The sequence below is a fragment of the Cryptomeria japonica genome, chromosome 3, assembly GCF_030272615.1.
Source record: "Cryptomeria japonica chromosome 3, Sugi_1.0, whole genome shotgun sequence".
In the NCBI taxonomy this organism is placed as follows: Eukaryota; Viridiplantae; Streptophyta; class Pinopsida; order Cupressales; family Cupressaceae; genus Cryptomeria; species Cryptomeria japonica.
In genome coordinates, this window is record NC_081407.1 from 209,693,025 (window position 1) to 209,765,113 (window position 72,089).

A 72,089-nucleotide genomic window follows, 5' to 3' on the forward strand; every position below is an offset into this window, starting at 1 on the left:
GGCCAGAGAATCTCCCTGTGCTGTGAACACCTTCTCATAATGACAGACAAAGGCTTGCAATATGTTAGGCAGATTGATGAGAAGAGCCTGTCCCTCTTTTATTTTCTTAATCCCAACAAAGGTATGACGAGCACGTAGAGCCAGGAAGAATTCCTTATAATCCCTATAGCCCACCTTAAGCCAGTGTAATTTGGCTTTTATTTGAGCTCCTCTAGAAGAGTGACTATCAACAACTTGCTTCTGATGTCAGAGTTGGGCTAAATGGAGTTGCGAGGTAGAATCAAAGGGATTCAAAGCCAAAGCTTCTATGGTGGCACATAGAGCTTTGGTGGTCACATCATATGACCACATGTGGTAGATGGCAAGTTGCCTACCATAAATGCGCAGAAACCTCGCAAAGCAGGAAATGGCATCATGCCACCACTCAATCCAACCAGTGTGATGATGGGGCCTTGGCTCAAGATTCCACACTCTTTGAATGTGGGCCATCATGGATTGATGGTGCAGAAGAGACATGTTGAAGTAGAATTGCGTTTTGGAAGGACGTTGCTTAGCTGTCTGCCATTCAATGCTAAACTTTATGGGGAAGTGGTCTGACAGCGTCACATCAACAAGAGGAGTGACGGGAAGATCAAGGTCTTTAGAAAAAGAGAAAAAAGATTGCGTAGATATCATAGCACAATCAAGCCTTTTAAGAATTCTATCAGAGCCAACTCTGAAATTAAACCAAGTGTGCCAGACCCCACTAGGACGGTGGCAGTTGGTGTTGGGATCAAAAGACCCATTTTATTATGCATATAGTACCAGGCTTCTTGTTGTCCAACGGAAAGGTAAAAAACCATCCTTATCAGAAGCCACCTCAACCATATTGAAGTCCCCACACATGACCCAAGTGGCAGATGGAAGATTATCCGTGATCCATTGCTAGAGGTATGATCTTTCAACCGAATCTTTGGGAGCATAAACATTAACGATCCCAATAGAATGATTATCAATAGAATGAAAAACCCAGACGGCGCACCGCATGGGATCAACCCCATGAGAAATAACTGCAGAGCACCACCGAGGTGAAATTAGAGTGACAACTCCCCCTCAAACAACTTCATGTTGGGACGAAAAAACAAGGCTATCTAGCCAAATAACACGACATGCACCATAAAGCATGAAACCTGCAATTTTAACTTCCTGGAGGCAAAGGACATCCAGGCCTACAATACGTTGACAAACATCTCGAACAAAATACTTTCTGGTGAGGTCTTTGAGACCTCAAACATTCCATGAGATGTAATTCATAACAAAACCAACATATCATTTTCATCCCCAAGAGAGGAGAAGCTATTGTGTAAAAAATCATGTTCCCCACTGGAGATGACTCGTCATTTTTCTGAACCACCATCAACAATCTCCGCATGCTCTGAAGGGCTGCAAGAATGGTGTAGAGAGTGTGGACCAGAAATCGTAGACACGGTCTGAGGAGTGTGCACCCGAGGAGGGTAGGTAGCACCCTCAGAAGAAGCATTCCCCTGTTGAGAAGGGTTTGAAACTAAAGTGGGAGCCGCCTGGGAGGATGGAGACTACAAAGGAGGATCCGTCGTCGGTTGAGAACTAGAACCAACGAGAATCTTTTGGGCCAAAACTGCAAGGGTTTTTCCTTTACGAACCACCATGGTCCATTCATCCTTCTTAGCTCCCTCCACTGGTCAAGAGCCAGATTCCTTAACAAGGGGTTTCAATTTCAGAGTTGCCTCTGTCGATTGGCATCGATAACAAGTGTTGGGTAGGTTCAAATATAGAACCTTTTGGGTGAAGGTAGTACCGTCCACTTGAATATCAATCATTTCTTTTAGGTCGCGAGAAAGGTCGACCTCAACACATACCCTCTTTTGAGGGAGAGCATTAAAAAAAGGTCTAGCTTGAGGCAGACAACTTTGCCAACAGACTAAGTAATGGTTTTCATGAAGGGCCAACAAGGCAAAGGAAGACTAGGGAACTCAACCCAAACTGAAACTTGCAATTTTTTGTCATCTGAAATAGAAAAATCGCGAGACCAGCGCTGGAAGACCAGAAGGGACGACCTAACAATCCACAAACCATGAGAGAGAATAGCCTCGACATGGGAAGGGTTTGAAAAGAAAAACAAGAAAAAACCTTTCATGAGATTTTGGACACCATCAAGCCTAACTCCATGATGAGACCAGGCTTTGGCGACCCAGTCATGAAGCATGCTTTCAGGAGGGATCCTACCCACAAAATATCCTATCAAAGTATATTTTTCAAGCCACTCATAGGCATTGTCAAAGTCTTGAACAAGAAGTACAACATCAGGCGAGGACATAACTCGTGAAACACTTTCGAGACAAACTTGCGAGGGTGTTTGCTCAATGGCGCCATGAGGTTCCGTTGTAGCAACTCCAGCACCAGCATCAACTACTAGGCTAAAGTTGGTTGGAGACATAATAAACACAAAAAATCTCGCAATAAATGCGGTTTGAAACACACAGGATGGAACACGCAACCTCAAACCCTAGCAGAGCAAAAAATCCATCTCGAGTAGGAGACATTTGAATTTTTTTATTTTTTATTTTTTAAATTATATTATTAAAATAATAGATATAGTATATTAAGAATCATATATTTAAATATTTTTAATAATAAATTATATATTTTAAAATTTTAATTTAAATTTATTTTAATAATTATTTTATTATAATGTATATTATATAGAAATTATAATAATATTATTATTTAATTTTTCAAAATATATCTATAGGTAACTAATATTAAGTTTTTCATAATTATTTTTATTCATATATAAATTGAATTAAAAAAATAAATAGATAATTTGTGTTTGTATTATATTGATTCCTTCATATTTAAAATGTCATTCCATCGTTTAATATTAACAAGCTCCAAATGCAATATTTTTGGGATTAAACTATGTTCTATTTTTGGAATGTATGTTTCCAATCATACCCACAGAAGAGGAGTTCTTACTCACTTTCTCCTCTTCCTAATGATGAATCACTGGGTGTCATTGAAAATGTCAATTCTAAAAAACTTGCATTTAAATTCATGGACCATGGAAAACTAATTCTGTATATTAATAAGTTTATTATATATTAAGGTTATTTTTAATTATTATTAATTTTATTTATTTGAAATTGTTATTTGTATTAACATTTAGTTAACTTTGCATTTTAATTTTCTTTTTAGATTTAAACTCGAAATTGTTATAATTATTTGTCTATTTTGTGAAATAAAAATAAAAGCTATTACAAGTAGTTCAAATTATAATTATGTATCTTTAATTAAAATTTGAATTATTGTACAATAATTATATTTTGAACTTTTATCTTAATTTATATAATATTTCATAAATTTTATTTTGGACATTTTATCATTTTTTGCTTTGTTAAATATTGATGTTCTTAAGTTTTTTTACAGGTTTTATATTATGTTTTTATTTCAATAATTTCATAATTATAGAAATGATATTTCTTTTAGTTAATCACTATTATAAATAATGTAGAGATAGATAATCAAATAAATCTATCTACATATCTCTCTCAATGACACATAGTCTCCATGTTTCTCCCTCTCCCTCCTTGTCTCTATATCTCTCTCACTCACACACCATAACTCTCTCTCTCTCTCTCTCTCTCTCTCTCTCTCTCTCTCTCTCTCTCTCTCTCTATATATATATATATATATATATGTATATGTATATATGGGTTAATGCAAGAAGATGAGTCCATGTTTTGGCCAAAAAGTGGAAGTGTTTTCCCCGATTTTCAGATTTTGTCTCATTTGAGCTTAAATTTTGAAACACTTAAAGATTGAATCTTGAAAAAAGTAAGTATATAAAAGATAGCCCTTTGAGTGTACTTTCCAAATATGTAATTTATTTTAATACCCACATAATAAAAAATAACTTTTTGAATGGAGTTCTAAAAACTATGTTTTAAAAATGCTTGTTTCAGGACCATACCATGCATGTGTACGACCCACACTTTTTGACACAATTAATATTATTTTCTCAAACCGTTTTGGGAAATGATTTGTAACACACTGAAGATTGATGAGCATATTTTTGTGTATTTTTTTTCTAATATTTTTTTTTTAATTAATTTTTTAATGGCCGTAATTATCTTTTTAAAAATTTGACGTGTACAACTCACATAATTTGATGTAAACTTAACATTTTTTATTTTTTTATTTTAAAATACAAAAGAATTTTGTGTAGATTGATGATATATAATTTTTTTTCCAAAATTCTTTAAAATAAAAAAGTTATTAAATTAACAAAATTAGTTAATATTTCAAATTTATGGACCCGATTTAGTATAAATTAAATGAAAAATAGTTAAAATAACCAATTTTTAAATAAATTTACATATTTAGAATCTAGACATTATAATCTGAAACAGGCCCCCGTTTTGTTTAAAAGCGGGCCCTCGTTTTATTCTGAAACGAGGACCCATTTTTTTTTGTTTCGGACCCTCGTTACCTTTCGGCTCGGGAACCCAAAGCATAAATGGGCCTCCGTTTATAAGAGCATGTTTTCCAACGCGCAAACTTCCACGAATTTGTGACTCATTACCTTGCCCATATATATATATATATATATATATATATATATATATATATATATATATATATATATATATATATTGAGTTATTTCTCCTATATATTGACCTATCTCTCTACCTCTACCTCTCTCCCTTTCTCTTCACATATAACTCTATCTCTCTTTCTCTTTCCATTTATCTCCATCTCTCCCTATTTATCTCTTTATCTTCTCATTTATCTCTATCTCTCTCTATTTCTTTATCTCTCCATCCTTCCAATTTCTTTCTCCCTCACTTCATATCCATTTGTTTGTCTCCACTTCTTTCTAATTATCTATCTCACTATCTTTGTCTATCTTTCCCCCTCTTTATATCTCCTTATATCTCTATCTCTTTATCACTCTATCTCACCATTAATATATTTATATATCTCTCCCTCTCCCTCCTCCTCTATATATCTATCTCTCAATATCTCTCTTTGTGTTTATCTCTCTCACTACATCTTTCTCTCTATCTATTAGTCTCCATATTTTGATCTCTTTCTCTATCTTCATATCTACCTCTTTTAATACCCTAAAAATGGTCATCTAAACCATGGGCCCCTAATCTCGACAACATCACCAAGGTCCTAACCAAAGGCAATTAAAAATTAATCTTGAGCACACAATTAATTTCTTCAAACACCAATGTCACATGGCAAATTAATCAACCAATATTAATTAAATATTTATTTATTCAATTGATCATTGCAAGTAAATCATTTTTAAACAATTATCCTATTTATTTTTATTGAATATCCTAGTTTATTTAATTAAATAAATCAATTTGTCATTAAATCATCAAAAAATAAATTAATTGAAAAAAAGAATTAAAATTTGAAAAAAGAAATCAAACGGAGATAATCTTGAAAAACAAATTGAAGAATAATCTCAAAGAAAACAATTAAAACATTTAAATATCAAAATTGAATGAAATAGAGAATAAATTAGTTTTTTCTGATTTTATCTTAATTTTAGTTCAATTTCCTTTAAAATTGAGAAAAGCAACCAATCACATCAATTCACCTAGATTGTGCTTCCTCTTTGAAAATCTTGACCACTCATCATCATTTGATCTCAGCCATTGGTTTCTTTTTGAATTTTCTATAAATTCAGGCTCTCATCTCTCATTCAAGGATCCTAGAGAATATATTGTTATTATGTTGTTTTTGCTCTAGGTTCACTAAGATTGTGCATTGAGATATTACATATTAGTTATTGCATCCTTATTAAATCATCTAGCTTAATATTTCTTAAATCATGTTAGCTTAAATCTTGCATATCTAGCTTAAATCTTGCATTCATTTAGCTCTAATTCATGCTCATATAGATTAAAAATCCTTCATTTAGGTGTCATCTAGTCACTGGTATTGCATATGAAATCTGAGAGCAAGACTAAACTCGCATCTACTAAAAGGCAATAGCTCACTTTGTAATGGTTTATTATTCATTGATTATTGATTTACTAACCATGCATCTAATGACTTAATTGAAGTGTTGTGTATTTCAGATACAGATACAAGTCCACTTTTCACACACATTTTTGGTGCCCATCGTGGGGCTCGAAATTCAATCCTTCGGCCTCAAAATCACTCTTTTTTCTATCTTTCAATTCTCATCTTACAGTCTCTACTAAATATCGTACGAGTCTACTTCCTTCATCATATGACATTCTATCAAGATCTATGTTTTATCGTGTGAATCAGAAAAGGAGCTTGTATGAGTTTCTGCTCTGATTATTTGACTGTGTTTTATCGTTCGGGCCTGTGAGAATACTCATGTGAAAAGGTATAATTTATCATACGAATTTTTGTTTTATCATTTCAAAAATAGTTTACTTTTTAGAGTTTTCTGTAAATTGAATTTAGATTTTGCTAACGCTGATGCTAACCCTGGTCTGTCTTCTCTTTGCCTGAGGTTTTTACAACCTAACTAGTTTTCTTGCAGAATGCTTGTCAGAGAGTTTATCAATCAAGCATACGCTTGTCAAAGAATCGAAAACAAAATGTCTTTTGATCCATTAGTTTTGCAGGTTGTCTAAAGAAAATCGACCAAACTTAGTGTATTCTTTAAAGTTCAATTTTTAGGCACTTAAATTGCTATCTATTCAAAGAACAAACCTGTCTTTTGTGTTTTCAGAAAAATTAGAGAGGTAGGAGAGTATGCTCTTGTCTTTTACAGACAATCAAAAATCTAGACCCTCGAAGATTTTTCTATATTTTGAGATTTGTATACCTTTAGCAAGCCTGTCATAGTGGGAAAAAGTAATCACCCTATGAGAACGACCCAAGTGAGTACAGTTGGACCTAAGCATTCCAACTCACTATAATAAATAGGCCTCTGGTGATTAAAGTCTTAGAGGACAGGATTATTTGATTTTTCTCTTTGAGATCTCTCATATCGAGCATTTTGTAGGGCCTCGCAGTCTCAATCACGTTTACGTGACTACATCTTGTTTTGGTACCTTGTCAGGCTATAGGCCTCAATCGTTCTTGCATGACTTCAAGGGGTAATTTCGAATGAAATTTTTGACTAAAGAACTATAAGATAGAAGCTACTTGATTCACCTCTGAAAGGGGGATAACTTTTGTGCAAGAGAGATAGTAACTCTCCCAAGACACTTGTCATATTATGCCCCCATTAGCATTTGGATTCGGCTAATACGACATTGAGAATCCATTATGTGAGACTTAGCGGCCATATTCTGATTAGCTATTGGGTGTGTACCTAAGTTAGCAAGCAAAGGTTTTCTTCTCTAAGCCAACTTTCATAGGGTTAGTGTGTTGTGATTGAAGTCATTATATATATCTTGCGTGTTTTCTATGTTTTCATCTCTAAAACTGAAACTGAAAAACTGAAACTAAAACTAAAATACTAAAACTAGAGAAAACAAATCAAACAAATCAACAACTCAGTGATAAACTCAGTTCGTGTCCAAAACCTAGTCTTCGTCAGTAGTTAAAAAAACTTTGCCTGTCAGAATTTCATCTTTGTCTAGTCCTTTGTTGTACGAGTCTACTGAATTGTCATCCTGCTACATACCTATTGTCATACGAGTCTTCATTGATCTTAACAGTTTGTCATCTGGCTCTGTAAAACCTGTTGTACGAATCTAAAAAAATTGTCGTCTAGTCTTTAACAGTCTGTCATATGAATATACATCACAGTCAGTATATTATCATCTGGATTTTGCCCAACTATCATATGAAATCAGGCAGCAACTCGTACCAAAAATTATCTTTATTGTCTGCAAATAGCTAAACTGTCGTCTGGGTCTGAAAACTTTGTCGTACGAATTCCTAATCTTGTCAATCAAAATAGTCAAAATTGCCCAGATCAGTTTACAACAAGCATAAAATTGGATATCATAATTCTGAGCATAAACAATCTCGATAGTGTACCCTGTCGTTGTGTTGCACGATTTTGCCGATCATCTTCGAGCTAGTTCAATCAACATTTTATCAAACCTAAGTTAACTTAGATAATGTATTACACAAGATAGATCGAACCTGAAACCAGACCAGATCTTAGTTACTTCTCTTAATCACTATGTTAAACGAACAACTAGCTTCAATTTGATCTTGACTTATGCACCACATCTAGCTCTTGGTCTCATTGGTTGTAAATGCCTGCTCAAACCAGAAGTTCTCGCAAGAAAGATAACAAAGGTAAAGGAGTATCCTTCTCATCAAACAACAATCCATTCTTTGTAGAAGAACTCGTCCCAAATAAACCTTCATCGTCACAAATACTAATTTTTGATCTACCAATTTTTTATCAGCCTCTATCTCCCACCATGTCTGGAGAAAGGCAAGAAAGATAAGCTACTAAATGTGATACTTATGACAACCTCAGGAACCATGCTACTAAAAATGATTCCTTATCAGATGAATCTGTAGTCTCTGAACCTATAGAAACTGTTATAAATAAATATCTAAATGATAAACATTTCTAGAAAATGATGAAGATCATCATGTCTAGAGAAAAGGAAGAGCATTTTCTAGAGCTAGCAAAGCAAGGCGCTAAACTTCCTATAAATTATGACATTGAAACCCTCATCACTAAAGAGGAAGAGACACCTTTAGTGCTGGTAAAAAAACAATTACAAGCATTACAGACAGAAATCACAGAACCGAAAAAACAAGGATAAAACATCAAAGCAATATTCTCTAGAGATGATATGCTCGTTCCCATTTGACAAAAACCTTTACATGCCTCCATTCCCTTCAAGAGTGGAGATTCCCAAGTTTGACAAATATGATGGGAATGCAGATCCTCAGGACCATGTCAGAGAATTTTGTTCTTTATGTATGGAATTCATGCATGAACAAGCATACCTCATATACCTCTTCTCGAGAAGTTTAGGAGGACAAGCTATGGAATGGTTTTCAAGCCTACCTATGGGAATCAAAACTTTTGAAGAATTAAACCAATTGTTTCTACAACAATACTCCTATAACATTCATCATCCAGTCACTATGATTCAGCTTTGCAACACTAAACAGAAAACAAAAGAACCTTTTCTCACCTTTATTCAACGTTGGAGAAAGATATTCTCTAGATATTCACGGCCTATTCTAGATTCTGAGAAGATGGATATCTTCATCATTAACCTGATCCCTGAATTGAAATATAATATCCAAATGCAAGTTTATCCTTCATTCAACAAAATGGTAGATAGTGCCATCGGAATGGAAGATGTGCTCATAAAGAAAGGAGATATATCACTTTGGAAAGAAACATCACAAGGTTCTAGTTCTAAAGAAAAGAACAAATACTGGAAATACGACAAAGATAACAATAGAAACATTGTTAATGACGGAGTGGTAGACACTATTCAAGCAAAATCAAAATCCAAAATATTTAACTTGGTCAACGACACACAAGCACTCAAAGCAACTGAAACTACAACAAAAAATCCTCCAAAAAAATCAAAAGAATGGTTTAAAGAGAAACCTTGACTTTCAAAGCCTAAACGTGATTTTACTCCTCTAGACGAATCATATGAATTAGCTTTTAAAACTTTATTGGCAAATGACCTGGTAACATTGCCAGACAATTCTAGACCATATGATCCAGAAGTTAAACCCAAATGGTGGAGAGAAAAAGAATATTGTGAATACCATCGAAACAAGGGTCATACCACAAACAACTGCATGAATCTCAGACATGAAATTCAAGATATCATCAATGCTGGCAAAATCATTGTTGGAAATCACATGACTAATGCTGATCACAAGGCTTTTAAAGATCCCTTACCTTCTTATGAACAAGATGATTCCTCAAAATCCAAGGGAGGTGCTAAAATCAATTACACCTACACTAACAATGACAACGTGATCAACATGATTGAATCTTCCCAACCTGAATATTACAATGTGATAATAATCAAAGATAAACAAAATCAAGCACAAACTGTCAGTGTTGTGACCCGTGCTCAAAAGAAGGTTACTCTCCAAGGAGCTAGTTCCTCAACTTCTGCTCAAACAACATCAAATCTACCTTCTTTAAACAAACAAACAGATACAATCACAGCTAAATCTAAGCAGTTGGCTTCATCATCCTCTCTTGGTTATAGGATTGTCGAATAATTGAAAAGAACTAACGCTTAAATCTCCATTTTAGAATTGTTTAAGATCTCTTCTGCTCGTAGAGAGATCCTGGACAAAGTTTTTCTCACTACTAATATTCCTAAAGATTTAGATGTAGAACGATTTTAATCTATGGTGGGTCACCTAACTTTGCCTCATTACCTCACTTTCTCTGAAGAAGATGATAACTCACTGAATCACCTGCATAACCAGCCATTACACATCGAAGCTATGATCCATAAACACTGAGTTAAATATGTTTTGATACATGGATGTGTTGGGTTGAATATTTGTACCTACAATCTACTGACACAGCTGGGATTTTCTAAAAATGTCATTGATCCAAGAAAGAAAATAATGATCAAAGCTTATGATGAAGAAGAAAGAACCTCTAAAGGTCTGGTACTATTACCAATCAGGGTAGGACCTATGGAAAGAGATGTTATTTTTCAAGTCCTTGACCTTCCTCTTTCATACAACATCTTACTGGGCAAGCCATGGATTCACGAAATGAAAGCAGTACCATCTACATATCATCAGTGCTTGAAATTTCCTTACAACAGAGTTGAAGTCAGTGTTCCTGCTGATACAAGCTATACCTGTAATACATTAACACGGAGTACTGATTCTTTTGTTCCTCATAATAGAGCAGCCTCTACAACTGAAACTTCAGAAACTTTGCTGAAAGATTTAGAGAAGAAATTGAAAATCATAAATACTGGCATGGATGGATACAAAATAGAACCTATACTCTCAATAATGTACCTTCCTCCATCACCAAGACAGTCGGGAAAACCATCTGAGGTTATGAAGCCACAAAATTCAACTCCAAATGTCATTTATGATAGTCTCTTTATACAATCCTCTACTTCCCTTGCAAATGAAATAGGAGAGGACGTTGTTCTCAAATGGATTTTCAAAGAAGATAGTACAAACAAAGAAATATGACATTGTGAAATTTCCTCGATACAATATGGTCTAGGCTATAAGATGCTTCAACACATGGGATATTCGGACACTCATCCTCTGGGCAAGCATTAAAAAGGTATTGTTGAGCCTATTCAGCTACAAACTATGTCTGCAAATGATAAAGCTAGACTTGGGTACAATCCAAGAAAGTCATCAGATCATAAACATACTTCTCACCATCAACCTAAGTGGAGGAAAAAGATACTACCATCAACATCACAGGAAATCAATACTCAACAAACTTAGGAAGAGTATGAAATGAACAAGAAGATTCAGCAATCAGGAGAGAAGAATCAGCTGGTATGCAAGTTCCAATTATATCAGCAGTAACACTACAAGGAGTAGAAGTCCCAGAGGATATGAGAGAAGAGGTAGAAAGAATTAAAGAATTGTTTGCACCACTAAATATTTTGGTTACATACACAGGTAGACAACAAGTAGATGATTTAGAAACTGACTCGAATGAGTGTGAATGGGGTCCAGATCATCTCTCATATACACCTACTATAGAAACTCCTAAAGAATCTAGTGATATCATAGATGAAGCACAAGAGGAAATCCGCTTAAAGTTGCAAAAGGAAATAGAGGAAATCAGACTAAAAAGACAAAAAGACTATGAACAACAGCTAAAAGAAGGAAGAGCACAAGCAAATTCTCCCTCTAATGAGATAGAGAAAATCATATATGGAACTACAAAAGAAGAATTAGAAGCTGCAGAAGCAGGACCAATCATCAGTTCAGAAGAAACTGAATGGAAAAGATGACAGGGACTAATAGAACCATCAAGGTTATGTCAATAGGTGTGTCAAATACAAGTGATCAATGAACCAAATCATGAAGGAACTTGTAGCATCAAAGATTTAAGTATTGATACTATACATACTTTTACTAAATCACTTGAAGATGAGTCAGAAACTTCATCTTATGACTCTGATAACTCAAACAGAAGCCCTATTTATAACAATAACTATTCAACATCATATTATGACTACTCCATCATGAATGATGAGATGTTGCCTATTGACCATGTTACTATCACACCACAATATGTAGTCCATTTTGAAGTAGGGGACGATGCTAGGAGTAGGTCGGTTGGGTTAGGTCCACTAAATATTAACATGCACTTCGATAATTGTATTGTGACTCTTCCTGGTCTCGAGACATCTATGCAAGGTAGTCTTCTGGAACTCGAATTGTCGGTCCGAAGTTATGATGATAATACCATGAACTCCCTTGAACCTATTAAAACTTTATCCTTGATACATCCTGAACTGATTGACTATACTCTTTACAACCAACATTTGAATATACCTACCTTCGCCAATGACTACACATTAGCCTGCTATCTTAATGCAGTTGAACCAATTAACTCTTCCACCAGTGATCAAAGTGAGAACATGACTGAGACAGACATCAACTATCTCAGTTGCAAAAATCAAACAAATAAACATAAAGTTCTGATGATGAAAACCACACTATGGCGGTGTCAGAACAAAAAAAAAGTAAAAATAAAGGATGTACCTAAGGGTGAAAACCTCTCTAAGGCACCTGAGGGTGAGATAGTTGATATGTTGCCAAGTCACTTCCAAGAAAGGTTTTCAATATTGATTGAACCAACTCAACTAGTCAATATTGGAATTCAAGAGACACCACATATCATTCATTTAGCTCAATCACTATTAGCAGAAGAGTTAAAAGATTTCAGCAACCTCTTTTCAGAAAAGAAGATCAACTTTGCATGGACATACTTCGATATGCCAGGACTAGATCCTGATCTCATCATGCATCATCTCTTTATTACACCAAGAGTTAAAGCAGTCAAACAAAGAGTTTGTAAGATGCATCCTTATGTGGCACTGCTAGTCAAAGCTGGATTTATTAGAGCTATAGACTATGCAGAATGGATATCAAACATAGTACCTGTATCAAAGGTAGACAAATCTATTAGGGTTTGCATAGACTTTAGGGATCTCAAGGAATCATGTCTGAAAGATGATTTTCCATTTCCCAATATTGATATGATAGTAGATATGACCGTTGGATATGAGACATACTCATTAATGGATGGATTCTCTGGTTATAATTAGATCAAGGTAGCTTCTAAGGATCAAGAAAAGACAGCCTTCACATGTGCATGGGGAACCTTCTGTTGGAATGTCATGCCATTTGGACTAAAGAATGCAGGAGTGACTTACCAAAGAGCAGTAACCACTATCTTCCACGATATGATGCAGAAAAATATGGAAGATTATGTTGATGACACCCTAGTAAAAACTATGAAGAGATACACACATATCCAACAACTAGGTCTCATACTAGATAGAATGGAAAGATTCAAGCTTCGGCTAAATCCTAAAAAGTGTGCATTTAGAGTAACATCAGGGAAATTGCTTGGTTACATAATTTCAAAGAAAGGAATTGAGGTTGATCTTGAAAAGGTCTAAGCCATAATGGAAATGCCTCCGCCCAAGAATATCAGTCAAATAAGAAGTTTACAAGGATGTCTCCAATCAATAAGATGATTTATATCTCAACTAGCAGACAAAGCTCAACCCTTCACAAAAGTATTAAGGAAAGGAATCCAGTACAACTGGGATGCAGATTGTGAATGACATCTAAAAAAAATCAAAGACTATCTTTATAATCCACCTATGTCGATGCCACCAATTCAAGGTAAACCATTGATTCTATACATATCAACTACCGATACATCATTGGGGGCACTTCTAGCACAACAAGATGAGAATAAAAAGGAAAGAGCTATATATTATATCAGAAAAACCTTGGTGTCTTATGAAATGAACTATACTATCATAGAAAAGGCTTGTTTGGCACTAGTCTTTGCATCACAGAAATTAAGACACTACATGTTATCACATTCTATTAAGTTGGTGGCTAAAATTGACCCACTCAAATATATTCTAATGCAAAGAGAGTATGATGCTCTCATTAAAAATGGAACTTGGAGGTTGGTGAACCCTCCAATTGGAATCAAGCCTATTGGCTGCAAGTGGGTATATAAGAACAAATATAAAGCTGATGGCTCACTTGACAAACACAAAGCAAGACTTGTAGCAAAAGGATATGCTCATAAAGAAGGTGTAGACTACACAAAAAATTTTGCTCCTACAACAAAGTGGGGTACTATTTGAACTTTATTTTCTTTAGCAGCACAAAAAGGATGGAAAATACATCATATGGATGTTAAGACAGCCTTCTTGAATGGAGATTTGAAAGAAGATGTCTATATGGTGCAGCCCGAAGGTTTTGCTATCAAAGGTCAAGAGAAAAAGCTATGTAAATTGATAAAATCTTTATACGGTTTGAAGCAAGCACCACGTGCTTGGTATGAAAAATTAACTGAACATCTCCTGAAATTAAATTACAAACACTTCAATCTAGATGACGCAACTCTATTTTTCAAGAAAGTTGGTAGATTATGTAGCATCCATTAAGAGAGAACCAAAAAAGGTATTTGATATGACAGACCTAGGTTTACTTCATTATTACTTAGCCATTGAAGTCATTGAAAATCCTAAGTTTATTTTTATTTCTCAGAAGAAATACATTAGAGAGTTATTATGCAGATTTGGAATGCACAATTGTAATTTTGTTTCCACTCCAATGGAACAAAATTTAAAGCTTTCTACCAATGAAGGAGCAGCTTTCGAAGATCCAACCAAGTACAGGCAGCTTGTTGGAAGTTTGATTTATGTCACCACTACTCGTCCTAACATTACTTTTGTAGTAGGAATTATGTCCAGATTTATGCATAAACCATGTGAAGGACATTGGACTGCAGCTCAACGAGTTCTAAAATATTTAAAAGGAACTCAGACTCTTGGCATCAAATACTCAAAGGTTTTAGACTTCCATCTCAAAGGTTATTCTGATTCAGATTTTGATGGCGACAAAGAAAATGGGGTATCTACTTCTGGTTATTTGATGACTCTTGGATCAGGCGCTGTCACTTGGAGATCGAAGAAACAAACAATTCCTACTAACTCTACAACTGAAGCCAAATATGTAGTAGCAGCTCAAGCCACCAAAGAAATTGTGTGGCTCAGGAAAATTCTCGATGATTTGCAGGAGAAACAAACAACTTCAATGCCTTTACTTGTTGATAATAATTATGCAATTCAATTGGCCAAGAATCCTAGATTTCATGATCACACCAAGCATATCAACACCAAATATCATTTGATTCGATGTCATGTTGAGGTCAAAACCTTACATTTACAACATTGTTCCACTGCAGATCAAATTGTTGATATCTTCACCAAAGCATTGGGACGTGTAAAATTTGAACAATTTCGAATGCTGCTTGGCATGACAGATGTCCCTTTGGATTAAGGGGGGAATGCTAACTAATCCTTCAAGATCTTTAGTTTGTTTGATAGTTCAAATAGTTTAGGTTTGGTAGTTTGGTTTTCTAACCACCTCTGCGGTTTCTACCCTAACTGTTTTGTTGTTCTAACAGTTTGTGTTGTATATATTTCTTTTATTTTCTTTAATAAGATTGTGTGCCTGTGTGAATCACGATGGTGACTATTCCGATTTCAAAAATAGACATCTTTTCTACACATATGGATATGGATGAAGATTTTTGACACCACTTTTTGAGTTTTTAACTTTTTCGAATTGACATTCAATGAAGGAGCTTGAATACTCAGGCATTGTAAAGTGCAAATCTACTCCCGTATCTGTAAGAAAGCTTTTTTGGTCTCCATGTCCACTTGATTAATATGTTGTAGCGTTTGAAGAGTTGAGAGGTTCTCCCAAAAATGTGACGAATGCTTGTATATCTATAAATATATGTATATACACATGTATATATGCATACACATATATATGTACATATACACATACACACATACATACATATATAGATATGTGTTTACACACTATCAAAATGATAAAGGATCATAATCATAAAGACATAATTATGATATATAGAAGATATCAAGTGTATGAAAATTTTACAATTATAATTTTAGAAAGTATATGTAAACAAGTTAAATAGGAGAACAGTAAAAGTGGGAAAGATGAAGCATAAACAAAGAAAAAATACAAACCAAGTAAGTAGAATATAAGAGTAAAATAAATAGCAAATAAAGAAACAAAAGGTTAAAAAAATTAAAATGGCATATAAACTAAGCTTCCAAATTGGGGAAAACAAATTATTTATCTCAATTTAGAAGTTGAAGTGAGATCACAACAAACAAGGCATAATAAAAATGCCAAAAAGTAATAAAAAAATAAAAAATAAAAAATAACCTAGAAATTATAAATATAAATATGTATTCTACAAGAGTGTTAATGAATCACACAACAAATCTTAGAGGATCATCCTCCAAAGAATCATCCTCTTTCCCATTTTTGTACCATACTATCTTCCAAAGTTTTTTATTTTAAACACTTTTTCTTTTCTTGATGGATTCGATGGTGATGCATGTCTAAATTTATGAAATACAACCCTACCTCTTATCTTTCCCAATTTCTTTCTTTTTTGTAACAAATTTGTCTAGATAATGTTGAGACATGGACCAGCTAGGACTCGAACCTAGGACCTTCCATACGCTGCTGGAGTGCTCTAACACTGAGCTACTGGCCCCTATTGGACCAGTCCATCGTTGGTCTGGGTATGGCTTATTTGCAACACCAACAGTAATAATTATTATTATCTAATCAATTTAACAATAATAATAATAATAAATAACATAATGATATATATAATTAAATTTTGAAGGCCTTAAGGCCAATTTAACATTTAATTTTATCCGACTGAAGCTATAAATCATCAACAGATAAATGATATAAATATTTTCACTATCATCGGAAAATTCCTTGCAAGCAAGAAGATAACTGTCCAAAGAGAAATAACTCAAATGCATCAAGAGTTCATATTAATCTCTTCTAAATTTGACAACTTTACCTCCATGAAAATATTTTATATAATGATAAATAATAAAAGGTATACCATTCATATGTTCCCACTAAAATCTACCCAATAGCTTGTGTAGAACTTATATGAAGCTAGGATGAGATGACATAAGATATTTACTTCTTTATATCCAATCTTAAGAGATAATGTGAGATATTCCAAAGTATGAATTAACATTTCATTAGTCATTTTGTAAAAAAATCATAATTGAAAATTTATATAATTATAAATTTAGTAACTTTTTATTTACATATGTTGTATTTATTAGTAGAATTACTAAATATTTTTTTAATGATTGTGTTTCATATCTTACAAATAACTTATCTGATTTTTAATATTATTTGTACTTTAATTTAATTTCAATTATTTTTTAATTTCTATCTATAATTTTCAACTTTATGTAACATAAATTTGAAATTTGAAATTTCTTTATCATTGACCTAGTGTTTCTAATTCAAGGTTGTAGTTCCTCTAAAAATCAAACATTGGATAAGAGACCAAAAGCATTTAAAAATCTATGTGCATTTTAATTGAAAAAAAAAAGCATATATGAAGATACTAATTGAGTTGGCATCTATTTTGCAAATCTTAGTTGAAATTTAGCAATCTGGCTACATAGAAAAAAGGGCATCCATGAAGCTTGGTTGCCTGGCAAAAGACAAGCCTCAAACATGGACACTAAGCAGACACCACATTAGACTTAACCTTGAATTGTGTTAGCTTTTATTTAGAGTTTATGGCTTTTTTTAAATTAGAGTTATAAGTTTATTATTTTTTATTTTTTAAACTGACCCTTTTTTAATGATTATTAATATGAATTTATTTTTCCTATTTTACTTTGAGGCTGAAGCTATTGGAATTAAGTTTCTTTTAGCTCATTTATTGATAGGGTTCTTATTAATTCTATAAAAAAGTTCTTTCTTTCTCATATTTTTATGATTTGAGAGAGAGAGAGTCATATTTTTATGATTTGAGAGAGAGAGAGAGAGAGAGAGAGAGAGAGAGAGAGAGAGAGAGAGAGAGAGAGAGAGAGAGAGAGAGAGAGAGAGAGAGAGAGAGAGAGAGAGAGAGAGAGAGAGAGAGAGAGAGAGAGAGAGAGAGAGAGAGAGAGAGAGAGAGAGAGAGAGAGAGAGAGAGAGAGAGAGAGAGAGAGAGAGAGAGAGAGAGAGAGATCAACCAACTCTATTTACTTATACAATAATGAATGTCACGACAACCTCTTCATCTCAAATAGTTCATCTATATCTTACTATCGATGTAACCCTTGCACTCCCTTTTGATACAAGTGCTAGTTAGTTATCATAAATTGACTCGGTCCATATTTTTGTGAGTTACTATATTTTTGAATTTAAAGATATTAATGTGACATTAATTTGTGAACATGGAAAATAAATGTCGAAAATATGGTTGAATAAGGAAAAAATGCTATTAAGCATGCTTCATTTTCTAAAGGACAAAGAGCCATCATCTACATCATTTATATTAGTCCATTTACACATTTTTGAATGTTGGCATTAGATATTCATTGAATGTTGTAATGTTGACCATGCTCCACCCAATGTGTTGACTTAGAAGAAGTTGACCATATTAATTTGTGATTTCATCAAAGTTGTTTGTAAACACCACTTTGACATATTAAGATATATGGAAGGCAAAGGAAAGAAACCTCTATGCACACATTCTATCAATTCCTTCCCATGCAACTAAGTTTATTCTCATAGATTAAATCAAAGACATTATGCTCAAGTTCAAACTCGCGAAAAATAGATTTAAACTACAATAATTTTCAAGTTATATAAAGATTACTTGACATAATTTTGATTGAAAATATTAATCTCTATAATTTTTACAAATGATTCTAACATGATATCATTGACAATTTTGCATCATTGTTTCCAAACTTAAATACATCTATTCTCTCTATTCATTTTTAAAATATTCAGTACATATTTATTGATCCAGTTAATTTAATCTAAAGATATTCTTTAAATAAAATTGATATAATAATATACTAAAAACTTTTTCTATAATCTAAATTACAATTAATAGTAATGAATTGATTGATTGGTTGGTTGTAACTAAATAAGATAATGTCTAATGTTTTAATAGCTAGTGTTAAAAGAAAACGGTTGTCTAGATGCACCAGTACATAAAATATTATGTATGAAAATAATTTATGTATTGATATATCCTACAAGGTGGATAGCCATTTCTGTGTGAAATATTTTCTAAGCTCAGAAACGGCTAAGTCAAATATTGAAAAGAACGTCGTTGGTGAGGAAGGAAAAATGAAAGATCTGATTGCGCAAAAGGCGGGCATAACTATTAGAAAAAAGTGAAGCGAACAAATTGCGTCCATATATTGAAGTCGAGCCATTTAAGAAGCAGAGACGACGACTCAATTGCGTAAATTGAAGTCTATATGGAGGAGTCAAGTCAACTAGAAGGGGACACCGAAGCCAATGGGATCGACAAGTTAAGCGATAGTTTATTGCATACACGTCTATAAATACGGCCATCTTGATGATATTTTTATCTGAGACCTGTGCTTGCCAAAGACGACACTGGCAAAGCGTCTATGCTCAGTCCTAGTGTCTTTTCTATCACTTGTTTGTGTGTGGGCAGAAAGCAGTAAGGTTGCCAGAGTAAAGCTTGCATCATTCAAATGGAAAGATGCAGAGGATAACAAGAACTGCTCTGCGCTTGAATCGGAAACATCAAGCTTGAGTGTGATGCACATTCAAGGCAAGTGTTCTCCATTCCGCCTCTCCAATTCATCATGGTGGACGGCGATATCTGAGTCAATCAAAGGCGACACCCAGCGCTACAGAGCAATGGTGAAAGGGGGATGGAGCGCCGGCAAGAGTATGGTTAATCCCCAAGAGCACGCGGACCTCCCGTTGGCCTCGGGACAGGCCATCAACACGGGAAACTACATTATCAAGCTGGAATTCGGCACGCCTGTGCAGAGCTTCTACACTATCCTCGATACCGGCAGCTACATCACCTGGATTCCCTGCAACCCATGCTCAAGTTGCTCGAGTGGGCCCCAATTGTTCGAGCCAGGCAAGTCGTAAACGTATAAGTATCTCACCTCCGCTTCTCGGCAGTGTCAAAGTCCGGACTTCTGTTCGAACAACGATAATAATGTCAACTGTAGCCTTCCTCTGCGCTACGGCGACCAATCAGAGGTGGACGAGATCTTGTCTTCTGAGAGTCTGTCTGTAGGCTCTGAGACGGTTCAGGATTTTGTCTTCGGATGTGCGAATGCGGTTAGCGGACTCATCCAACGCTTATCGGTGCCCTGTTTGGTTGGGTTTGGGAGGGAACCTCTCTCCTTCGTTTCTCAGACGGCCACGTTATATGACAGTACGTTCTCTTATTGCCTTCCCTCACTCTTCTCCTCTGCTTTCACGGGGTCTCTCCTGCTGGGGAAAGGGGCTCTTTCTGCTTCGGGCTTGAAGTTCACGCCCCTCTTGTCCAACGCTAGGTACCCTTACTTCTATTATGTAGGGTTAAACGGAATCTCTGTTGGAGATGAGCTTATTTCCATCCCAGCAGGGACCTTGACATTGGATCAGTCGACGGAAAGAGGAACAATCATTGATTCGGGAACAGTTATCACTCAACTAGTGGAGCCCGCTTACAATGCGATGCGAGATTCTTTCCGCCGTCAGCTTTCTAGTCTGAGTTTGGCTAGTCCCAGAGAGAGTTTTGATACGTGCTACAACAAACCGTTAGGCGAGATGGAGTTTCCTGTCATCACGTTGCATTTTGACGATGGTCTGGACATGGCTCTGCCGGTGGAAAACACGTTATGGCCTGGGAATGAGGACGGCTCCGTGCTATGCCTTGTTTTCACCCTCCCTCCGGGCGGGGAAGACGCTGTACTTTCCATATTTGGGAACTATCAGCAGCAGAAGTTTCGAATTGTGCACGATGTCGCAGGGTCTAGACTTGGAATCGCTAGTGAAAACTGCGGTGCTTAGTAGTTTGTTTGCTGAGTAGTGTTTATTCACGGTATTATCACCTATAATATCCACTCCTATAATACCGTAATTATGTAGTACAAGTACGGTGTTATTTCAACAACTAGCGCATATATCTTAATTTTAATTTATATATAAAATATCGCTACAGATATTTTTCTTGAGGCATCTATTTAATTTGTTTAAGATAGTAATGTAGGTGTGTTGTTTCTCTTAATTATTTGCGAACCAAAGAAGCACTCTTTTATCTTCTTGTGATAGTTGATATTTTTCTTTATCATAAAAAAGTGCTATTGTATAGAGGAATCTATAAATGTGTGACAGCATATTAGTAGTCTTATTCTATATCTTTTGTAGATTATGGGATAATGATGATTTAATTTAGAAAAATTATATTAATGATCATTCCATATTCCATAATTACATGATATAAATGATGGATATCTATTTCATGATGCTTTGGTTTATGAAGTTTCTAATGCTCATCTTTTTATAAAATTCTTGATACAATAAAAATAGAATTTAAGATGTGATGTTTTTTGTTAGATCCTTTTATTTTTATATTTTTAGAACATAAATGATGATGATGACACATTAAATCATTATTGGTTTTGGTAGATAAAAAATTTAGTAAGCTTATTAGACATCATTTTATGCTTTGTCATGTGCTTTCATATATGGTCCTAGAATATTTTTATCTCATGAGATGGCTGCCTTTTACATTAGAGTAGCCCTTCCTTAACCAATCTAATGGGCATATCTATGCATATAATGATTATGCACACCTTTTGGATGCCCATGCAAAATATCTTTTGGATCATTTATGATTTTCTATTATGTTCCTTTTAGATAATTATAGTGTATCTTTATCGCAATGTATCATATACATATGATATTGAAGAAACATTTGGCTTAAAAACACCTAAACATTAAGAACATAATGATGTATTATAATTTTTATAATTATTGTTTGACAACAATATATAAATACTTAATTATCAATATTTTACACCTTCCTCCACCACTAAACATGATATTCATATGAATAAAGATATTAAATATGTTGAAGATGATATTTCATGTCAATTTGGAACCATTATGACCAAGTAACAAAATATAAAAATTTGAGTCACTAATTTATAAAAAATTGAAGAGAAGGATTATGATAGTGAGATGGTACATAGTTCTTCAGGAATTAATACTTTAGTTTATCCTTCACTAAATAGATTCATGAGACCTTAATTTTTCTAATGTATGACGATTATAGAGGTGTTTCATTACTTGACACCTTTCATTTGCTACAAGAGTGTTGTACCAACTAAGCTATTGGCCCCTATTTGGCAAACCCATCATCAATTCAAGTGTGGCTTATTTACAACACTCCCCTTTAAGACACATTGTAGGTGTTTGGCCTCCTAACCTGGCTCTAATACCACATGTTGAGCTACAACTCATATCCAGACTAATTAGGATTCAAACCTAGGACCTTCCATTTTCTTTTATATCTCTCTACCAACTGAGCTACTACCCCTCTTTGGCTAGCTCATCATTGATCCATTTGTGGCTTCTTGCCAATAAATACTTTTATAAGGCCAATTCATTAGATTTTTCAACCCGAGGCTAACATGTTCACAACACTTTATATTGGTGGTCGTTAAAACATCCTCTCTTGGTGAGAGGAAGGTCCAAATAGAAGGGGGATATTAAATGAGGACATGAAATATTGAAATCAAATGTAAGTCTCCTAACAAATTTCAAAATTGAAATCTTTGAATTGTAATAAAAGGGACATTTCAAAAAATAAAATAGACCTAAGAAGCATCACAAGGATTTAGAGAGTTTCTTTTATAATTAAATTAATGGAAAGGCCAACAACCATTTTGATAAAAGAGAATTTAAAACATTATTTATAGATACTTCAAATTTAAAGCATAATATCAAAGTTTAAAGCCCTTTTGTATTCATAAATAGCACTCTAATATTCTATATGCTTTATAATTACATAACAGTCTATGAAAAAAATTCAAAGCAAATCACCAAAAAAGATCGGGCTTCCTATACAAGATTAACTATCCTAATAAACTTCTATTTCAAAGCTATCTATATATTAGATATGACTCAAACCCTAACAACAAAACCTTATAACCTCTTTCCTTTCTTGCCATCTCACCATCATCTGAGGAGATCACAAATTCTGACTCATCCACCTATATCTGCTCCTCCAGACCTTCTAGTCGAATATATGTAGAAATCTAATTTGGGTTCTTGTTTTCTTTCATTTTCATCCAATTATTTAAAAATTCCAAACTTTTGAAAGCCACTAGCCTATTTTCCTAGTATTTCTCCTCACCTTGTTGTTATATGGAGCCTAATCAGACTCGGAGGTTAATTTTTCAAAATTTTATTGAAGCAGTTTCTCCCCAAATTATTCAACTGGGGTTTCGAGACAACACCCCCAAGTCGAGGTCAAGGTGCAATGCCCCTTGCAGGGTCACAGGGCGAGGTCAAGGGGCAGTGCCTCGACGGTTTTGGGGGGGCAGCACCCCCGAAAGATCAACTAACTTCTATTATTTTATAAAGGCATCGAGATTTATTTCTCTATTGGTTGACATGTTCTAACCCTAATTTTGTAACTGATATAAGTCTTGATAAAAAGGCAGGTTAGGGTTTTCTATAGTATTTTGCAGCGGTATTGAGTTGCAAGAGATTGTTGGTTGTAATCAGTTCAATTTACTGGATAATAATATTGGACTCTCTATTAGGTAGATGTAGCCCAACTTTGGGTGAACCACGTTAAAATTGTCTCCTCTCTGTTATTATTTATGTGTTTTTCATTCCTTTGTTTAATATTTATTTACATAAAATTGATATTTTCCACATTCAATTCCTAACACATCTTCCATCAGAATAATTGAAATTTTTGGCACTTCTTCATTCATTTTGTCATAATCCTTAGGCAAAGGAATCCAGAAATTGTCATAATTCCTTAGAGCATCATCTAACCCTACTAGCACATGTTCCTTGAAAACCAACTTGCATAGCCTTTTTTCCTTATCTTTGTTGAGACATAAATCTAATGAGATAGATAAAAACATTGAAGAGATGTTTGTATTAACATGATACCTATGGTTTGTCATTAAGAATTCCTCCCCTAGCATATATTTCATCGCATACAAGACTATTTGGTGCTTATACCTCATAATAATGCTAAGCCTCTTTTCTCCAATTTCTCCTATGAAAGCCATTTGTCTTCTAGTTGTCATCAATTGTATTGGAGTTTCCATACCACTTTTTGCAGACAAACTATTACCAAAAAAAAGGAGTTAATCAATTTTTGTCTTAAAAAATAAAGATATTCTAGATGTTTCCAAAAATCTATTTTGATTTAGTAATTCTACAAATCCGCCCTTCTTCCTTTATTCAAGAAGGTTATCTATCCTTTCCTAGCTTTGTTTATTGAAATCTCTTAGTCATATCATTTAATCATGGTTTTCTCTTCCTTCAAATCCCAAGAACGGCCCATGGCAGATCATACCCACCACGTTGACAAACCTTCATTAATGAATTTTCACCAAATTTTCCCATTTAAATTTAGATATTCTATCTTCACCAAACAATACACCAAACCTCTACCTACTATTTCTTTAGCCTATGTCTCTAACGCCTCCATCTTCCTAAAAATATTACTCTACTCTTCAAGTCTCTTTTTGAATTAATGATATCCTATCTTTCGCAGATCGTCTCAAGAATAATTATGAAAATCAATCACTTTTTGGAATCTGTCACATCAACTCTGTGTTGGCAACAAGGCAGAAAACTGAGAGGGGGGGTGAATCAGTTCTCTCAAAATATCTTCTTAACTCAAATACAATTTTAGATCTGATAATTAACAATGAAAGCATAAATCAATATCACATCAATAACACACATAACACCAAGATTTTTGATGTGGAAAACCCGATCAAGGGAAAAACCATGGTGGGAACCTACCCATAATATGATGATACCCTGTTAGAAGTATATGGAATATTACAATGAGGAATGAACATGCATTTAGGCACACTGCCTAGAGCTCACTACTCAAAGACAACAAAGGGCTACAACCCTAGGAAGACTCACTATCTTACAAACACATTCGGATCACATCCAGAAGATCATGAACTGAGAAAATAGCATCTCCTCATGCTTGGTTATAGTTCTGGTTAAGCACATGACACGTATTCTGCTCTTTGCACTTCTTCACACTTCTTAGCACTACTTCACTACTTCTAAAAGATCAAAGCATTATTCGCACACACAAATATTTCTCCAACATCAGTATTGCATTTATTTATACATATCATCAACTTATCTTTCAAGGTCGGCTCAACACACATCACAAATTATAAAGATATAACCATACACACTATAATATTATATGCAAACCAAAACAATGTTGGGTAAGACACAATATGGACCTAAATCAACACTTCAAACATGAAACACCTCCAAGAATTATGCCTCGAACACCCTCAACACATTACATACATCATGTTGGCCAAAAACATGATGAACACCATTGGATCAAGGAAAATAATCAACAACAAGCACAATGATCAATGTGGACCACCAACACAAATAGCACATGATCTAGAAACATCCACAAGCATCATGAATTACCGCAAAAACACCACTTACTAGAATCTTCATCATCATTATACCGAACTTCAATAACCCTAACTGCAATGGCTGTCAAACTAAAAGATTCACTTGTGAACCTCCAAATCACGAACCATCAGAATTCAGGACACACCAGAACATCCCAAACACTCTATCAAATCCACAAACCAAGATATTGCAATGCGCAGCAAAATCTAGAACATTGATCAACACCGAACAACTGAAAAACCAACCGCAAAACTAAATCTCATAACTCGATCAAATCACCATGCGAACCACTAAAACTTGAGCTGAATCAACTAAAGATACTTATCTCAAAACCCTTTAATCCATAACAACTCAACTACAACACACTGGCCCAACCAACTCACTTAATCTGATTGCAACACTGGAATACACAGAGGAATATGTTGACAGCAATGACAACACATCACTCAAGAAATCTAAGCACATATTTGCACATTATCCCAACACTCTAACCTAGAGAACCTTCCTATCCTTACTCAAGTGTGATTCATAGATTTTCTTTCACACATTTAAAATATTTCATTTTAAAATTTAAATGTTTATCTTTTTATCATTATGTCCATACAAGTTTGAATTTCGCACATTTAATTCCTTGGATTCATTTACGTCTTACATTAAATTCTAACTATGTTTTTAGCCAATTTGATCGTCGTATTGTTCCCTTCTCTATAAATATGGCTTATTTTGAAAACATCAAGTTTTTAATTATTTCCTAGATTGGCTTAATCCATCAACCATTTAGGAGAACTATTTTTTTGAATAGAATTGATCACTACTAGGGATTCACCTTACAAATGGATCTTCCTAACTCCTATTTTAAATCCAACCTATAATCCAGGCAAAGCTGCTCTGATTTCTACTATATTATTAGTAGTTTCTCCTAAAGCTATCGATTCTTCTGTTGTCATTTTTCCTTCTTCATCCCTATAAATACACCCCATACCACCTTGACCTAGATTTCCTTTCACTGCTCCAAAATTATTTTTTATCCATCCTTTATGTAAAATCATCCATTTGACTTTGTCTCTAGTCATCAAAAAGTGTATATTCTTGCTTCCTCCCTGATTCTTGGGGATAATTAAACCTCTAAATTTCCTAGTCATTTTATCATCCCATTAATTGAATAAATTATCTTTTAATACTTGATACCTTGTTGCTACATTGACCAATTCCACAATTTTATCCTAAATTTTCTGTATGATATTTTTCTCTAATATCCTTTTATCTTGAACTATTATGTGGTTTCTTTCCTTCCATATTTCCCAAACTACTGGTGAGGGTATTACTTTCCATAAACTATCAAACATACCTTTATTTCTGATTCCTACCCAAATTTTAAACCAATCCAATAATTATTGTGGTTTGTGGCATTGAAAGTTCAGCTTGTCCAAAAAATGGTCCCAACATTTTTTTTGCATAGGGGCAGCCCAATATGATATGGTATGTTGCTTCATTTTTCATTTGCATAATAAAAATCTACTAGCCCCTTGGATGCCCACTTTTTCCATTTGATCCTATGTGAGCACCTTTCCTTGGATTGTCAACCATGCAAATACCCCTACCTTTGGAAGACAATGTTTGTTCCTGTAATGGTAAAAAATTAGGGTTTCCACCATTAGATGTATAAAAACCACTAATTTTTACTTAAGGACCATCACATTTAAAAGAGGATTCCAATGTAACAGATCTAGTCACGAACTAGTAAGGATTTCAACTGAGAATTTTGAATAGATTGGGGTTTTTGATTATTTGAATTAATTAAACCTCTTTTATAAATTGAATTGTTGAATGGGGTAAATGTGTTGAAATGAAAATGAAAAATACGTAAATAGTAAGCTACAGTCATTGGATTGAGTCATTAACCTAGATCTGAGAAATGTAAACAAATTTAGACATGTTCCCCAAAAGAGCTTCCAAAATGTTGAGACCGTGGTGCTAGTCACCCTGGTCTCCAAAATTTTCTCATTCTAATGGGAGATCGATTCATCACTGTAAATAATGCTTACTCTAAAGATCACAACTTCATAGTTGTTCTTGCACATAGAAAGAAGGGGAAATAAGTTGGGAATAGGGGTTTGCCTAAGTCAAACCCCGATTTCGGAATTAACCTTGAATAAAATGTTGCAAATACAAAAATAAATAGTGAAAAGATATACCTCAGATCTGTAATGACTGATAATGATGCTTTTTTTATTGAACGTAACCACATATGTTGTATGAAATGACATAAACATGACAAAACCCTAATCACACACACATGTTTGCATATGAATAATGTAATGTTGCTCTACAGTGGATGAATGAAGAGTGTGTAGCCTTGAAGATCTCTAGAAATGCTTGATGATGAATGTTTCAATTCTTGAATGATAGATTGCTTAAATAAGGATTGATTGGATGCCTTATGATTCTCTTATGATGATGAAATGAGAGGGATGAGCCTCCTTTTATATGTGCCTATCCAAAAACATCTGAATTTTCTGACATAAGTCAACATGAAGATCACATTCCCTCTAGCTCATTGTGACCATTAAGGGGGGCTAAATTAAGGTCCCAATTAAGAGGATCAAAGTGCCACACCCTAGTCCCATTAAGGACTAGGGTGCACGCTCTAGTCCTACCCCATTTAAGGGCCTCAACCAAGAGGCCATGTGATGTGTAAAGTGGAAATGAGGCTAGAATTGCATGGTATGAGCATAATTAGGTCCTAATCCATCTTCTAGGACATCAACGCTAAGATGAGGGCCCAAATGTGAACCAAATTATAAGGGAGTACAATTTAGGATTCTACAGTTCTATAATAATTTACATGGCCATTCCCCTTTAACTATAACTACTTCTTTAATTTTGTATCCTAACTTTACTTTGTAGTAGCCTATTTGAGATCCACACCATCTAATCCTATCCATTTCCCCAATTGGCACCACACTTCTTTATTTAGGAGAACTTTCAGGAATCCTTTTTGATATCTTGGAGCCTATATGTTTTCTAGTGATTCCCATTTCTATAGACTAGTCCCATCTTGTAAAATTATTGTCCTATAGTCTCTCACTTTAGTTCTCCACGTCTGGGAAGTTTCCCTTTCAATTTCCTCCATGTTGGGATAATTTTCCAAAGTTTTATAATTATTCCATGAGTCAATATAGAAGGAGGCACTACGTCCATCTCCAATTTCCCATGTTACATACTTTGATATCATATCCCTGCATTCTAGTATGTAGTTCCAAATAGTCAATACTCTTGGGGGATCTCTTATAGTCAATATTCTAATGGGATCATCACTATCTAAAAAAAATTATTCTCGGGAACTTAACCCATTTCTGATCCTCTTTACTATATAACAACCAAACTAGTTTTTCCCCCATTGCAAGATTCGATACTACTAATTGCCTTATGCATGTTCCTCTTGCTACCTTTGGAGTCAAATTTTCTCCCAAGTAATTAGTGGGACTTTATTTTGGTAATTTTTTTCCATTCTAGAAGAATATTCTCATGATTTTGTTTCATTCCTCCTCTACTACCTTCGGTACTTTTAGACATGACATAGAATAGACATGCGCATTGCTAATAATATTAATTTAATCATTAATAATTTCCCAGCTAACAAAATCCATTTACCTCTCCATGATCCCATCTTGTCTACATATCTATTAATTAAATTTTCCCAATAAACTTTTTTATTTATTTCATTAAAAAGTGGTGTTCCTAAGAACTTCCCAAGAAAATTTACCACTTTCAAATTTAGGATTTTGGGCAGTACCCTTTGATGACTAGGTTGAGTACTTAAGAAGAAAAGCTTAGATTCATTCCAATTGATTTATTTTCCTAAAGCATTGCAATACCTATTTAGGAGAACTTTTATTTTCTCAACTTTAACCCTACACGTTTGCCCAAATAGGATTATATCATCCGCAAATTGTTGGTTATTCATAGGTTCCAAAAATGTCGCTCCATTTACACCTCGCCAATCTCCATTACTTCTGATCTTATTAACGAGTCTCCCTAACATTCCTTCCATTATAATGAATAGAAAAGGGAAGATCGGATCACCTTGCCTAATGCCTCTTTACGTGCTAAAGAAGCCATGAGTGGCTCCATTCGTAAGTACTAAAAATTTTGGCAATGAGATGCGTCTATTGATCCATTATATCCAATCTTTATTAAATCCAAAAATTTGTAAAAATTCATATAAGAGTCCTCTGTCCACCAAGTCATCTACCTTAAGAACATCTAATTTTAAGATCATACTTGTTTGTCTAGTTTTCCTTGCGAAATGAATTTCTTCATGAGGATTTATTATGCCTTACAATTGATCTACCTGGAGCAAAGGCACTTTGTTCTTCCAAAATGATCGAATTTAAAACTGCTTTTAATCCATTTGCAATAATTTTGGAGATTATCTTATACGTTGTATTGCATAGGGAAATTGGTCTAAAGTCGCTCGTGGCTTAAAGTTCCTTCTTTTTAGGGATCAAAGCTAAAAATGTGTGTTTTATTGCCCCGAGTATGGTTTTTTTAATTCTTGACTCCTCCATAACCTTATAAATGTCATCTCCTACTATTTCCTAAAACTACTAGAAAAAGCTTGTTGGAAAACCATCTGGGCCTGGAGCCTTATCTGGGTTCATTTGGAATACCACTTCTCTATCTTCATCTTTATTTATCTTTTTATAAATCTCTTTGTTATGGTCCTTTGTAACAATCTGTGGGATGGCCTCCAAACATTTCTCTCTGACCTCCCTATTCAATTGTACTTCCTTATTTAGGGTTTCTTCAAAAAAAATTATTACTTCCTTATTAACCTCCTCTAATGTTTGAGTCTTCGTCCCATCTATGAGTCTCCATCCCATCTTTTTTATAGATGTCTATGAATCTATTTCTTTGCTTATTAACCATTGATATTTTATGGAAGAATTTAGTATTTATGTCTCCTTCCTTAAGCCATATCTCGCAAGATTTTTGTCTGCAATGACGTTCTTCCCTTGCCATTATTTCATTCAGTTGTGCCTTTAATAATTTCTCTATTTAAAATTCTTCTACTCTCATTCCCTTTTCAATTATAATCTCATTGAGATTTGATAGTTCTTTTTCTACTCTAGATTTCTCTTGGAATGTGTTTTTGAAATAATTTTTGTTCCATTCTTTTAATTTCACTTTGATATATTTAATATTTGTTGAGATGATATATATATATATAATTGATCTCCATGCTTTATCTCGTGCCACCATTTTGCTATTAGTTCTTTCAAACTTGAAAGGAATGCATGTTGTGTGATCATCCTATTTTGTTGATAACTATACTAGATAATGACCTCTGATCCTATGTATGGAAGCATTGTTACCTCATAGTATTGCATTTGACTATCCCAACATCCCATGCTCAATAATATATCTAGTCTTTCTATTATGTTGGTGAATCCCTTTCTATGGTTTGTCCATCTAAAAATGCCATTCCTTTCCTGCAGATCCTTAAGAGGATTATTCTCTACAAAAGTTTGGAAGTCTGATTGCACCACAAATATTTTCCTTTGACCACCCAATTTTTCCTAGTTGTTTAAATTAACATTGAAATCTCTAATTAAAATTCCTTTCTCACCCCTAGAGCCTTCAATTATTTTTGTTAAATGCATCCATAATTCTCTTTTCTACATTGTTTGGGTTGGACCATATACATTTATAATATATAACCTATCATTGGTTTTTAACATTCTACATTTTAATATGATCCACCATTTATTGTGTTCTATCATTTCGCCATCAACCTTGATCGGATTCCAAATCATACCTAATCCCTTTGAAGCCCCTTTTGAGACAAAAAAATGTCCCCTCCATTGTTTCCAATTGTGTAATCTCTTCTCACATTCCTCTTTCTTTAGTTTAGTTTCTTGAAGAAGACAAACATCTACTTTTGTTTGATCAATTAGGTTCTTTATTAGGTACCATTTGTTAGGGGAATTAATGCCCTAACATTCTATGTTATTATTTTCATTGAGGTTAGGGTCGAGGTTAAGCTCCTTCCCAAAGCTTGTTATCTTTTTCTTCCTTTTGTGGTCTACTAAAGAGGCTATAGTCATTTTGGACTTGTTTGAACTTGCTCATCTTTTACTTTTCTCCAAGATTCTATTATCCTTGATTCTTGATTATATTTGTTCCAACATTATTTCTTCTATCATCACAGCTTCATCATATTCTAATTCCTATGCCTCTTCCCCTATATCCTTTGATTCTAAATCCTCTTTAGTCTTAGTTTTCCTTATTGTTTCCTTCCATGCTTGTTTCTTATCTATGTTTCCTTTCTTACTTCCTCCTATTACCAAATGATTTATCTCCCATCTTGTTTCTACCTCCATCTTTGTATTTCTTATTTGATTATCCAGTGGATTACTTTTTGGTTCTCTTTTGTCACTCTCAGAACCAACTTCCTTGTGAGTTGCATCCACAAATTCCATTCTTGCTTCACTTTTGTGACCCTATTTATTTCTACCCTCAACTTCTTGTCTAACTTCCTCTAATTGTTGATAAATAGTTTCTCTCAAACCTTCTATATCCTTAGGGAGGACCACTAGTTCTACCTCTTTGTCCCTATTTTGCTTGAAGTGTTATTCATTTCCCCTCATATCTATATTGTGCCTTTACTTCCAACACCTATTATTACTTCTATTGTATTTTACTTTCTTTTCTTGAAAGGGCTTTGTTTAGTCTCCCTACTATGAGGTGTATTTTTCTCCTTCTTTATCTCTCTTTGATCATTGGTGTTAAACATTAATTGTGAAGGGCTAGGGGTTTCAAATACATTATTAGCTATATTCTCTCTGTGGAGTTATGTTACGACCATCACCCCGCTTGTATTTTTTATTTCAAAAGGAAATGCTCTAATTGTCTACCTTGCAAGTGGCTTGCCTTCTATTTCTATCTTCCCCCTTCTGAAAATATTTGTAACTCTTTTTTAACTCCTATATCCATATCTATTTCGACATAGATGTTAACAACATCCCCTATTTTACCATTCAGGAAATCTTCATCAACTCCTAAAAAGGATCCCAATCTTAATAATTACTTCCTCACTCCAATATTATATTTTTAATCCCACCAAACTCAAGCATTTGACTGATTTATTAATTTTGCATTTCAATGGGTCAAAGTTTGAATTCCATTTTAATTTACTGAAACTGATTCCTTTAAAGAAACTTGGGCTCCCATATAATATATCATGTTTTAACTTCATATCTAAACATTCTATTAGAAAAAAGTCATTTTGTAGGGGGCGAATGCTTACCTTTTTGGGTATGTTTTTTTCCACCAATCTGTGATCTCTAATTCATTCCCCCTTCTCCACTCCATTTGACAATCAATGTTGGTTATTTCCATCTACTTGCTATTGGGTTTGTTAGTTTTGATGGCATTACAAACAACTTATTGCTCATATTTTTCTTCCTCCAGACTCCTTCCCAACTCTAGTCTATTTTCCCATTTATTAGTTTTTGTCTCTTAATATTTTTGTCATATCCTTTTTTTTAGAAACCTATATAAATCTCCTCTCAGGAATTGACTTTGGATATTAATAGACCTCATTTTTTTTCCACTAAGGTTTTCTATAATTTTAGGGGTGATCCTTTTATCCATTAGGATCTTATTGTCCAATAAGTTTGAGTGCATCTAGAAGCTTTGTTTTATTTTCCATTGGACCTTGCAAATCAGGATTTTGTTTTCTCCTATCACTGGAGAAAACCATGTCCTGTTCCTTTTCCTTCCCTGATTATTCATTCCAAGATCTTCACCATTTTGTTTTCTACCCTTCAGGACCTCTATACATGTTCTCCTACGGGATTCCTATTGAAATATCCCCTTGGATTAGGGAGTCTGACAATTCTTTCCAGAATTTTTCTAGCTATAAACTCACCGGTTTCCATAAGGAAAGACCATTTGTTTCTATGGTAGTTTTCCCACAAATTAATAGTGGAGTATGGTTATTGTTGTCCAAAGCTTGTCCATTCCCTCTATTGTAATTGAAATCTGTTATTTCCAAACCAAGGTTTTCCCATTGGTGATTGCAAAGCCAATTAATAGGGTTCTTTATTGAGACTCATAATTTTTCCCATAGATGATTGGTGGAGTATAAGTATAAAACATAATTAAACAATACATTGCCAGGACATAAGCTATAACTCAAGGAGTATATATGTGACAAGGTTTTTACTAAATATGAGGCTATACTCTTAACAAGGATGTAGAGAGTTATTTCATTGATGAAAAAAATTGTAATAAACAAGTAGGTTATGTTTTTATTACTTCATCTGATGTCCATATGTGATGATCTTTGGTTAATTTGTTTATTAACATCTTACTACCTATCTCATTATATATATTTGTTTTCACAATATGAAAATTTTAATAAAGATAGTATATCTTGGTTATACCACAAACAAGAAGATGTTAGGACATGAAAAAATTAATTCTCTATCATGATACCTACAATAACATTCAGTATGTCCACCATCTCAAGAAAGAAATCCTCTCATCCTCCAACATGCCCACTAAGTATTTATGTACATACCAAAAATAATATGGTTTCCCCTTTTTAGGGTCTCAAATACCTCTTTTTCCAAGGGTGGTCACTTGGATAAGCACACAACTTAAGATAGGTCACCTAACATAGTCCCAAGAAACCCTCTAGTTAAAGGTATACAAAAGGTTTTTGGTGCTAAAAAATACTTGGAATTCAACTCAAAGGATAAAAAAGATGGAAAAGATGCTAAGAGAGATGAGAAAATTGTAATCTAGGTAGAAAATTCTAAGAGGGTGTATAATTTGTGTCATGTAGGTCATGATTAAGACAATCAAATCATTATGTAAATTTTAGGTTCTTATAATTTCAAAGCTTTATATGTGAGACCATTTTTTTACAAAATCCTATGTCATGACAATGTAAACTATTGTGCCATCATTTTATTATAGAGAGTTATTTCCAATTCAAGTCAGTAAAGAAATTTATATATTTTTAATACAACTATTATTGTGTAATTGATTTTTTGGTTTTCAATAGTGAGGCTATGAATCCCAATTGACCTTGGCTACATGGATAGAGTTTCTAAGCACAATTTATTTCAAGTTTTCATGGTCTTGTAGTTCTATCTACACAAACTTGATATTTTGAGATTTGGTCATGCTTCTTGTAAGCAACATACTAGATGGCAAATATGTCTATTCAAAGTTGGACCTAAAAGCATATCAAAACTTCTAAGGCCTCATTTGTGTACCCAAAAATATGTTACATTATTTATTTTTCTATATTGAGTGTTATATGTAATTAAGGGAAACTTTAAGAATGACATGATTTAGGCTAGTTATTGTATTTAGAAATACTCTTTGATTTTTACCTTATTAAATAGCCAAAGGTATAATCAGTTGATGGATGGATTGACTTTATAAATTTGAATGAATATGTGAAGACACAATGGACAAATTTGTAAAAATGACACATGTACCAATAGAATTGAAATTAGATATCAAGCAACAAATTGTTCACTAATAAGAGCTCCCACATAACAAAACTCATTTGGAGTATTGTTGTTATGCTATACCCATGTGGATGCCTATGATTATATTAGACCAACGATGATAACCTTTTGCTAATTTTTCTGGTTAGTCATGGTAGTCATCACCAAATCACACAAAATATCAACTCCTACGTGCAATATACACCTCACATTACTAGATAATTCAATAAATAATATTCTCCATCCCCTTGCACTATACACAATATCAACCTCAAATAACTAGAGAATTCATTATAAAGGATTCACTATTTATAGTCCACCCCTCACACCATGCACTATTTATAAAGGATTCACAGAGCATAAATTTTATTTTTTGGATTTGGTGCAAGTTAAATAAATTAAATAAGAGATTCTATTACTTAATTATTAATGTTATTTTATGGATAAGGTTTTTTCGTTTTTATAATAGATCACAAAATAATCTATAATATTAATACTGAAATATATATATATACTTTCAAATAAGATTATAAACTATTAAAATATAATTTTCTTTAATATTATTTCTAATGAATATGAATTTGAACCTTAAATTTATATTGAAATATAATAATTATGTAAAGTAATTTAAAAGCTGTAATAAAGTTGTAACTATATAAACCAAAACATGACATTTTTATCAGATAAAAATTTTAACATATTTTGGACAAACAATTAAAATTTTATGAAAAATTATAATAATTCCATCTATTAAATCGATCAATGATTATCCTACCAAGAAGACCAAAAAATATCTTGCATCTAAACAATCAATGTATGGCGCTCGTCTAGCACTTAAAGAATGGATGGGCCAGGCAGAACCAAACAAACATGGATTGCGTACGACGCTGGCATTACCATTCAAAATAAGTGAACCAAACAAAAAGCCTGGATTGCGTTGTAGGACGGGAATTAAAATAACTACAGTTAGAACTGGAGGGGCCGAACTGGAGAGGAAACGTAATCCTAAAGCAAGTCATCGGCTCGACAATGGCAAAGCGTGCATTTTCTATTCTAGTGTCTTTTTTATTACTTGTTTGTGTGTGGGCAGAAAACAGTAAGGTTGGGAGAGTAAACCTTGCATCATTCAAATGGAAAGATGCAAAGGATAACAAGAACTGCTCTGCGCTTGAATTGGGAAAATCAAGTTCGACTGTGATGCACTTTCAGGGCAAGTGTTCTCCTTACCGCTTACCCAATTCAATATGGTGGAGGGCAATATCCCAGTCAATCAAAGGCGACAACCAGCGCTACAGAGCAATGATGAAAGGGAGATGGAGCGTCGGCAAGAGTACCGTTAATCCCCAAGAGGACGCGGACCTTCCTTTGGCCTCGGGACAGACCATCAACACGGGAAACTACATTATCAAGCTCGGTTTCGGCACGCTTGCGCAGATCTCTTACAGTGTCCTGGACACCGGCAGCATCATCGCCTGGATTCCCTGCAACCCCTGCTCCAGTTGCTCAAGTGGGCTTCAATTGTTCGAGCCATCCAAGTCATCTACGTATAAATACTTCGCTTGCGCTTCTCAGGAGTGTCAGTCTCTAGGCTTGTGTGAGAATAATAGCAACGATGTCAACTGTAGCTTTGGTCAGATCTACGGCGACCAATCAGAGGTGGACGAGCTCTTGTCATCTGAGACGCTCTCTGTGGGCTCTCCGCCGGTGGAGGATTTTGTCTTCGGATGTGCGAACGCGGTGAGCGGACTCATCCAGCGCTTATCGGTGCCCGGTTTGGTTGGGTTTGGGAGGGATCCTCTCTCCTTCGTTTCTCAGACGGACACGTTATATGACAGTACGTTCTCTTATTGCCTTCCTTCCCTCTTCTCCTCTGCTTTCGCGGGGTCTCTCCTGCTGGGGAAAGGGGCTCTTTCTGCTACGGGCTTGCAGTTCACGCCCCTCTTGTCCAACGCTAGGTACCCTTACTTCTATTATGTGGGGTTAAATGGAATCTCTGTGGGTGAAGAGCTTGTTTCCATCCCAGAGGGGACGTTCACCTTGGATCAGGCGACAGGAAGAGGGAGTATCCTTACAATGCCATGCGAGATTCCTTCCGCCGTCAGCTCTCTAATCTGACTTTGGCTAGTCCCTCATCGCCTTTTGATACGTGCTACAACAAACCGTCAGGCGAGGTGGAGTTTCCTCTCATCACGTTGCATTTTGACGATAGCCTGGACTTCACTCTACCCCTGGATAACATTTTATACCCTGGGAATGAGGACAGCTCCGTGTTATGCCTTGCTTTATCTCTTCCTCCGGGCGGGGGAGACGCTGTATTTTCCATAATAGGGAACTATCAGCAGCAAAATTTTCGAATTGTGCACGATGTCACGGGGTCTAGACTTGGAATTGCTCGCGAGAACTGCGATGGTTAGTAGTTTGTTCATCGTATTATCACCTAAAATACCTTAACCAACATGCACTCTGCTTCACTATAATACCCGAATAATGTTGTAAGATACTGTTGTAATAAGCACAGTCGCATTTTCCTCCGTTCATAACTACCATCAAATTTATCTAAGAGGTGCATTCGATGGCTATTGTTAGAGGAGGAGTTAGGGTTCAATTATTGTGATAGAATTTGTGGTTATTATAATATCTGATGATATATTTATCTTATATATGTAAATAATCAGTTCACATGTAAATTCAAAAATAATTAATGTTGATCAAGATGGACTCATTTGAACATTACAACTCATGAATGTTATATTAAAAAGCATAAATATACTTCTTAACAAGTGAAATAAACATTTTTTTGTTTGAAATAAAATATCATAACTATCCACTATAAGTGAATCATTTATAAATAAGATTTTCATTTAAACAAGCATTGTTGTCATAATGAAAAAAGTATTTTTTTTATGTGTACCATTATTGGGGTAGCAATGTATATGCAAGGGAGTATTTCATATTAATAGTTTGTCCTATCACAAAAATAAAAGGTGAGACCAAAAAATACCTTGTACTTTTCCATGAAATGTGAAGGACTATCAAAAAGTTTTTGTTCAACTATTCATCCATTTGTGTTGGATATTAAAATTAGAGATAACAAGAATAATGGTTACCAAAATGTATTGTGATCATTTAAGTTGCATATAAGTTATACTTTAAATAATATGATATTGTGCTAAAAACAAATTATATTGTTTTGTTTAACTACCAAGACTAGTATGATTAAGTTTAGGTCAAATATTTAAATAGATAAGACCCACACCTCCAAACATTAGTTATAAATAGATAAGAGACTAGTTCACATTTCAAAACAAATAGAGCTTTTACGATATTCCATGCTACTACAACATGCTAGCAAAATTATCTTACACAACTATTGACCCCTCTATGGGTTCACTATGAATAACTATACAAGTATTATTTATTATCTACAATGAGTGGTGTGTTTTGTTTTAAATATATTTTTAAATTGTAGTCTATTGGATAAGAATTGATTCGGTTTTGTTAAATAAGGCATAATTTTAAATAATACTTATGATGTAATAATCCATCTTTAAAATACATTAAATTTAGAAACTAAAAGAATCCATAGAGTTGTCTAATGTTTTATTGCATATGTATTAGTAGATGAATTATTTCTTTAATATTTAGAGCTCATTTATTATTGTAATACACTTAAATACAATTGAAATGTCATACCTATAATATATAAATTGGATTAAAATGATAAATTATTTTATTTATCGTACAATCTGCCCCATTAATCAATCTATCGTCCACCCACAAATTTTGAACCAACATTATGTGTGAGATAGAGAGAAGAAAGATAGAGAAAGATAGAGATAATAAGAGTTAGAGAGGTAGAGAGAGAGAGAGAGAGAGAGAGAGAGAGAGAGAGACCTATAATCTTCTATCAACAACCATAAAATCCTACACCCTAAACACTAAACACTAAGAGATGCATATTGAACCCTATACACTAAATCCTAAACCTTGACATTAATAATTTAACACTAAAAATATACCCTCAACCCTAAATGATATACTCTCAACCCTCAATCATAAACCCTACAAATTATCAACTCTAAAATTGTACCCTCAACCCTAGACCCTATACCCTCAACCCTAGAACCTATAGCCTCAACCCTAAATCATATACGGGCTCAACCATAGATGTTGTACTCTCAAAACTTAATAAAGGCTATACTCACAACCCTCAACCCTAAATTCTAGATACTCTCAAACCTTATACTTAAATATTATACTTTCAACCCTCAACCCTATATTCTATATTCTCAAACCTTAACCGTAAATGCTCAACTATCAACCCTAAATGTTATATACTATCAAACCTTAACTCTAAATGTTATACTACCCTTTACCCTAAATTCTATACTCTCAATACAAATCCCTAAATACTATATATTATATTGCCAATCCTCAACATTAAAGCCTTGGTCTAGAGAGAGATAAAGGTTTAAAGAGGAATCAAGAGAGGAGGAAGGATAAGGAGAGAGAATAAGGGAGGGAAAGAGAAAGATGGTGAGGAGGAAAGGAAAGAGAGATAGAGTATTTTTCTCTTATAAAAAATATGAGCATGTTAGAGAGAATTTATCCTTACAAAAATATGAGTGTATAAGAGAGAGAGAGAGGGAGGGAAGAGTGAGAGAGATAAGGAGAGATAGGAAGGGAAAGAGAGAAAGATACAGAGAAATAAATAAAGAGAGAAAGGACGTTACATGTTCAAGGAATGCAAGTGTGTTATAACATGCTCACTTTCCTAACAGAATATGTTTTCAAGGGTAGGGAACAGTTTTTGTTCCTGAAAATGCAAGTGCAATATAACTCGTTTCCATTGTATATTGCTTTGAAAAATCACAACATTAAGTTTGGACTTATCTTGGTTATCCAATCCAAAGGCTTAGACTAACATTTCAAGGACCAAGGATGTGTTTTTGGCAAAACAAATTAAAATGACACAATGTCGAGTGTTTTATCCAACAAGTTTGTATGTTTTCAATGTCAAGTCAAACAAATGACATAGTTACATAGAGCTCTCTCTTATCTTTTTAACCATGTAATTTTTTCACATTTCAAATATAATATTTTGATCTTAAAATTATTTTTATAGTGTCCCCATTTTTAGTCAAAAACTTATATGTGGTATATTTGGTCTCATTTTTTTTACTCATTCAATATATTTTAAAAAATCACATTTTTAGATGATAGAGTCCATTCTACACACATTCAAAAAGATGATTTTTAATTAGTTTCAAAAAAATTAGGGGGAAGCATGCTCAGGGCATTGTTTTTGGGTGTATCCACTTTTAAATTGGTAAAAAATAGTATATTAATTAAAAAATTAGCAATAAAATGGACATAAACTACATGGTGTAAGATAATTTTTCACCATAGTAATTTTTAAAATACTAAAAAAAATTAACATTTTAGGGGGTTAACGCCAAATGCTACGTCATTTTTTTGATAAAATAGGACCACTTTTTGGTAAACCCATTTTTTACTCTATTAATCTTCACCATTTTCAAAAAAAACTATTATAGTTTAGAAAGTGCTAGGGTTTGCACCCAACCCCAGGAGACAATAATCAGGCCATCCTTCAAAACCAAGAGAGAACCAACAACAAATATGATATTTCACTAATCTATGAATTGCATTGATATGAGAGGTGGAAATAATTTACAATAGCCTTGCTTATAATGATAAGAGTGGAGGAGAAGGGAGCACGAGATATGGGCATGTGTCTCAATATCAAAAGAGAGTAGGTGGATCACAACCACTCCCAACTACCCAATTAAATGCTAGTTACCTGAGTGAAAATTAAGTAAATATAAATAAGAAAAATTATTTATTTCAACACCCCCCCCCCCCCCCCCCCCGCCTTAAGTGCAACTTAAGGGGTAAAACTATACAAATTGAGATGCATTATGTGTCTTGGCAACAAAGCCATGTTAGGTACTCATGTACAACTACAACGCAATGCAATTTCTCACAAATGGATAAAAGTAGAAGAAAAAAAATTTGAAGAAAACTCCTCTCCAAATAAGAACATGAATAACTAAGAAGCCTCTAAAATAATGTCCTAAAAGAATGAACATGAATTTAATATCACCAAAGCATGAAGAAGTTGTAGACAACTATCCAAAGAAGATTGATATGGTGCTATAACTAAAGAACCTCCTCTGAAAAACATGATGATTAGGATCAAGAAGACAACAATCTGCATGAATGCCCCAAATGACACTACTAGGACACTGATTAGATGACAACAGTTCAACAAAAATCATCGATCAATCTAATTGAAAATACATAAGGCACATGAATTTGTACAAGTGGCCCCAATGATGCTACTCAACCAATAAATTTTCATGAGTGATCTCATCATCACTACTCAACCATTGAAGTTGAAAATATAGGTGCAATAGTTTAGAGAACCATGATCAACTAAGGAATGCAAGTTGCCTCCACAAAATAGGAATGCAAAAGCGTCTCAACTCACTCGAAGCGAAATCAAGGAAGCATTAGCACAAACAATATGTTACCCCCCATAATACTAACTTGGGAGAAGTATAACAGGTCCACTAAAATTGTGTGTCACTAAGAAATGCATGAAGGAGATGATACAATATTTGAAGTGACCAAGATAGAGTGCATGCAATTAAATAAAGGGTATGCACCAAAACTAAACACATGCATGAGATAGAATCTCGAAGATCCTATTGTTGTTGTGGAGGGATGCTCACTTGACAAAGATATGATTGACGAACAAAAAAGGCACTACACAACTTCCCATAGCACTCCCTCCCTCAGATTAGTTGTCTATTCCCTCTCTAATTAGTTAGGGCCTAGACATGAAGGGGCCTCACTCCTTCAGGCAGTAGGGTTTGTTAAATCACTATACTGGTTTCAAAACCAAGGATGCTCGAATGATCTTGAAGAAAGGATGGTCAAATGCTTTATAATATAGTAAGGGTAAAATAATATGGCACAACATTTTATGCAAAATACATGATGTGACACTTTATCTCAATGTGGCTACAAAAGAAAGTGTTTAAAATATATGCTCAAATGATCCATAAGGGAAAAAAAATAGAAGAAAAATACCTATACCGATGGATAATGCATGAAACCATTGTTCTGATGATACCTCATTTGACAAAAGCAGACATCATTGCCCAAGTTATGATTATTTGGAAAAAAAAAACACCAAATTAGAACTGAAAGGTTATAAAAAAATGGCCTACCCCTCTTAAACACTCGGGGGCTAAAGTGTGGTCACCACGTAACCATCAGCTCAACAAGTCAGAAAAAGAATTCCCCCCATTGACAAAAGGGCCACCAAAAGAATAGAGCAAGGTGGAGATGGAGTAGAAGGGACCAATGGTAGCTTTGCGCACCAGCCCCCACACACAACCACGAACCATCATATGTACCACATACCATGAGTCACTCCACAGATCAACAAGCTTCCACACGGACTACAGCATCACCACACCATCATGACGAGCTAACCAATGTCTAGAAAAAGCGATGAGGCTATCAATCTAAAAGGGGTACAAAGAGATATAAGTCGTGCGACCAAGGACTGACGGATAACTACCACATCAATTCATAGTGTAAATTAAGCGATGAGTAAATTGTTAATAAGTGAAGTTTTCAAGTCGGGGACCTGAAGCAATGCCTTATGATGAGTGGTTGATCTCAATAAAGACTGATTAAGATGATTTTGAATAAATATGGAATATAGCAAACGGGTTGCAAGCTGATGAAAACTCTACAAACCAATACAAATCTGACTAGTTTGGACCTTAAATTACAAGCTAATGAAAACTCTCAAAAACTTAAGGATACCATGTTAGAATTTGCACAAAACCCGAGGAGCTAATTTGTAGACCATCCTTCATAACAAAGAGAGAACCTACAACAGAAATGATATTTCACCAAGAGATGAATTGGAGGTGAAAAATAATGTACAATAGCCTTTCCTATAAAGGCAAGAGTGGAGGAGAAAAGAGCATAAGATATGGACATGTCTCAATCTCAAAGGAGAGTTGGATTAAAACTAGTTCCAACTACCCAATTAAAATCTAGTTACCTAAGTGAAACTTAAATAAATGTAAATAGGTCAAACTATTTACTCCAATAGAAAATAGATTTTGGGCAGTACAACTTTTTTTCTTGTTGCATCTTCAAATTTTACGTATAACTATTTTCAATTTCACATTCCATTAGCCCCATTTTTAAACTCAGCAAATTTTAAACTTTGTGTCCAAATCATTGTGTAGATTAATTTTAGGTTAAAAGGGTCCTTGATTACCCTAACATACTTAGTCACTTGCCATTTCAAAGTGGGGTCATCAATGCTCTCAGTCAAAATCCTAGAAATAGTCATCCAAATTTTTGAGATTTACAAAAATAATTAAATCTTGATAATGATAAAAGTTTGTGCAAAATCCTTTTACGGAACATTATTGGTAGTATTTTAACCAATATGGAAAAAAATTAGATCAAGGCACCTTTCAATTTGAGAGATTTACAAAAAATAATTAAGTCATACAAACTAAATCAAAGGTTTTGTTCACTTTAAATGAAATTGGCTTGAAGGTTTTAGTCCTAGTGATATTTTGAACAATGTGACAATTTTTTTGTGATAAAATGATGACCTAAGAAAAAGTTGTGCATGTTTTCTCCTTCACTATAATCACAAGATTAATGGACAAATTTTATAAAGTTTAAATTTTAGGGATGAGCTTGTGAAATTGGATAGTTTGAGAAGTCTTGAAACCTAATTTTCAAGAAGTTAAAAAGTTTTAAAACTCTTGAAGTTGATGATGTAAATTTCCAACTCCTCGAGAGTCAATGATGAAGAGAAGCCTAATTTAATCATTGGATTAATACAAGTTCATAGCCTACTTTGGAATGTTGATATAAAATTAATAAAATTATATGATTATTTTTCTTTACAAGGTATAAGTTTTAAAGTTTTAAAAGTTATGAGTTGTGCTTCAAACTCTAATGGAACCTTGGCAATAACTCATTTTTTTAACTTCAAAAATTATGAAGTTGTAAAGAGCTATTCAAAACTAATGGCAAATAAAAAATACATACTCATTAGCACTTTCAACCAAGTTAGTAAGTGTTTTTGGAACACTGATGTAACTTAGCAACTCTATCCAAAAGGCCGATGAAGAGGAAAAGTTGCTTGTTCAGTCTAAAGATTGTCAACACTTTTACAATAACTTCATTTAAAATGGCAATGACAAGAGTAAATGAAAAGTCATTGGGATTTATAAATAAGCTATTAACTTCATATATATATATATATATATATATATATATATATATATATATATATATATATATATGCCAATGACATCATTCTTCCTGCCTATCTCTCCTAAATTAATAACTATTCACAATATATCCATTGATATGGCTCCTCTAAGGCAGAATATATATGAGTGAGTTATTTATATAACTAATCAATGATAGATTTTCTTTGAGCAACAAGTATATACTATTCGACATAGACATTTAGAAAAGAGTACGTTGAAATGATTTTAGAAGTGATTTTAGAGAAAGAAGAAAATGATTTAGAAGTGATTTTAGAGCAAGAAGAAAATGAGTACCTTGAGCCAATGCACTTGGCATATATAACACCAAACTCACAAGCTTCAACAATATACTCTAAGTTACTGCCAAGATTGGAGTGTTGGAAACAAGTAGGTGATCTTGTAGATCATAGTTTCTAGGGCATTGATTCCTTGACATCTTCACCGGCATTAAGTCCACTCTTATGAACAGCTTAAACATGAAGATTTGATCCCTTCCATTGCAGAAAACATGAAAGATAATAAACATTGTGTGTCAGTTGTTGTTAGGGATTAGCTATCCAATTACATAACAGTTATTGAATTCGGTTTTAGTAGAACCTATATAAATAAATCATCTATCCTCATAATCATCAAAATGATTTTTGGAGAGTTTATACTCTTGAGATTTTGTATCGATGATCTACTGTTTATTTATTTGCAGTTGTTTTGTTTTATGCAAAAGTTTAATACCATCAATTAAGCACAGGAATATAAGAGGAAGTCTGTAGAAATTTTACAGCCTAGAAGGTAGAAAAATTTGCAAAGGGAGAATTTGAGAGAGGTTTCGAGGCATTGGTACATAGAAATCAACTTGCAGTCACAAGGTGAAAGATTTCATTTTGCAATTAAGAGAAAAGTTGATCCAAATTTTAGATTCTATTTTTTGTATTTGTTACAAAAAGCAGCAATAAATATATATAAAAGAAGTAGCAAATTATCTAGTTTATTTATAAAGGAAAATTTGTTTTGAAATTTTATTGTAATAAAGTTTTATTGAAAGGTGTTAATTATTTGGAGAACTAATTTGTTGCATTAAGTCTATTTGAGAAGGCAAATCTGATATGTACATAAAGGTTATTGATTCCTATTTTTTATGGAATAATTTTGTCTTATTGGAGTATAAGAATGCAAACTTTGTTGAGGTCTAAAGATTTGTGGGATTTTGTCTATAAGGGGTATGAAGAACCAACCTGAAGATATACATGAATTGACTAATCAACAACAAAGAGAACATAAGAAAAATAAATAAAAAGATTATGAAGTTTTATTTTTAATTCAAGGTGCAATAAGCCAATTAATTTTTCATAGAATAAGTGGTGGTGTAAATTCTAAAGAGACATGGAATACTCTTGTAAATGCATATCAAGGTGCTTATATAGTTAAGTTGCAAACATTAAGGAATTTTTTTTTAAATGTTAAAATGAATCAAAATAAATCAATTAATGAGTTTTTACAAAAGTTGAAGGCATGATAAACCAAATGAGAATTCTAGGAGATGATGTAAGCAATCAAAATGTGATTGAAAAAATATTAAGAATTTTTCCATCCAAATCTGATAATGATGTCTCCACAATTGAAATTTCAAAAGATCTTATATTGATGAAAATTGATGAGTTAAGTGACATATTATTGACAATAGAAGAATGAATGAAAAGAAATCAAGAATCTTTAGAGAAAACATTTGCATATAAGGTAAACATAAGAGGTAGAAAAGCATAATTTTTCTAACCTAGTTATCACAAAAATGGTTATGCCAATGATTCCAAACATGAACATAGAGGTGATTCTAGTCACAATTACAGAGGCAGGGGTTGTGATCATGCCAATGATTCCAAATATGAACATAAAGGTGATTCTAGTCACAATTACAAAGGCAAGGGCTATGATCATGCCAATGATTCCAAATATGAACATAAAGGTGATTCTAGTCACAATTACAAAGGCAGGGGCTATGATCAAGGACAAGGCTCTAGTTTCCAAGGAAGAAGTAACAATTATAGAGGTAGAAGTAGAAATAGAAGCATGGATAGTATTAGAGAAAAAGACATGTTCAATGTTTCCATTGTAACAAATTTGACCATTAGGAATCTAAATGTTAGCATAAGCAATCTAGTAATAATTGATAACTCAATGATGAACGAATAGTACCAAACTGGTACTGAGTGGGGGGGGGGTGAATCAATACAGACAAAAATACAACCTAAAACTGGTTTGTCAGTAGACACAGTGTATTGACAAACAAACAGTAACACCGATCATTAAACAAAGTACAACCAGCAAAACCCAAAATAACTGAGACAAGCATAAACCGGTTGACACTTATCTTCTCATATAATCTAACACTTCATTTCCTTTTCACGCTAATACATGAACAAGTAATCTATCATCAAAGATATACATATAACTGGTAGATCAACATGAATCACCACTTAATAGAAAACAAACACAGCATCACATGAAGAAGACATCACATTTGACACATGTATTTTTCACATGGAAACCCAACTAGGAAAAACCATGATGGGGATGAATACACACAAGCTTTTATTTGAACTCTTTGGAAGTTCGCTCTGTTAGGAGCCTTGTCCGGTTAAAGACAGATACAACAGGTTCTATTAGGAATCGATCCTGTTAGGGATCACCTAGTTAAGGGATGGCTACAATACCTGATTAAGGGTTAAACCCTATTAAATGTTACCTTGTTAGAGGATTTCAAGAACTTGATAGCTAGAGGATTTCAACTACTCAATAGCTTCAAGTTACCATGTTAAAGGATTTACAACAAGCCGGTTAAGGCTACCCTGTTAAGGGATTTCACAACTGTTGAAGTGGTTAAAGATCAATAGGTATAAAAATGACCTAACAATAGCACTCAATGCTAATGCAGATCCACTTAAACTCCTCTTCACCTTTTGCACTTACACTCTGCAAATATCACTTCTCTCCTCCGGTCTAGCAAGAATCACGTATCTCTTCTCTTAGATACACACTCACAACTTTTGCCAACAACCTCAGATAGAAACATAACATCAACCTTATAGGAAAATAGATAGGTTGGTAGTATAAACCCTAAACCCTAAGCCCATTAGGTAAAGGAATTCAAATGGTTCAATCCTGACCGTTGAGCACATTTCATTAAATGCAACAGTCTTGATCCAATCTCAAGACATTCTCCATCGTTCATTTTCCACCGATTTCATGGTGGCTGATAACCCATCATATGTTATCATCGTTTACAAACTTCGCACATTCCTGAGGTAGATAGGAACAATTTCCTTCTTTAAGATCCTTCACACACACAAGGCTTACGTGGCAACATGATCTGTTCTTCGTTACCATGTTAACTCATCACACAAAGTCATCGGTTGAGCCACACAAGCTTGAAGCACTTCAACTGGAAACCCTGAAGTTGAGACCACCAACCGGTAGTCATACACTGCTTCCATGTGCCAGTTCCCATAACCATATGCCGATTCATCTTAAACAAACACACTGCTTCACTTTGGCACAAATGTCGGTTCTCAGTGTTATACCGGTTCTCACACATGACGGTTCTCACCTCTTCAGCATATTGACATCAATGACAACATACAATGTCATTATACCCTCATACCGGTTCTTATACCAATTCACATAATGCCAACAATCTCCCCCTTTGGCATTGATGGCAATATACAAAGATATCTCTCCGCTTCACATCTTCTCCCCAAATTTCTACAGATATCTTCTCCGCTTCACATCTTCTCCCCCTTTGACAACAATGCCAAAGTGGAGGCACAAGCTTCCCTGTTCCATTATGTTGCTCCCCCTAAGAAGTAGCATCCTTCAACACATCAATCCTAAAAAGATTTGACCATGCAATACCTTCCTGATATGGAGCACATACCTTTAGTTCACCTCCTGAAGGTGTAGCACCCCTAATTCACCTCTCAAGTGGGTAAATGTGGCCTTTGGGAGAGGCTTGGTGAATATGTTTGCTAACTGTTCCTTGCTGGAAACATGTTCCAGTGCAATCTCTTTGTTTTGAACCTTTTCCCTCAAGAAATGATATTTAAGCTCAGAGTGCTTGGTTCTAGAATGTAAAACCGGATTCTTTGAAATATTGATAGCACTTGTGTTATCACAGAATATGCTTACCGATTTAGATACAGGAACTTTGAAGCCATTTAATACATGCTTCATCCAGATTGTCTACGTGCAGTTCATGAAAGCTGCAACATACTTCGCTTCCGCTGTAGACTGAGAGATACAACTCTTCTTCTTACTCATCCATGAGACTAGTCTACCACCAAGAAAGAATGCACCACCGGTTGTGCTCTTCCAATCATCCACATTACCTGCCTAATCAGCATCAGTGAATACTTTCAAATTGAAACATTGCTATATGGATACCACAATCCATAGTCAACTGTTCCCTTTAGATACCTAAGAATCCGCTTGACTACAACCAAGTGGGATTCTCTTGGACTTTTTTGGAACCTTGCAGTAATACCAACTACATGAGCAATATCTGGTCTGCTATGCACTACATAATGCAACTTACCAGTCATTGATCGGTGTTCCTTCTCATCAACCAATGTTGAGTCATCCTCTTTGGATAGTTTACAACCGATCACCATTGGTGTACCAACCAGTTTTCTATCTTCCATGCCAAAGGTCTTCAACACCTCTTTGACATACTTAGACTGAGTGATAAAGATTCCATCTTTCATCTATTGAATCTGCAGTCCAATGAAGAACTTAATCTCCCCTATGAGTGACATCTCAAACTCCTTCATCTCATCTGCAAACTCATGACTCATCTTGTCATCTCCACCAAAGATAATGTCATCAACAAATACCTCACAAATCAGAATCTGATCTCCTTCAATTTTTTTGTAGATATTGCTATCTTCACTTGTTCTCTCAAATCTAATTTTCACAAGATGGGAGTGCAGACGTTCATACCATGCTCTAGGTGCCTGCTTTAGACCATATAAGGCTTCATGTAGCCTACACACCATGTCATTGTCTTCAGATAGGGCAAATCCATCTAGTTGCTCTATATACACCTCCTCTTCAAGTACACCATTTAGGAATGTACATTTTACATCCATTTGATATACTTTGAATCTTTTAAAAGCTGCATATGCAAGAAGCATACGAACTCCTTCCAATTTGGCTACAGGAGCAAAGGTTTCTCCATAGTCTTCTCCTTCTTCTTGGGCATATCCTTTGCACACCAATCTGGCTTTGTTCCTAATCACTATGCCATCCTCATTCAACTTATTTCTGAAGACCCATTTGGTACCAATGACATTTTTATGCTCCAGTCTGGGTACTAAAGACCATGTACCATTTTTCATTGCCTTGATCGAGTCTTCATCTTTATGTGCCTCTTGACATAGGCTCAAATTCAAAGATCAAACATGAGCTTTCTCTGACCTTTCTTCTTGTAAGGATTCCAGCATCCTTATCTCCTATGATCTGCTTAGGATCATGATTTAGCTTGACATACCAAGGAATGGTCTTAACAGATTCCTCTTGCTTTTCATCTTCATCATCATCTCCATCAGTATTAGCATCTACATCTGTTGGTGTAGGAACACTATTACTGGTACTTGGTTGACTGACAACTGGTTCCCACAAGGTTACAACCGGTTCATTTACCACTTGCTCACTGCCTGTTTCCTCAGTTTTCTCAGAGGTTTCATCAACTCTTACATTGATACTTTCCATGATTCTCTGAGTCCTATTATTGAAACACTTGAGAGCTTTGCTCTTGGTGGAATACCCTAGGAATATTCCCTCATCACATTTCGCATCAAATTTTCTCTGGTGCTCACTCCTCTTGATGTAACATTTGCTACCAAACACTCTAAAGTAGCTAACCACAGGTGTCTTACCGGTCCAATACTCATAAGGAGTTTTATCCTTACCTTTCTTGATGAGTACCCAGTTCATTGTGTAGACTGCAATGCTCATCACTTCTCTCCAAAAGGTGTGAGCTACCTTTCCTTAAATCAACATGGTTCTAGCTGCTTCAACCACTGCCCGGTTATTCCTCTCTGCTAGGCCATTCTATTGTGGAGTCTGGGGGGCAGACAGTTGCCTCTTGATGCCATGTTCTTCACAGTACTTGTTGAATTCACCTGAAGTGAATTCCCCTCCTTGATCAGTTCTCAGGCACTTGATTCTTTTGCCACTTTCCTTCTCCACTAATGCTCTGAAAGCTTTGAACTTTACAAAAGCTTCAGAGTTATCTTTCAAGAATGTGACCCACATCATTCTTGAGCAGTCATCAGTGAGAATCATGAAGTACCTATCACCCTGCACACTTCTAGTTTTCCTAGGACCACACAAGTCAGTATGCACAAGATCAAGAAAATTGTCAGCAGTGAAAGGTTTACCTTTAAAAGTTGAGGAAGACATTTTCCCCAATTGACACTCTCTGCACAAGGTATTATCGGGTTTTCTTAGCACCGGTAACCCTCTAACTGCCTTGATCTTACTAGCCTTCACAATGTTATCAAAGTTTACACGGCAGAGTCTCCTATGCCGTATCCAGCTATCATCAAATTTAGCCATAAGACATATACTTATATTTGCATTCAGCTGAAATAGGTTACCTTTGGTCTGCATGCCAGTGGCCACCAGTTCACCATTCTTTCCTTTGATTCTGCACACTCCATTCTTGAATTCTAGAGTGAGACCACTGTCATTCAGCTGGGCAACACTCAGAAGGTTGTGTTTGAGACCATCAACCCAATACACATTATCAGCACTACTCTTTCCATTCAGAAAGATGGACTCTCTGCCTTTGACCATGCATGGTGCATCATTACCAAAGCGAACCACACCACCATCATATTCTTCCAAGGATAGAAACTTGCTCCGGTCACCAGTCATATGGTGAGAACAGCCACTGTCAATGATCCACTCATTGGAATTATCAAACCAGGAGACAAGAGCTTTCTTGTCTGATGCATCTTCCTTGACAGCAACAAACACAATATCTTCATTTTCTTCATCCTCTGATTCCTCATTTGTGACACCTTCATCAACTGCCAAAAGATAGTTTCTCCGGTTTCCTCCTTTGAATTTATTGAACCTTTCCAGTTTGTCCTTGTTATCACCATTAGGACAGTTTACAGCAATATGTCCTATCTGGTTGCAAGAAAAACATTTCAAAGAAAGCTTACCTCTGTATTTACCGGTTCCTTTAGGAAGTTTCCTGGCAAGAAGAACTTCAAATTCCATTAGAAATTCCTCATCATCCATTACTCTGCCCTGTCTTGTTCCATCACTGGTGCTTACTTCTTTTCCTTTTCTGGATGGTACAGCAGAAGCTTTAAATGTTGATTCAGTCTTTTGAACATTGCCATCAAAACTATTTAGCTCATAGGCTGTCAACTTTGCAATGATGGAGTCTAGGGATACCTTAGTTTTGTCTATTGATCTCAACTCCTGAATAGCAGCAACCCTTATTACATAGACTGGCAAAAGGGATCTCAGGACTTTGCTTACCACAGTGGAATCTACTTCTCATACACATACCCTAGTGTAATGGGGCAAGATCAAAATATTGGTTTTTCAATCTCTCTAGATCCACCTTATTCTCCTAGAGCCTATCTTAACCATCAAAACATTTGTAGAGAAGATGATGTTATGCATTTCATTCATGATATATATCCCACATAATATTAGGTAAAGATGAGGCCTTACATGATAAGGATCTTCTTTTCCAACCTATCAAAGAGAATATGAGTGATGATAGAAATGAAAAATCTCCCTACACAAGATATCCCTTCTTCATCTACTTTCCCTTTGTTCCTTCTCAATACACTTACACTACAAGTTTTCAAGAGATTCATTATAATACTCCTTATTCTTCTCATTAAAACATTCTTATAGGAGTGGTTATAACATAATACCAAAACAAGGTTTTAGAGGACAAGGAATTGGAAAATTTGAACAAGGAATTAAAGTACCTATAAACCTTCCTACACAAACAAGTACTGAAGGTCTAGGACATTCTCATCATTCAACTATGGATGATCTCCTTAGAATTCAAAACTTTAAGGAGCATCTTGCAAGACAGATAATTTATCATCCTATGTAGTGATACACAACATTGATGATAGGTTTAAAAGTGAAATATTGAGCCCATCATTTGAAATAAGTAATCTTCTATAAAATTTACTTTATATTAAGAGTTATTCACATGATTCTACTTTTCTTTCATTTTAAATATTTGACATTACTTTATGCTTTTATTTTTAAAATTCAAAATCTTTTGTCTATGTTAAGAGCTATTCATGATTTAAATTTTTTAATGGAGTACTCATCATAATCTTATGATACTTTCAATATTTGATATTGTTTGAAATAAAATGTCATAACAATTAAAATTCTTCTCTTCAATTTATAAAATGTCATATGTAACTAATTTTCTAAAAAAATATAAATATAATAAAAATTATATTTGTATTCACCATTTCTAAAATTAAGTACATCTATCCAGTATATTTAAGTCTTTAATTGTTCATTATATTTGTATTAATTCAAATAATTTAATATAAATTAATTATACTCTTTTTTTCTTTTTCTTTTGTATTCTAGAAGATTTAAACTCAGCACCATCTAGATGTCTATTACAAAGACTTTGTCATTAAATCAAATGCCCTTCGACATTAATTATACTTAATTGCTTATATATATTGATAAATGTAAAAAAAAAACTTTTTAATATAAAAAGTGTAATAATAACAATCAAATAAAAATTTCCTACTTCAACGGTTACAATAACTGATGATGGTACATGAATTGATTGATTGATTGATTGTAACTAAACAAGATAATGTGTGAGTACCTAGTGTGAAACAAGAGCCAAGCAAGAGAAACGTCCGCATCAAAAACGGTCAAGTTTAATATTGAAAGGAACCTGCTTGGCGAGGAAGGAGAAACGAAAGCTCTGATTGCGGAAAAGGCGAGCATAACCATTGGAGAATAGTCAAGTCACTAAATTGCGTCCATGTAGTAGAGTCAAGTCAAATAGGAGGACAGACGACAACCAAATTGAATACTAAATTGGAGTCAAATCACAAAGAAAGGAGAAACTACGCAGAAATTGCGTCCATAAATAGCAGTCAAATAAACTAGAATTAAGAATAGCCAGAAGCCAAGTTAAGCCATAGTTTCTCCATTACACATCTACAAATATGGTCATCTTGTGAATGTTTGCATCATTGCCTGTGCTTCTCATAGACGACAATGGCAAAGCGTCTATGCTCAGTCCTAGTGTCTTTTCTAATACTCGTTTCTGTGTGCGCAGAAAACAGCAAGGTTGCAAGAGTAAATCTTGCGTCATTCACCTGGAAAGATGCTGAGGATAACAAGAACTGCTCTCCGGGTGGATTGGAAACATCAAGTTTGAGTGTGATGCACATTCAGGGCAAGTGTTCTCCTTTCCGCCTCCCCAATTCATCATGGTGGAAGGCGATATCCGAGTCAATCAAAGGCGACACTCAGCGCTACAGAGCAATGGTGAAAGGGGAATGGAGCGCCGGGAAAAGTATTGTTAATCCCCAAGAGGACACGGACCTCCCGTTGGCCTCGGGACATGCCATCAACACGGGAAACTACATTATCAAGCTGGGTTTCGGCACGCCTGTGCAGAGCTTCTACACTGTCCTCGATACCGGCAGCTACATCGCCTGGATTCCCTGCAATCCCTGCTCCGGTTGCTCAAGTGAGCAATTCGAGCCATCCAAGTCGTCTACGTATAAGTATCTCACCTGCGCTTCTCAGCAGTGTCAGAGTCTGGGCGTCTGTGAGAACAACGATAACAATGTCAACTGCAGCAGTACTCAAGGGTATGGCGACAAGTCGGAGGTGGACGAGCTCATGTCGTCTGAGACGCTAACTGTGGGCTCTCAGCCGGTGGAGGATTTTGTCTTCGGATGTGCGAGTGCGGCGAGGGGACTCACCCAGAGTACACCCGGTTTGGTTGGGTTTGGGAAGGATCCTCTCTCCTTCGTTTCTCAGACGGCCACGTTATATGACAGTACGTTTTCTTATTGCCTTCCCTCACTCTTCTCCTCTGCTTTCACGGGGTATCTCATGCTGGGGAAAGGGGCTCTTTCGACTGTGCAAGGCTTGAAGTTCACTCCCCTCTTGTCCAACGCGGTGAACCCTTACTTCTATTATGTGGGGTTAAACGGAATCTCTGTGGGAGAAGAGCTTGTTTCCATTCCACCGGGGACATTGAGCTTGGATGAGTCGACGGGAAGAGGGAGTATCATAGACTAGGGAACAGTTATCACTCGGCTGGTGGAGCCCGCTTACAATGCCATGCGAGATTCTTTCCGCCGTCAACTCTCTAATCTGACTATGGCTAGTTCCACAGAGCCTTTTGATACGTGCTACAACAAACCGTCCAGCGAGCTGGGTTTTCCTCACATCACGTTGCATTTTGACGATGGCCTGGACTTGATTCTTGCGGTGGAAAGCACCTTATACCCCGCGGATGAGGAGGGCTCCGTTTTATGCCTTGCTTTCGCTCTTCCTCCGGGCGGGCTGGACGATGTATTGTCAATATTTGGGAACTATCAGCAGCAGAACTTGCGAATCGTGCATGATATCGCAGGGTCTAGGCTTGGAATTGCTAGCGAGAACTGCGATGGTTAGTAGCTTGGTTGCTGAGTATTGTTTATTCCCCTTACCGAACATCCACGCTGCTTCCTCCCTCTATAACTAAACATCAAATTAACCAAGAGGTGCATTTGATGGGTTCAGTATGAAAAATTATACTAGCTATTATTTGTAATGTGTGGTGTGTGGTGTATGGTGCGTTTCGAATATAACTTTAAGAATATTTGAAGGTATTTAAAAATTGTAGTCTATTGGATAAGAATTGATTTGCTCTTGTTAAATAAGTTTAATTATAAATGTCATCTTCAAAAAACATAGAATTGTCTAATGTTTTATTCCATACATATTAACAGTGGATTATTTTATGATCATTTATTAGTACAATATATTTAAATATGGTTGAAATGGCATATTTATATTTAAAAATTGAGTTTAAAGTGTCGATCGAGAAATTCAAAAAATAAGCATTATATGTATTATGACAATATGGAATTATGTAAATGTAATGCCTAAAAAGAACATGCTTAATGGACATTACACAACCTATTTATGCTACTCTAAACTTAGTTGTTTTGCAATAAAAAAAAAATTGAATCACAATTTAATGCATTTGTAAAACAAAAAGCAACAGTATCAATTAACAAGTAACCATTTCAACCTCGATTAAATGTTAAAACAATAGCTTAATGTTTCTTTTAGTTCACGACAGAATGTACCTCTTTCTTACCCAAGTTGCTCTCACATTCCATTGTGATTTATTTGCTTTTCCTCCCAATCATGCACCTACAAGATGTCTACATTCTAGATGCTCAACACAAGGTCAGAGGATAACTAGATACACAATCATCATGATAAATTGGATCATTATTTTAACTAGATCAATCATACAAGAGTAAACTACCGAATCTGCAAAGACAAACAAGGAATGCATAAGATTGGGAAGGAATGGCAAGGTCAATCAAAACTCAAAAGGGAAAGACCTAAGACCAGACCTAATGTATCAAGGCCTCATCGTAGATGGCCTTTCCTACATGAAAGCACAGAGACTTCGGAGTTCAATTTTGTAATATTGAACCATACCATGCTAGGTATGCCTCAATAAGGAAATAAAACGCTTATCCTAAAGAATCATATGTTTTGTTTGTTCTAGGTATTATAAAATTGTGTAAGTGGATGTGCAACCCTTTCTAGAGCTCGACTCCCCAGATAGTTCCCTCGTTGGCTACCACCCACTGACATGAAATAGAGACGAAAGCCTAGATAAGAATCGACCATTTGAACATATTCAAATGAGGTTCTTTTTTTGTTTTTTGTTAATTAAATTTAAGAGTGAAAACTCCAATATTAAGAATGATAGAACACTCAAAATATCATTGAATTTCACTATGCTAATAACCAATTATAAAAAAATATGAACCCTTCTATAACTACCACTCATGAATTACTAGGGCTATGTGTATAGTCATTGCGATCATGTTGATCACTATAACTATAATACCAGTTTCTATTGAATAAATTACTTTAGCGAGAAATAGTTTTAACTATCACTTTTGTAAACCAATGATTAAATGAAAGGATAACTACTCAATTCCAATGTACATCATATCGATAACTCTTTTAATACTAAGGATATAATCATCCTGTATATGCATGCAATAACTATAATTACACAAGATGATGTATATGAATGGATAATTAGCAATAATTCCATGGTTAAAGAGATCAAAACACATACCTTTACTTAACAGCTTTGAAATATTGCAAAACAAATAATTATCCAATTGATATATATACAACATTATCATCATCTAAATTGATAAAAATGGGATCTTTAATGCAAAAAGAAGTTGAACCATCATTTTTATTAAGAATTTTTTCTTTAGACCTAATTTGATGTGAACTTTCTCCCTAGGGTTAGGCGAAGGTTGGAAAAAATGGGACCAAGTCAACATTTGATGTCTTTGGGGAGGAAATGGTTTGGGAAGAAATCTCATGAGCCTTAGCACGACATCTTCATCGATGTTCTCTCACACAACAATTCATTTTAGCTTTAGTCAAAACTTGTGAAGTTTGAAGATCAATATATGGGGAGGTATGGAAGAAACCCAAATAGGTTGAGGGAGACTTCATGCCAAGCACTTTTCTTTGTAAGAATGAGGAGATGGGATTGACACATATATAGGAGGAATAGGAGGAGTAGGAAGAATACCAAGTTTTTTATGAGGAGGAGGTATATTCATGGGTGTAGGGTCTCTAGGTTTACTCAAGGACATGATCATCTCATTTTTCCATTTCTAATAAGATAAGAAAAGGATTTCATTTCAAGGCTTAAGAGGCCCAGGTTGTTTAGGCCAAAATTAATCAAGAGTGAAATTGTCAGCCTTCACCGTGGATTGGTAGAGGCTATGATTAATTGTTATGAGAATGCCATTATGAGGGAATTTCAAATATTTATGGATTGTAGAAGGGATATATTTCATGTCCAAGAGAGCCAAGGATGTCCCAACTTCACACAAAATTGATCCAATTTAAGAATAATAGCAAAGGTGACATCCAAGCACTTAGTACCAACCTCAATGGGAAGAGTAATAGAACCAATAGTAGAGAAAGATAAACCATCCTACAGCTTGACCATAACATCATATTTAACATAGGTAACTTGAAGCACTTGTAAGATATAAAGATATTATTGGTGATCACATTCACCATATACATTGGATCAATGAGCACCCCTCATGAGAGTTTGTCTTTGATCATCATAGTGATATATAATGGACCATCAAGTGCAACAATAGTCTCACTAGGATCAAAAGTAATACATGTCTTTTCAAGGTGTAGGTTTATCAACAAGGTTCACAACATGATTAGATTCTAGACCAAGGTCATTAGGAAAAAAATTAAGAGACCCGGACTCAACAACATTGGTAGAATGAGAAGGCAATGGATTGGTAAAGGTTTGGAGGTTTTGATTAGGAGGAGCTACGTAGTTATTTGTATTTTCATTGACACCATCTATGGATATAGTATTTTTATCAATGAATTCTTGGATCTTATTTCTCAACTTGTAACACTTTCCAGTATCATGGTCAAGTTGACATTGATATTGACAAAAAGCTTTGGGATCATGCTAAGGTAGAAATTATTTGGAAGTGTCAATTGTTTTGATGGGAGGAAGTTGCAACACATTAGCGTTCATTAATTTCGACATTATACTATACAAAGACTCAGAAAGAGGAGTTAGTTATTTTATTAAATATTTGGATAAAGGGGTCACACCTGATGTTGTAGCTACCACTTGAGTGTTGATGTTGTCATTGAGCTTGATGAAACCTTTGTTAGGTTTGAACTTCAAAAACATTTTTTTATCATTCTCATTCTTATCAAACAGAGCCATTGAAGAGGATCATTAAAATTGACTCACTTGAAGATGATAATTATGAAGCATTGCACACAATTGTGTAAAGGAAGTAAACTTGGAAAATAGAAGCAAGTATCTCTAATATTTTTTATAAATTAGCAATGAAAATTATTTGAACATCATGATCAAGAACTTGATAAGAAATTTGAGAATACAAATGCTTATAACTACCAATAAAATCAATCACTTTTTATTAACTCCTTGCTTGCAGTGATCAAATCAGTTAAAGTAATCTTAAGACCAATGTTATTTTGAAATTGTTGAATGAAAGCATTAGAAAATTGTTAAAAAGACGTAATAGAATTAGGAGACAAAGAACAATGCCATTGCAAAGATTTATCCCTAAAGGTTCTAGTGAACAATTTAGCCATAAATCTTTAGTCATGGGAAAAATCACTACACAAAGATTGAAATGTCTTCACATAAGTCAAGAGGTCTCCTTTTCCATTATGTAATTCCAATTGAGGGACTTTCATATGTTTAGGAGGAACCGTGCAGAGAATTTCATCGAATAGTGGGCGTGCTACATCAAATGTGGGAACAATGAACTTGGATTGAGTAATGGAAGCCAATTGATGTTGTAGGGATGTAACCATTTGGGCTAGGTTATTGATGGTTGCTTCAATGGATGGATTGAAATTGGACATATTGAATTGTGATGAAGTAGCAACGTTGTTGTATGTAGGTGGAGGCTGAGAATAAGGAGGTGGAACATTATGGTATGTTGGTATGGGATATGGTTGTAATACAAATGGAAGACTCGTGAAAGGAGGAATGTAAGAATATTGATTAATAGGATTCCTCCAATGAGTAACATGTGTAGGATTAACATTTTGTGTGAAATTAGTCATGATAGAAGATGTAAATGTAGGCACACTAGCCAAGGATGTAGGCATAGGAATGAAATAATTAACTTGGATAGTGGGTTTATAATATCCAAGGACTTCAGTGCAACTTTTTATTGGCTTAATATTTGTATCAATCATATAAGAAATGCCATGCAACAAATCCACACCTATCTTATCACTTTGCACCATTATTTTTAATCCTTCAATCAAGGGGATTGCCTCACTTTCTAGGTATTGTTGACATCCATTGTTGAATATTTTCAAATTCATTGTAAATATATTCTCCAATTGGGCAATGGTAACCCTAGTTATTTATGCAGCCACATCATAAGAAGTATGAGGAGAATGGGGATAAGTGATGTCATTTGTTAGATTAGAGGAAACACCAACATTCTCATGGAACAAGTTCTCCAATTGAGACTCCATATCCTTAGTGTTTAAACCTTGTGAAGCCTTAAGTCTAAAAATTCTTCTCATTGGAATATTGTATGTAAGACTAATGGTAACAAAACTCATGCACAAAGGAGGGAAAATTGGATGAAAAAATTGAAAATTATGATTAAGCAATGCAACTTTGTTTTAAAAATGATTGATAAACCAGTTAATTAAGCAATTTGAATTATGTTTTTGAATATTAGATACCTCTAAATCTGAACGTAACATGCCATAATAATTAGATCTGATATATATATATATATCACACACAGAGAGATGTATGTACATATGTGTATGTGTATGTGTATGTGTATGTGTATGTGTATCTGTATTCATATATGTATGCATATGCATATGTGTATGCGTATGTGTATGTACACACACACACAAATATATATATACACACTCACTCAATTGCTCCCTCCTTATAGATCTATCTCTATCTGTATATCTTCCCCCTCTCTATCTCTCTATCCCTCTCTCCATTACTTTTCTCGATCACCTTTTATCTCACTCTTATCTTATCTATTTATATCTCTCCATATTTCCCTCCCCCTCTCTATCCATATCTCATTATCTCTTCCTCTCTCATTCACTTTATCTCTCCTACTCTGCATCTCTCTGTCTATCTTCCCCACACTCCTCTCTCTATCTCTTTCTATCCATATGTTTCTACCTTTATAGTCCTATCTCTAAATATCTATCTTTCCTTTTTAATCTATCTATATCTCCCTCTATCTATTAAATATCGACTCGATGCACTAGCACTAACAACCTTTCCAAAGTGAAGAAGACAAAGAAATCATTTACTTCATAGAAAGTTTAAGTTTGTGGAGAAAAATAATATCTAGATTATGATCTTTGATACGATATTAAATAACTTTTTGATGAAGAGAAATTTTCAAACCCCTTAATTTCCAAGCGAATTGCAGGGTAGAGGGGCTAGTAGTTGTATACGGTCCAATTGTTGTACATCCACTTATGGTTATAATATCCAACTTTGGCACATATTTATTCTATAGATTGTAAATAAATATTCCACATGTAAATCAAAAAATAACCAAATCTTGGTCAAATTTTATCCACACTTGAATGCATGAGAACTTATGAATGTTATATGAAAACCATAAATGCATTCATTATCAAGTGAAATAAATAATTTTTTGTTTCAAATAGTTTCATAACTATCCACTATATATGTATCATTTATAAAATAATATGCTAATTTATTAAAATAAGATGCTCATTTAAACAAGTATTGTTGTCATAGTGAAAAATAATTAATCATGTGTGTACAACTATTGGGGTAGCATTATACATGCATTGGAGTATTTCATATGAATAATTTGTCCTATCACAAATATATAAGGTTAGCACAACAAACACCTACTTTTGCATGAAATGTGAAGGATTGTCAAAAGGTTTTAGTGTTCAACTATTTGTTCATTTGTGTTGGAAATAAGTTATATATTTTAATATAATATTGTGTGTAGACGCCTAAAATTGTCCAGTCTAATTAAATAAATATCTTTATTTATTTAATTATTAAGCCTAATTCTTCTATTAATTAAATAAATCTTTATTTATTTAATTAATTCATTTATTCTCTTCTAGCCTTATTTCTCATTTAAATAAATACATTTATTTATTTAAATTATCCCTTTTCCTAAATTAAATAAATATCTTATTTATTTAATTGATCCCACTTCCTCTATTAATTAAATGTATCTTTATTTATTTAATTAATTTATTAGCCTTTTCTACCCATGACACATGTCATTCGTCTCTTAATTCATATACTACCTACCCCTCTTATTATTTTATTATTTGCTTTACCTACCCTCTAATCATAGCCGACCTCTTTTACACCTCTCAATCTTATCCCTCCATTTCTTATAGTGTCTTCTATATAAGGAGATGCTTCCTTCATTATCAAACCCCTGACTATGCTTTTGAACTTGCATATGCAATCAAGCCTACTTGCAACCACATTTACATTCTTTGTTGAGCTCTTGTGCACACATAAAATCTGAGAGCAAATATATCAAGCAAGATCAATGGAGATAGGAAGAATGGAGATCCAAACCCTATTGGACATGTGATGGTATAATCTTTGTGATTGCATTTGATTTGCATTGTCTTAGGTAATCTTCATATGTTATGGTGGATCTTTGTTGATTGTTAGGCTAGGGTTTTGTGGTTGAATTCATTTAGTCTTTAAATATTGGTGTTTCCACTTTTCACCATATACATTGTGTTTTTTATAACAAGTAGTTTTTTGTGTTCAACAATTGGTCCATTTGTGTTGGATACAAAAGCTAGAGATAACAAATATTTATTGTTACTAATAGGCTTTTGGTCCATTTAGATTGCATATAAGCTATCTTTTAAATAAAAATATGATATTCTACTAACAACAAATGATTTTTTTAAATTCAACTACTAGGGATTTTTAGATTAAGATTTGGTCAAATCTTTAAAAAGTCATTTTAGGACACTTCACAATTGATGTTCATTTTACATTTATAAAAAATAGAAGTTTTGTGATGTTCTATGTAACGACAACATATTGACAAAGTTAGCCTACACAACTACTAGTCCCTCTCCCTTATAATTTGTGAGAATATAAAGTGAGTTTATAATGTCTTGATTCAACCAAATATTACCTAATTATCTTTACCTTTTCTTAATCACACTTCCTCCAGTCATGCATATTTTTCTTAACTCCCTTTATCAAGATAGTTTTTCTATAGACCCAGCTCAAGAGGCGATCTTTTCTTTTCCATGTCACTGATCTAGATAATAGGGGAGAAAGATCTACAATGAAATTATCAACAAGGTCAACCAAAAAAGAATCTATCTTTCTAGAAGGTAATCTTCTACAAATCTCATTAATAAGTTTTTACTCTGAACAAATTCTTCTATATGATTGGAAGGGAGAAGGATTTAATTATGAATACTGTTAAAATGTGACTAGATTCCTTAAGTTCAAATAAATTAGATGAAACAAGAAGTTCAAATAAATTAGATGAAACAAGAAGTTCAACAACTTTTAGAAGAATTTTACTTGTGCATAAAAGATTCAAAATTGTTAAATTTTAAAGGAAATTAAATTTATAATCAAAATTAGCTTTAGGTGTTTTATTTATTTTTTGATGATTCAAATACTTCCCTTTATTCTAGGATTTCATTAGTAAAAACCCATTTGAGTCTAGTTAGATATAATGGTAAGAATTGGTGAATTTTCTTTATCATTGACATTAGTTATAGAAACTTGTGAAGGAACCTGTAATGTCCCCATTTGATTCCTAAATCCAGTCAACCGTGAACAATTCTTTCAGCCCAAGGCATGGGAAATACATCAAATAAATTTATTGTTGATCAAGAAGGAAGGATTAAGTTTAAGGGAGGCATTATAGTTCCAAGGCGTCACAATAAGTTACAAACAAATCTATCACTGCCAAGAAAGGAACATTAAGTTCGATCAAACGATAATCAATTCATTAGTGATATTATTAGTTAAAAACCCACTTAGGAGAAAGATATAATTAATTAAGTTGTTTGTAAAGACATGGATACATATGGAGATTAGTTTTTATATTTAGTCTTGATTTAGAAGTTCTCAAGAATAGCCATGGAAATGGTGGTACTTTGCCACCCTGTTTGCAATGTTAAGGCACACAAACACAAGGACAATATTTAGACATAGCGTCAAGAGGATATTGCATGAGCATAATTTTAAGATAGAAACCATTGTCTCTTACATACGTATATTTGCATGATTACAAAGATATCACTCTGAAACAATGATTGCATATACATCACATACATCTATTCGTACACCAATATACATTCACAATCTACTCCATAGTATTCAAGGGAGGATTGGTTCATAGTTATATCAAACATCCTTCCTTTCTTAAATCAATGAGCATATCAAAATTTTTACTTGGAGAATATTTGTAGAATATTTAATAAACTCAATTCTTGTCATCATAAGAGAGTTTGGCAATAATATTGACTGAATTCATCACTCCTTTACTAATTCATTGGTATAACAAATATAGATATTCATATATATCCATTCATACAAATCAATGCAATTCTTTAGAGATAATTGATTCATTTGTAATTTTATACATTTAATCATAAAGAAGTAAGGAAAACTTAAATTAGCTCTACAGGCGACATTATAGAACCTATGGTACTTTTAGAGTCTTAAGAGAGTTCCTTTGTATAATTCCATACACGTGACAAAATACATAAAGGGGATATATTCATGCTTTATTTGTCAAATTCATTACACGTTATCCAATCTTATCTCCCATAAATTCATGCAACAAATTACTCAAGTTAATTTCAACTCATATTAAAACATAGGTTGTTACCTTTTGTTCCAACATCTAATAAGAAGGACCCAAAACATTTCTAAGAACAATTGTAATAGATTGTAACATATCAAGCCTCTCAAACTGAACAAGAAGATGGAGTCATATCGAAACTGTTATTTTTGAAATAAGTTCCTTCATCTAATCAAAATCCATGTGTCAAGGTTTGATAAATAGATCCACTTGTTTATGGAAACATGATTATTTTTTCAAGAGTTTTTCTTTTATGAATATTTTAGCACTTGAAGCATATGAGCCAAATAAATAATTAAGCCCATCCCATATTTCCTTTGATGCCTTTGTTAGAACAATGTGATGCAAATATGCATCAGATAAGGCAAGAGCAATCAATATTGTAGCCCTACAATCCTTAGTCATCTATTTTGTTGCTTCATCTAGATTTTGTGGTTTTTGAAAAATTCTACTTCATAATGTGCCATAAATCTTTTTCAATAAAAAGTAACTATGTCTTTATTTTCCATGTATGGAAATCACACCCTTCAAATTTAACAACAATAACTAATTTATTTGTTTAGACAACCTTATTACTCCAAAAAAATCTAAATAACTTCAAAGGATTGTATTCATGTTTGTTTTTTCAGTTTTCTTCTTATTACAAGAGAAATTGTACTCAAATATTTTTCATATTGCATGTTATTAAATATAAAACCTAATTTTATAAAAAAAAATAAACCAATTCTTAATTAATAAATTATAAATAATTATATTTTAACAATTCAGAAGCATCCTTCAATATTATTCCAAATATATTTAAAAGACAACACACATAATAAATAACTTGTTAATTATACAAAGAAGTGTTCTAAGTGATAATAAATAGTGTCATTTGATAACTATGTATCTAAAAATCACAACATAGCTTTTATATATAGCCAACATATTATTTTAAATAACTTTGAAATAAAAATAATCTAAATAATATAAGTAAACCAAATATTGTTTTATTACGTCGAAGGTGTTCCTTATGAGAAAAAAACCTCCAATTGAAAAGATTAACGGTGTGAACTTTCGGAAGGATGTGCAAGACGATGTAATTAATCTCAGTCGTTCATTTCCATTAGCACGAAAATTAAATGCGGGCCACATTTATGACATCGTCCTCGTTCACATTTTTATAGTTGATGCGTACGTGGATTTCAAAACCATTCAACAGAAATCATAAAAGCATGCTTTCTCCGAAAGAAAACCCATAGAGTTCAGTTAATAGCTTTCCCGCTCATTGCTCATTCTATCATCATGATTTTTAGTGCAAAATTTTTAGATTACTGCTTACAAAACATGCAGTACTAAAACTATGTGCAAATTAAAAATGCATGGAAAGTTCTATATTAAAATTCACATTCATAGAAAACGCACATTTTCATTTGACTTTTAATAGCTTTTAGAAGCTTTAAATTATATATATTATTTTTTAAAAATTTACATTTTGAGTTTTAAAAATAAATTATATTAATTTGTTTTTGACTTGTTATCTATTAATTTTAATTATTTTTTTGATGAATAGGCCTTCTCTATTAATAAAAAATATTCAAGTACATATTCACAAAAAAAGGTCGGGGGATACAAGATCACCCCGCGAGAGTCACTCGGCCAACAGTTGGATACAAAAAACAACAACAAACTATTCATCAAAAAACTTTCTCAGGCAGCCAAAGTAGTGGCAACTGAGGCAGGAGGATCAGGGTCATCTTTTTTGCCACATGCATCAGTGGGGCCAGGAGTCGGGTCTCGCACATACCACCCATCTTCAGGATCTCTTTCAATTTCTCCTTCCTCCTTTCTGGGAGGCGAGATCACCAAAGCCAGGCGAGGAAACTTGGAGGTATTGGCAGAGGGCCACCCAGAATCAGCAACAAGAGGAACAAAGGCCACAAAAGCATTAGAGGGCCACCCCGAGCTGGAGCCATGCTGTAGTGGGGAAGCTGAGTGGTGGCGGCCAACACTTTGGAATAGACTTAGAATTTACTAGCCAAAGAGAGAGGCTTGGTGATCCAGTAGGCAAGCTTTGTCTCGATTCTGTCTAAGACCGCCTGCCAGAGATCCGAAGGCAAAGCATGGAATGCAAAGTAATTCCCAGAAAGTGAAATATTTCACCATGCTGAAGCCATTTCCAGTCATACTGAAGGATCCAAGGCAGAGCAGGAAGAAAGGACTATTTGCAACATTGCGTCTTGTGCCACTAAGTGGCTGAACTAGAAGCCAAGCAAAAAGTGTTAAGACATTGAAGAGAGGATTGTACATTATCTTCATCCTCAATGAGAGTGAGAAATGAATCATCGGCAAAGTGGCCATTGACAAGCTAAGAAGGTGACTCGGGTAGGGAGATACCACAAACACGCCTAACAGTGATAGCTTTAGCAAGTAACAAAACCCTTCTGTTGCAAGAACATATAAAGAAGGAGCCAGAGGGCACCCCTGGTGAATGGATCTAAAAAGGCCAAAAGCCTCAGACTACCAACCATTAATGGTAATGCAAGCCAAGGCATCCTCAAATAACATTTGCGGAGACTAGATGAATCGGGGACCAAAGCCTAGGGCTTTGAGCATAGCCAAGATAAAAGGCCATTCAATGCGATCATACGCTTTAGCAAAGTCAATCTTAAGAAAGATTGCCCATTGTTGAGAGTGTCTGGCCCAATCCATACCTTCCCAAACAACAATAATATTGTCCAAAATAAACCTGGATTTAATAAATCTAGTCTGTTCTGGGTGGATAATAAGGGGTAGGAGATGTCGAATCTTAAGGGCCAAAGCTTTGGCAATGATCTTATAAGAGACATTAAGCAAGGTGATAGGCCACCAATTGCAAATGTCCTCTGGGTCCCCAGCCTTAGGGATAAACTTGATGTTACCCTGATTAATCATTTTTCCCAAGGAGCGGGAATGAAAAGCTTCTCGATAGACCTTATGAAGGTCAGGACCAACACAAGGCCAAAGAGCTTTGTAGAATTCATAGGGGAAGTCATCACAGCTCGGGGCTTTGTCATCTACCATAGAAAAAGTGGCTTCTTTGAGATCATCAATGGTCAGTAAGAGATCACAAAAGGCCTGTTGCGAGTCAGAGAGCCATTTGGGAACAACAGCTAAGCAATCTTGTAAGGCTTGGGTTCTGGCCAGAGAATCTCCCTGTGCTGTGAACACCTTCTCATAATGACAGACAAAGGCTTGCAATATGTTAGGCAGATTGATGAGAAGAGCCTGTCCCTCTTTTATTTTCTTAATCCCAACAAAGGTATGACGAGCACGTAGAGCCAGGAAGAATTCCTTATAATCCCTATAGCCCACCTTAAGCCAGTGTAATTTGGCTTTTATTTGAGCTCCTCTAGAAGAGTGACTATCAACAACTTGCTTCTGATGTCAGAGTTGGGCTAAATGGAGTTGCGAGGTAGAATCAAAGGGATTCAAAGCCAAAGCTTCTATGGTGGCACATAGAGCTTTGGTGGTCACATCATATGACCACATGTGGTAGATGGCAAGTTGCCTACCATAAATGCGCAGAAACCTCGCAAAGCAGGAAATGGCATCATGCCACCACTCAATCCAACCAGTGTGATGATGGGGCCTTGGCTCAAGATTCCACACTCTTTGAATGTGGGCCATCATGGATTGATGGTGCAGAAGAGACATGTTGAAGTAGAATTGCGTTTTGGAAGGACGTTGCTTAGCTGTCTGCCATTCAATGCTAAACTTTATGGGGAAGTGGTCTGACAGCGTCACATCAACAAGAGGAGTGACGGGAAGATCAAGGTCTTTAGAAAAAGAGAAAAAAGATTGCGTAGATATCATAGCACAATCAAGCCTTTTAAGAATTCTATCAGAGCCAACTCTGAAATTAAACCAAGTGTGCCAGACCCCACTAGGACGGTGGCAGTTGGTGTTGGGATCAAAAGACCCATTTTATTATGCATATAGTACCAGGCTTCTTGTTGTCCAACGGAAAGGTAAAAAACCATCCTTATCAGAAGCCACCTCAACCATATTGAAGTCCCCACACATGACCCAAGTGGCAGATGGAAGATTATCCGTGATCCATTGCTAGAGGTATGATCTTTCAACCGAATCTTTGGGAGCATAAACATTAACGATCCCAATAGAATGATTATCAATAGAATGAAAAACCCAGACGGCGCACCGCATGGGATCAACCCCATGAGAAATAACTGCAGAGCACCACCGAGGTGAAATTAGAGTGACAACTCCCCCTCAAACAACTTCATGTTGGGACGAAAAAACAAGGCTATCTAGCCAAATAACACGACATGCACCATAAAGCATGAAACCTGCAATTTTAACTTCCTGGAGGCAAAGGACATCCAGGCCTACAATACGTTGACAAACATCTCGAACAAAATACTTTCTGGTGAGGTCTTTGAGACCTCAAACATTCCATGAGATGTAATTCATAACAAAACCAACATATCATTTTCATCCCCAAGAGAGGAGAAGCTATTGTGTAAAAAATCATGTTCCCCACTGGAGATGACTCGTCATTTTTCTGAACCACCATCAACAATCTCCGCATGCTCTGAAGGGCTGCAAGAATGGTGTAGAGAGTGTGGACCAGAAATCGTAGACACAGTCTGAGGAGTGTGCACCCGAGGAGGGTAGGTAGCACCCTCAGAAGAAGCATTCCCCTGTTGAGAAGGGTTTGAAACTAAAGTGGGAGCCGCCTGGGAGGATGGAGACTACAAAGGAGGATCCGTCGTCGGTTGAGAACTAGAACCAACGAGAATCTTTTGGGCCAAAACTGCAAGGGTTTTTCCTTTACGAACCACCATGGTCCATTCATCCTTCTTGGCTCCCTCCACTGGTCAAGAGCCAGATTCCTTAACAAGGGGTTTCAATTTCAGAGTTGCCTCTGTCGATTGGCATCGATAACAAGTGTTGGGTAGGTTCAAATATAGAACCTTTTGGGTGAAGGTAGTACCGTCCACTTGAATATCAATCATTTCTTTTAGGTCGCGAGAAAGGTCGACCTCAACACATACCCTCTTTTGAGGGAGAGCATTAAAAAAAGGTCTAGCTTGAGGCAGACAACTTTGCCAACAGACTAAGTAATGGTTTTCATGAAGGGCCAACAAGGCAAAGGAAGACTAGGGAACTCAACCCAAACTGAAACTTGCAATTTTTTGTCATCTGAAATAGAAAAATCGCGAGACCAGCGCTGGAAGACCAGAAGGGACGACCTAACAATCCACAAACCATGAGAGAGAATAGCCTCGACATGGGAAGGGTTTGAAAAGAAAAACAAGAAAAAACCTTTCATGAGATTTTGGACACCATCAAGCCTAACTCCATGATGAGACCAGGCTTTGGCGACCCAGTCATGAAGCATGCTTTCAGGAGGGATCCTACCCACAAAATATCCTATCAAAGTATATTTTTCAAGCCACTCATAGGCATTGTCAAAGTCTTGAACAAGAAGTACAACATCAGGCGAGGACATAACTCGTGAAACACTTTCGAGACAAACTTGCGAGGGTGTTTGCTCAATGGCGCCATGAGGTTCCGTTGTAGCAACTCCAGCACCAGCATCAACTACTAGGCTAAAGTTGGTTGGAGACATAATAAACACAAAAAATCTCGCAATAAATGCGGTTTGAAACACACAGGATGGAACACGCAACCTCAAACCCTAGCAGAGCAAAAAATCCATCTCGAGTAGGAGACATTTGAATTTTTTTATTTTTTATTTTTTAAATTATATTATTAAAATAATAGATATAGTATATTAAGAATCATATATTTAAATATTTTTAATAATAAATTATATATTTTAAAATTTTAATTTAAATTTATTTTAATAATTATTTTATTATAATGTATATTATATAGAAATTATAATAATATTATTATTTAATTTTTCAAAATATATCTATAGGTAACTAATATTAAGTTTTTCATAATTATTTTTATTCATATATAAATTGAATTAAAAAAATAAATAGATAATTTGTGTTTGTATTATATTGATTCCTTCATATTTAAAATGTCATTCCATCGTTTAATATTAACAAGCTCCAAATGCAATATTTTTGGGATTAAACTATGTTCTATTTTTGGAATGTATGTTTCCAATCATACCCACAGAAGAGGAGTTCTTACTCACTTTCTCCTCTTCCTAATGATGAATCACTGGGTGTCATTGAAAATGTCAATTCTAAAAAACTTGCATTTAAATTCATGGACCATGGAAAACTAATTCTGTATATTAATAAGTTTATTATATATTAAGGTTATTTTTAATTATTATTAATTTTATTTATTTGAAATTGTTATTTGTATTAACATTTAGTTAACTTTGCATTTTAATTTTCTTTTTAGATTTAAACTCGAAATTGTTATAATTATTTGTCTATTTTGTGAAATAAAAATAAAAGCTATTACAAGTAGTTCAAATTATAATTATGTATCTTTAATTAAAATTTGAATTATTGTACAATAATTATATTTTGAACTTTTATCTTAATTTATATAATATTTCATAAATTTTATTTTGGACATTTTATCATTTTTTGCTTTGTTAAATATTGATGTTCTTAAGTTTTTTTACAGGTTTTATATTATGTTTTTATTTCAATAATTTCATAATTATAGAAATGATATTTCTTTTAGTTAATCACTATTATAAATAATGTAGAGATAGATAATCAAATAAATCTATCTACATATCTCTCTCAATGACACATAGTCTCCATGTTTCTCCCTCTCCCTCCTTGTCTCTATATCTCTCTCACTCACACACCATAACTCTCTCTCTCTCTCTCTCTCTCTCTCTCTCTCTCTCTCTCTCTCTCTCTCTATATATATATATATATATATATATATATGTATATGTATATATGGGTTAATGCAAGAAGATGAGTCCATGTTTTGGCCAAAAAGTGGAAGTGTTTTCCCCGATTTTCAGATTTTGTCTCATTTGAGCTTAAATTTTGAAACACTTAAAGATTGAATCTTGAAAAAAGTAAGTATATAAAAGATAGCCCTTTGAGTGTACTTTCCAAATATGTAATTTATTTTAATACCCACATAATAAAAAATAACTTTTTGAATGGAGTTCTAAAAACTATGTTTTAAAAATGCTTGTTTCAGGACCATACCATGCATGTGTACGACCCACACTTTTTGACACAATTAATATTATTTTCTCAAACCGTTTTGGGAAATGATTTGTAACACACTGAAGATTGATGAGCATATTTTTGTGTATTTTTTTTCTAATATTTTTTTTTTAATTAATTTTTTAATGGCCGTAATTATCTTTTTAAAAATTTGACGTGTACAACTCACATAATTTGATGTAAACTTAACATTTTTTATTTTTTTATTTTAAAATACAAAAGAATTTTGTGTAGATTGATGATATATAATTTTTTTTCCAAAATTCTTTAAAATAAAAAAGTTATTAAATTAACAAAATTAGTTAATATTTCAAATTTATGGACCCGATTTAGTATAAATTAAATGAAAAATAGTTAAAATAACCAATTTTTAAATAAATTTACATATTTAGAATCTAGACATTATAATCTGAAACAGGCCCCCGTTTTGTTTAAAAGCGGGCCCTCGTTTTATTCTGAAACGAGGACCCATTTTTTTTTGTTTCGGACCCTCGTTACCTTTCGGCTCGGGAACCCAAAGCATAAACGGGCCTCCGTTTATAAGAGCGTGTTTTCCA

General features: G+C 34.4%; 2 protein-coding genes and 2 pseudogenes across 3 annotated transcripts; all 4 read left to right on the plus strand.

The window, feature by feature from the left end:
- The first annotated feature begins 14,791 nt into the window (after positions 1–14,791).
- On the plus strand, positions 14,792–15,520 carry LOC131874040 (secreted RxLR effector protein 161-like). Its single transcript, XM_059217255.1, has one exon. The coding sequence runs from the start codon at positions 14,792–14,794 to the stop codon at positions 15,518–15,520; it is 729 nt and encodes a 242-aa protein (XP_059073238.1).
- Positions 15,521–19,270: 3,750 nt separating this feature from the next.
- LOC131074552 (aspartyl protease AED3-like) lies at positions 19,271–21,100 on the plus strand (annotated as a pseudogene).
- Positions 21,101–36,257: 15,157 nt separating this feature from the next.
- Positions 36,258–37,737, plus strand: LOC131074557 (aspartyl protease AED3-like; annotated as a pseudogene). The gene has a single exon (XR_009371955.1). The product of XR_009371955.1 is annotated as an aspartyl protease AED3-like (transcript).
- Positions 37,738–53,917: 16,180 nt separating this feature from the next.
- Positions 53,918–55,492, plus strand: LOC131874477 (aspartyl protease AED3-like). Its single transcript, XM_059217878.1, has one exon. It carries the CDS (start codon positions 53,919–53,921, stop codon positions 54,954–54,956), a length of 1,038 nt encoding a protein of 345 aa, XP_059073861.1. The 5' UTR covers position 53,918; the 3' UTR covers positions 54,957–55,492.
- The last annotated feature ends 16,597 nt before the right edge of the window (positions 55,493–72,089 follow it).

Excerpts from the sequence above, each read along its gene's own strand:
- LOC131874040 (XM_059217255.1), top strand. The coding sequence starts at position 14,792 with ATGGAACAAAATTTAAAGCTTTCTACCAATGAAGGAGCAGCTTTCGAA.
- LOC131874477 (XM_059217878.1), top strand. The coding sequence starts at position 53,919 with ATGGCAAAGCGTCTATGCTCAGTCCTAGTGTCTTTTCTAATACTCGTT.